Source organism: Tympanuchus pallidicinctus, unplaced genomic scaffold (assembly GCF_026119805.1).
Source record: "Tympanuchus pallidicinctus isolate F22 unplaced genomic scaffold, pur_lepc_1.0 scaffold11, whole genome shotgun sequence".
NCBI lineage: Eukaryota > Metazoa > Chordata > Aves > Galliformes > Phasianidae > Tympanuchus > Tympanuchus pallidicinctus.
Window position 1 is genome coordinate 21,444,174 of NW_026294627.1, and position 72,089 is coordinate 21,516,262.

At 40.8% G+C, this 72,089-nt stretch overlaps 1 protein-coding gene across 5 annotated transcripts; it reads left to right on the forward strand.

Moving 5' to 3' along the window:
• Nucleotides 1-22,140: 22,140 nt before the first annotated feature.
• On the forward strand, nucleotides 22,141-36,795 carry SERTM1 (serine rich and transmembrane domain containing 1). Of its 5 annotated transcripts, none has more exons than XM_052671042.1 (3): nucleotides 22,141-22,252; nucleotides 28,270-28,370; nucleotides 35,696-36,795. In XM_052671042.1, exon 3 carries the CDS (start codon nucleotides 35,876-35,878, stop codon nucleotides 36,197-36,199), a length of 324 nt encoding a protein of 107 aa, XP_052527002.1. In that variant the 5' UTR covers nucleotides 22,141-22,252; nucleotides 28,270-28,370; nucleotides 35,696-35,875; the 3' UTR covers nucleotides 36,200-36,795. The 5 variants fall into 5 exon arrangements, with proteins under 5 accessions (XP_052527002.1, XP_052527001.1, XP_052527005.1 ...); XM_052671041.1 differs by having other exon boundaries at nucleotides 22,179-22,322; XM_052671045.1 differs by having other exon boundaries at nucleotides 22,194-22,302.
• The last annotated feature ends 35,294 nt before the right edge of the window (nucleotides 36,796-72,089 follow it).

A 72,089-nucleotide genomic window follows, 5' to 3' on the forward strand; every position in this document is an offset into this window, starting at 1 on the left:
CATTAGTATCACTTCACTTCTCTAGGCTTTTAGGATAATTTTCGCAGTCCTTCTAAAATGTGTTGAAATTGCTGTCAATTTTGTTTATTTCACTGAGACCTTTCAATGTAAGAAAGAATGTAGATATTTGTATTTGTAAGATTTACAGTTGTTTTCTATTGTTTTGATTTGTTTGTTTGCTTGCTTTTAAATCCCAGTTACGGTCAGAACACTGAAATTCACCCATACTATGAAGGAGCTTTAAGGATTTTCAGTTAATTCAGGATTTTCAGCTAATACAGTTGTCCCAGGGCAGCTGCCAAAGGGCTTACTATTGACTCAGTACTGTTGAATGGCTCTTTGACAACCTATGCATAGGTGCATAGTTCTGGTTTTCAGCAAATTTTGGATGTAGGTTGTCAAGTTATGGATTGAAAAGGTAAGAAATAATTATACAGCCATGTACTGTAAACAAAAAAAGCTACAGACACTATTTCCTTCAGCAATCTTTACTTGTGGAAAAGATATGAGTGGGCCTTTTGCCTTTTAGCTGAGCTTTCTAAAAGATTGTTTCTGGTCAATAATAGTTGTTTGGGCTTCCTCAAGTCAGAAGAGAGACTCAAATATCACTTAAGGCTGGTTTATCTGATTTATCCAGTTGAGCTGCAGGTAGGAGAACCTGAAGTTTCAACAAGTATTGTCTCTCTCGACTCTCAAGTGGATAGAAGTAAAGGAAAGCCTCATTCATGTTAACACATCTGTTTCATGCTGCCCACCTTTACTTTGTACTTGCCTGAACAGAACCATTTTATCTGAAAGTACACAAGGACACCTATCATGCCAAGAAACATGTCCAACATGATTCCCATGTGAAATAAATACTCATAGGGATGTGCCAACTGTCCCATATGTAAATGCCAACTATACCTTGATTCTCCAAATTTCCATCCACAATTATGTTTTCTAATTAGATAATTGGCAACCGATTCAGTGCATTTGTTGTACTCTGCTCTCTGCACAATATCCTTTGTCTTGTACTAGAGTTTAAAAACCATGTGATAAAACTGTAATTCATACTCTGGGACATCTATAGGTAATTTATCAAAAATCTGTGGTTTTATAATTGTTTTTTTTTAAGTGCCAGATTGCCTTACTGTTCTCCCTTAGTCTAGGCTGAGACTATGGAAGCCCATTACCACTTTTCACATACTCACAGAAGTTTTATGTCCTTATTATATTGTATTACACAAGCTATGCTTGAGTTTGGGCCACATCAGCATCTCTGAGTATATAAACATAGCTGAGGTTACCCCTTCCCAGGTGCAGAATCCAGTACTTGCTCTTGTTAAATTCCATGTGGTTGGTGATTGCCCAGCATAATAACCTGTCAACATCTCTCTGAAAGGCCTCTCTACCCTTGAGGGAGTCAGCAGCTTCTTCTAATTTAGTATAGCCCACAAACTTACTATACCTTCAAGTTCCAGACCTAAGTAATTTGTGAAAACATTAAAGAGAACTGGACCCAAAACTGAGCTCTGTGGAACCCCACTAGTGACTAGCTGCCAGCCTGATGTAACCCCATTTACTATATAACTCTCTGAGCCCAGCTTATCAGCCAGTTGTTCACCCATCACATTCTGTTTTTGTTCAGCTGTATTCTGGCTATTTTGTTCAGAAGGATACTATGAGAAACAGTATTGAAATATGAAATCCAAAATGATTACGCCAGTTGGTTTCCCTTGGTCAACTAGGACTTTTCCCTCATGAAACTGTGTTGGCTATGACTGATGACTGCATTGTCTTTCAAGTGATTTTCAGACTTTTGTTTTGTGAGGCCTTAGGTTCTGGCCATTAGCTATGATATACCACAAAAAGTCAGGAGATAAAAGCAGTACTCTTGACTACTGACCTTTGAGACAGAGCTTTAATAGGTAACAGCTTGCCATCCCCTTCCAATTTGCCCCTTTCTTGACCTATCAGGACAATATATCTAACAGACCTTGGAGATATCTGGGAGAGTACCAAAGAATCAGTCCATTGATCTGTCATTTTACAGCACAGATTATATCATTTTAATATTTATTTCTCTGTGGTCATATGTTTCACAGGGCATTTGGAATACCTCACTCCACTGGTTAAGCATACATTTATTTATATTACAGCATTCTGCAGTAAAAAAAATCATCAGGGGCCCAGTGAACTCATGCGTACATAAAGCACCAGCCAAGACCCCAAGTGGCTCATCAGACCACATCACTCACGTTAAGTACATCCTAACCCAGCAGTTGTGATTTCATCAATTTCTCACCTGATTAGCAAAGACAAGCAAGAAACAGAGCTGAATTACTCTCTGTTAAAGGAAGGAATACACCCATAGTGTATTCCTCAGCCACCCAATATCAGGGATCCCGATGCTTTCCTCTCACGCTTCTACAGCTACCAACAAGTTCATAGGCCCAGGGTGGATGTCATGTCTACACAGTGCTAATTCCTTTTTTGCTCTTCACTGGCAATTGTTGGCTCCCAGGTCTCTGGAAATATCTGAGAATCAGAGTCCTATGACTTTCTTTGCTAAAGGACAGATTTAACACACAACCTATGGATATTTAAAGCTGAACAAACTTCAGATATAATTTTTGCCCAACAGACAAACTGATAACATGGTGAGATCCTCCAAGAAATTTCCCCAACTATCTTTTATATATATTCTATATAAAAGGCAGAGTTGAACTGAATCAGCCTACTTAAGTCTGCCTCTTAACCTCACATGCCAATGACAGACAAAGGTCTGGATGCATATGCACACTCTAGCAATGTAACACAGAAAGACAGTTGTCTTCACCATGGTCCGACCGGCTTTTCTCTCTGTCAAGATGCAAAAAGTGTTATCTGGCTAAACTCCAACATCTGAATCACAGTTCAGGATATGGCTCAAAATCCACTTAGGCTATTTTTTCTCATAACTCATCATAATTTGGCTACTACCTGCCAGTGAGCTGTGTCTGAATAAAGTATGACTTTCAGTGAATTTATGGTGAATATTCATTCACTAATTAATCACTCCAGACTCCAATAACTATTCTGTGAAGAAAATTAGCTCCTACCTTGCTTGTCAGCTGGAAAGGTATGGAACACTATTTTTCATTTCTTTAAATTCACTCACAAAAAAATGTTAAAGATAAATCAAGGACTGTGAATATTCTATGAGAATAACACCTGTTTTTGCCAGAGTAACTGGTCTCTCATCGTCTGCCTTTAAAACCATAAAAAAAAATAATAATAATAAAAAAAAAATCTAACTGCCTGCACAAAAGATTATACTGGATGGTATTTGATCATTTTATGTTACTCATAAAAGTGGAAAGTTGCTCGAGTATGCTCTCTTGGCTGGAAACCTTTCCTTGGGGAAAAAGTGAGAGTTTTTAATGATAATTAGATGGTAGGTGAAATAAATAAATGCTATCTGGAGAATAACTTTTAGTGGACAATTACTTTTTCCAGTACAATTAAAATAAAAAGGCTGTGACCCAGCAGATAAAAATTTACAGCATCTGCAAAGTAGCAGTGATTTTAAACTGTGAAACCTGGAGAAAGCAGTTACTTCTTGATTAGCACACTAATTTATTTATTTATTTATTTTATGTGAGGCTTGGAATATTTGGAAATGTAGGAAATATTTGTTAGGGTATGGTGGTGCTGTACTCACACGGTCAAATTGCTGAAGGGAATACTGCAGAGAATAAAATGAAGGCAGAGGACTACCAGTTCTGGGGCTTTGGGTACTTCTATCAATAAGCAGAGGATCTCTCTAAGGAGTGACCTTAACACAGCTTAGTTCCCTAAGATAGTCTGGATGCCCATTTTCTGATGAGACGGATCACCATCTACAAGTGCCTGCTCCTTGACTAAGAGTCTGATTGGCAGTTTGCACTGCAGATGCCTGCGTTTTGCTGTACCAACCCCACCCTTAATGTTCAGAAAAAGGGTTGGCAAAGTTTCAGCATCTGAATGTTCCTAATGATGCTCTGCCCACCTGCAGGAAATAGATTGGAGCTTTCAGGCTGAAGCAGAGGCTCATGCCTTGAAACCATTAGGTGTAAAAAGTTATTGCATTGGAGCTTGTACACAGGATAGTCATCAAACTGGAAATCCAACAGTGCCTCCCACAATCTTCTTAGCTATGTATCACATAGCAATCCCCAAGTTGTCTAATTCATGCATCAGTTAATGCTTCCTACAGCAAGAATTCTGTGCCGTGTGAAAAAGGAAGTTCCATGGGAGTTTAAATAAAGGGAATAATCAACAAATGAATAACAGCTGTGATCAGCAAGTGTAGCTTCAGTCAACATAAATTTTTGCATGCATTTTAGAAAATGAAAGAAGAAAAGAGACAGTACTTTTCTCAGGTTATATATGACCAAAAGTGAAAATTTAAACAGCAAAAATCAGAGAGATAACTTAAAAAGGCTTATTAGGCAAACAAGGAGTACCTGAGTTATGTCCAGACGTAGATAAAACTGAGCACAGAGACTTTATTCTCTCTCTGGCTAATCAAAGATGAAAATGGCAATAGACCTTGGAAATAGAGAGTTGTTCATCACATATGGATTAGAAAAAATATTGTGAAAATAATGTAATGTGATTATTAATCCTACAAGCAGGGAAGAGAATGTTCTGTTTTGCACTTTTTAGAAATAATAGAAGGCAGTTTGCTCTGCCAGTTGGTTTAATAGGCTCAAACTATTTGCAAGCACACTTAGTTCTGGTTAAAGAATTCTATGCAACAGAAAGGACACTAAGAACTATTACAATAAATTAAAAGTATTTTTAAATTATGTGATGATCCAGAAATTCAAAACATCTGTAATTCCACATACTAGTTTTTAGCATAATTTCCAGTAACTCTGTAGGAGTCACCTGAACTTCATGATTAACCACTGCAACTGACAGAAATAACCTTTAACTGATAAGCAAAAAATATGCCATAGATATCTCCCGTCCTGAATTGTGAGAAAAGTCTGGACACAAACAGCCTTGCCCATTGCAGGTAGACTGAATTTTCCCTGTGAGTTCATATTGAAAGTATTGATTGCAATGAACTCATTCAAAACAAATTGCAATGAACTTCCATCCAAAACGAAGCTGTCTCAGTATGAATTGGAATTACTACTTGTGATTGGTATATTTGTAAAACGGGTCCACAGAAGTCAATTTGTCAAAGTAAAATTGGACCAGGGAAAACATTTTACAGGGAAACTGCCAGTTGATACATGAAGTAGAATAAGCTCAGTATCCCTTTCTGTCCTCAGTTATCGCAGCAAGTTGAAAGCCTGATCTACACCTTCAGACTGTTGTTGGATTCTCAGTTCATTGCACAAACAGACCCAGCAGTCATAAGAGGAATTTTCCTCTGGTGCAGACATAAGAGTTTTCCTCTGCAGTAACACCATGGTAGGTACAATTAATGCAAGGGCCTTTGAAGGCTTGCCAAAATCTGAACCATTAGAAACAAATCTAGATGACAAAAAGGCAGGTGAGATCTGTGAGATGATGAAGAAATATCTTATTCAACTAAAACAAATAAAAATGATAGTTGGAGAACTGGATGAGTGCAAAACAACTCTAATTCACCCATCCTACTGGTAATGGGTATTGGACTATTTTGCTGCTGTTAAAAACTATTAGATGTCCTTGGCTTACAATGGTTATCTGATATATTACTTTTGTTACTTGATCCCTTTTTGTTGATGGAGCTGAAAGTTTTTGGCATCAGACAATTTTTACTCATTCAGGTAACTAAGAATCCTAAAAGAAGTCATCACAATATCCCCAGTCTAGACAAAAATGTTACTTAATCCCTATGACCTCTTAAAGTTGTTGTTTTCATCACAAAGATCCAGTTGCATACCAGTAATTGTGTTTTATACAATTAGAGGTTTAGGTGAATTCAGATATTTTCATGTGTATTTTCATGTGGTGTGATGCTTCTGTCACAACAGCCCATCCCATCATCTCTTCACATAACAAATTTGTGGTCAGAAGCAATTTTCTTCCTAACAGTGTTTGGGAAGAAATATGTGACTGGGCCAGAAATAGGTTTGATATTTTGAGGTATGGAATAGCTCTGCAAGGACATAAGAAAAAATAAAGCCCAGCTGTGACACAGTATTCACAAGAGCAGGGGACCCTCATTTTCACAGTGACTGCGGAGCAGAGCCCTGTGTTATTGCTATGATCAAGATACATCTCTTTCCTAAGAGAAGTGAAGAAATATACCCTATATTAATTTTAGTTTCAAAATCTCAATCCTGCAGAATCCTGCTTCTTCAGTCTCTATTAATCTATTAATAGATTCTATTAATTCCCTAATGAACAGAGGCAAGTAGGATGAAATGGGAATTGCTTTTTTCCTACAAGAATTGATAGCAACAAAGGCACAAGAAAGTGAGTTTTACAGATAAACGTTCCTGACTCACTATGGAAGTGGAGCTGATAGTGTCTTGCTAAAGTCTTGACTGTCTCACCCATGTACAACTTTCTGCCTCTTTATATCTTTTCAACATTAGCTATTTCCACTCAAATTTTACCAAGATGTGAAAAATCTCAAAGTTATTAAATCCCATTAATTTCATGCAAGCTGCCAAGGTGACAGAGGGAGTAAATTCCAATCAGTTAATGGAAAAGCTATAGGATGAGCTCAGTCACATTATCAGATATTGAAGAACACACAGGGAAAGAAGCCATATAAATGAAGGTGACTGGTTGGTTTTCTGCTATGGATGCAACTAGAGCTTGAAGAGACAGTCACTGCTTCAGCAAGCATCTATTTTCTTGTGACACAAAACTATGGACACATTAGACCCCAGAATTGCAAATAACTAATGTCACAAAGTTCTTATCTGCACCTTTGTAACACGAGGACAGGCTGATATTTTGCACTTCTCTACTTCACCTATCATTTTAATATCACTAATACTCTTCTGTGAAAGTAAAGAATGCAAGAAGTGCTAATGAAATCTGTTGATAAGAATTAGAAGAGAGAACAGAAACTGTCTGAAGAGAAAAATAACCTGAAAATAATCAAAAGAAGTGAACATTACAAAATTCTTCTTCTCAAAGGAGAACTTCAGCTGAGAAGAGCTGCAAGCTGAGCCTTGGTCAGGATCTCAGAGAACAAAAGTTACTGAAGGTCTGAAGAAGTTCTTACACCAGTTGAAGTTGTTGGCACGATTTTCTCTGTCACCAGTTAAGAAGATATACAGGATGCATTATAGAAATATTTTGCTTTTGAGCAAAGTTAATGTCTCTTTCCCACATTCAGTTGATTGAAAACACTAGAAGAGGCTTGATTTTTAGCAATTAAAAAAAGTAATTAAAAAACCTTCATAGTCAGCAGAAAATATGAACACAAATTATTACAAATGAATAAAATAAAACATGACTGTTTCAAATAATACAAAATTAAGTCTAATACTTCTGCCAAGAGAATGCGTGCTTATACAAACACAGCCATAGGAAAATGTCTCAGTATGGAACCTCTTTTTTCTGGTTAAAATTAAACGTTTTCTGGATTAAAAAAAATAAGAACCAAAATACCTTAATAAGAGCTGCAATGATATATTCATACATGTATATATGTTCATATTCATATATGCAGAGCTTTTCCAAGCACAACAAATGTGCAAAGTTGTGAGCGTATATATGATATATATACACGTGGACCCAGAAATATATATAAAAGTGCAAGTACTTACAGAGCAGACATTAACTAACACTAATTTATTTTTTTAAGGGGAACCATACCAATGGTCCAAATACAAGTCACACCATCAATCCACAGAAGACCAAAAAAGGCCCTTTAAGCTTGTCTGAAGCCCTGCTTAGTGTGTGTCAGGATTTACAACACCTCTGTTAGGCTGTGATTTCCCACTTCTTTTTGCACACAACCTGCTGTTCCCATGGCTGTATTTCTGCAGGCGCTGCTGAGGGCAAGCAGTGTTACCTGCAAGAGGTGGGGAGAATGTAGTGCCTGCAGAAAGGTAATAGGCCTTTAAACCTCTGGAAGCAGTACCAGTACCCAGTACCCAGTGCCCAGCAGTGGGTACCCATCTTTTGAGGCACCTCTTTTGGGATGGGGCACCTTGCCTTGCTAAGGTGCTGGTTGTTTTGCACTGACAAAAGTGGGAGACTTACCCAGGACCACAGTGGGGGGGGGGGGGGGGGAGGAGGGAGGGTTGAAACTTGATGATCTTTGAGGTCCTTTTCAACCCAGGCCATTCTATGATTCTATTAAGCAGTCCCTGTTGGATGAGATGGGCACAGACATGCCTCTTCCTCTTTGCTTACTTAGCTTACTATGTGAGAACAGCACAAACCAGCCTAAGGGGAAAAAATAAAGGAAAAAGGAAAACTCTTTGTACAGAAATACTGCTTTGGTTCCAGTTGTCTGAGTGGAGCTGAAAGCAGCAGGAAAACAGAGAGGTCACCACTCCAGCCAGCCCATGGGAGTCCCATATAAGAACCTCACCCTGACTTCCAGGGGCCAGCGGCTGAAAGGGAAAAGCTAATGCACCGTGTGCTCTGCAGCAGGAGGAACAGGAGCTAATGTATAATTCAAACACCGTGTAAATTAGTGGAACATAGATTACAAGCTCTGGGAAATGATGGGGCTAGTTTCTCTTTGAATTTAAAAGCATCGTAAACTTGCGCCTGAGGATTATTTAACAGATTTTCTCGTATCAGATAATTATTAATATATCAGTTTTAAGGATAGGAAGACCTGAGAAAAAAATGAGAATATCTGAATCAATCGAGTCACTCTAAAGGTCCCCACGTACCCTGAAATGAAAATTCTTTGAGTGTCACCACAGAATAAGAACATCATTGGGAAGAAAGGGAAAGGCCTACTTAGCTGGGGAGCACATCCTGGAGTTCATCCTCCAGAAGCCTTTAAAACTCAGTTTCACCATATTAGGTCCCAAACAGCTGACAGAAATGTTTTTTTGTGAATCTGAACTTGACTTTTCCTGCCTGCTATCTGAGCTGCCACTAATTCTGTTTGACTCTTAAATGTTAACCATAATGCTAAATCAGCGTTCTCAGGCACAAGTACCCATCAATAACTCCAGTTGACATTAAGCCCACACGATCTCCTAGACAATGTCACGTAGGGCCACTTTCCCTGCATGGCATGGATCAGGTGGGATGCTATTGCTGGGCACTGGATCCAACGTGGCACCGTGTGCTGTCAACATCACCCAATACCCTGTGGCAACTCAGTGCTCTATGGTGAGCAGTCCCACACTCCTAAAATTTAGTTATCTTTGCAGCCTTGTGCTGGGTCTTCACTAAAAAAGGAACTGAAAAGAAAGATGTGTTTAAAGAGTCTTGATGATCTAATGGGGGGAGAGTTTGATCCTTCGTAAAAGGACATAAAGAACTATGCAGAAAAAAAAGGGTGCTTTCCACTCTGGTTCCTTTTTATTTTATATAAGAATCTCAGACTCCTTAATCATGTTCCTCATGTCTACAGCCCACTTTCTGCCAAGGCATCCTTGAAGGATATATGGAAGTGGCCAGGGAATCAACATCATGGACTGAAATGTAGGGAATCAGATGAAAGAGAGAACAAAATATTCACAATTACAAGCCAGGCTGGCCATTACTCCTGGTCTCACTAGTGACAGAGGTCACTTCCCTTTTTCCAGGTGGCAAATGAAGTACATCCTGCATGCCCCATCGCCCCACCTATCGAGATGGGTGCCACAACCTATGGGGAAATTCTGTCCGTCCACCCTTTTCCAAGTGCTCAAAAAAACACCTCCCAGATGGGGAATTATCCACCATCAGGGCTGCTATGGTACTGTGCTTCCTTCCCAAGTGCAGGGACCCGACAGCACTGGGAAAATCCTGACAATGAACATGCTTTGCTTTTTCAAGTAGAGCTGTTGCATTTCAGCCTCCTCCTCCACTTCCTCTCCATCACCCTCTGCTGCTAACCACCCTACTCAGATCTGCAAAGAGACTCGTGTGTCTTGGGATAAAGAAGTAATAAATCAAGGAACAAGTAACACTTCTCAAAGAAAAAAAGCTTTGAAAGCTTCCAAAGTGGCCATTCATTATTTATTTGTTGCCATCAAATTAATAATTGCTGTTTGCTTTTCAGGATATTATTTTATAACTGTGTGCTATATGTCTTTTGTGAAAAAAATAAGACATTCATTACAGTAATAGTCCTTAGCTCTTGCACTTATGCCTTTTAAAAGTGTTATATAGCATTGTCTGGTTTATGTTAAATGCATTACAACAGACAAGATTATTTTTTCTGACATCTATAATGCATACAGAATAGATATAATATGAAGACTATCACAGTGCATCCTTTATTTCATACTCTGAGCAAACTGTTTCTGAACCTGAAGCAGTCTGTTTGGCTCACTTCTTTCAGTCAAAGGTAGAAATAATTCATGTGAGGCGGCTGCACTCAGATATCTCTGCTCTTTATGACACACAGATCCATAAAGGTATCCAGGGTTCACCTCTGCATCCTCAGCTCTTGGCTACCACCACCCATCTTTGCTGACCACATGCATTTGTTGCTGTGGTGTGGGACATCAGGACAGGAGCCCCAGAATGGCCGGATCTATCCTGAGGTGCTGCTCCTGTAATGTGGCCTGCTACTACACAGAGTTATCATCTATGGAAACCTTTAATGGGTAGATTGATATTTTCCCGTACTTCGGTATGCAAAATGCTTGGTGCAATTTATCTTCAAGAATATATTACTGCTAATTAGACTCCATATTTTAAAAGATTAAGTCTGTGTTTAACAACTGCCATCCTGTTGTCATTTCTGATGATTCTCCTTTTATTAAGAGTTTTGATCATTAAATGTGACAAACCAACCCAGAAGACCCAAAGGACAAAAATCCAACATATTTTTTTGTGAAATTTTTCACTGCAATACAGAAATCAGCCCACTGGAGAAGAATCAGACATGTTTCCTTTGATTCCCTTTGGACGGATGGGGACTTATCCTTTCAACTCCCTTTAAATTCATGGCTGAGTGCACGGTTCGTCACATGAATGGTAATTTTATAACTAGTTACCATCCTGCCTAGCATAAGATTACACTGAATGATCCCACAATTAGACCTCCTTATACTGCTTAAAATCTTGGAAATACTGGCAAAAGACTAAAAACAACATGATATCTACTATTTTTCTATATCTTACCTTCCTTTCTACCAGATTAGTTTACTCCCATCTCCTCCAGTAGCCACACAACACTTTCCATGTTATATCCTCTATTTATATGCAAATCTTATGTTACCCATCCAAGAATCTATTCCGCTTGTGTAAACACATTTTACTTGAGTAACTGATGAATGTCAGCAATTTGTGGGTGAAAATTAAGCAATAATGTTGAAAGCAGAGAAGCATCTGTGAGAAGATTTTATTATTTTTTCATGTAAGGTTTATTGAGTAAGGTTTTTAATTTTGTAACTGATGCAATGTCAGACTGTTTCATTTGTTTTCAGCTGAGGTGTTGTGGATGTCAACCACTACTGCTTTGTAGATTCAGAAAGAACTTATTTTCTTTGAATTACAAGAACTTGGGGATGAATTTCTACCAGCTAGTGCAAAGCAAAATGATGCATCATTTAAATATTTATAAAATTGAAATGCATGTAATTCATATAAAATTTCTTGAAACTTGCGTGTATATAGCTGACTGTTAATGTTATTCAGAGGACAAATAGCACCCAATTGTTTCAGTTATATCCAGAAGCAAATATTTCAACATCAGGATTGTCAGCATCTCGCAAAGAAAACGAACACATGCAAAGGCCACAGCTTTTGGAGCACCTTCTAGAACAAATGAGAATATATACTCCAGATAGGAAAAATGTTCAAATGTTCAATAAATTTGTTTATTGAGCAAAACTGCTCAATAAAACAGGGCCATATGAGTACGCTTTGATAGCCCTTCTCCTTTCAGTAATACCCAGTTCTCCTAACACACATAAACTACTACAGCAGTCAGTCACCACGTCAAGCTCCTTTATGTACAAAGTTTTGGTCCCTGACAGTGGGGCTACAGCTTCAGTTGCCAGAGTGATGAGTTTTAAGAGTTTGCAGCCTGTAGAGCGGGTATCAGGGCATTTCCATCCTGTGACTTACATCTGGTAATTTAATTTTTCTACTTAGGTGCTCAAGCTGTGCTTAGGTTTTCAGTAAAACTAATGAAATTAAGTGTCCTCTTGGAAATGATTTGCTGTCTCCCAGAATAAAATTAAATTCATGAAAGAAGATTTTGAACATATAAAATAGCACAGCTGGGAGGGATAAATGAGGAGAAAAAGCACATCCGTATATCACTGTAGACTCTGTACAGAATCAAACACATTTGGCCTCCAGGTTGGCGATGATCATAGCTACAGATAGCAGTTTTCAATTATTTCCAAAGCTAAGAGCAGAGATATGCAACAGAACCTCAAATATCCTGGCATGGTTCATGGTGAAAACACATTTGTCCTCTTTTTGCAGAATTAAGGTCCAGGAACTCTAATGGCTGTGGTTCAATACTTCCTTTCCTGGTGTAAAACATAGACTAGGGCATCTTTTGCAACATTAGAGTTTAGGAAAAATGATCTGTTTTTCATTCTTGATTCCCACAGCTGTCAGACTACATTCTGTTGAGTGAGAAAGGGAAGGATAGTCATGGTCAGCACCCCTCTGTGTTCCCATGTGAAAAAAACAAGCTCACAACAGCATGCAGTGAGGTTTAAAGCCTTGATCCCCTTCCCATGCCCTTGGAATCAACTCTGCTGATGTGTGACCAGGATTGCTATCTGAGCTGGCAAAGTTGCTTGTTCAGCTTTAAAAGCTGTGCTGTGGCTGGCAAGTACCTGAAAGGGGACAATTAAAGCAAGACAGGCTAGTTCAGAAGAAAGAACATCACTGTAAGAAGCAGGAGACTGCTACAGGAGCTGCCTTAGGGGTCTAGTGTCTATATCACTGTGGTGAGACACAGGGCCACCTGGAAGAGAAACAAAATAGCTGGGGATGGATGTCCTGGCCTCTTCCCCTTCCCCCCAGATATACACTTTCTACAGACAGTGCAGATAAGCAAGCCCTACTGAACAAGGTGCTCAAAATCCAAGATCTGGACTTGATGTGGTTCAGACAGAGAAGTGCAAAGCGAATTCTTGCTCTTCCAGCACAGCATTAACTTGAGCATTCACTTGAGATCACAATTAAGTGGCTCTACAGAGGAAAAAAATCCAGGTGATGAAGATGTTATGGTTTGTTGGGGGCAACGTAGACAGGGATCTGCCTTGCCTGGCTCAAGAATCCAAAGCTCACTCACCTCAGTCAATTCCAAGTGCTTGCTGAGCAGTAGTTCCATCCACCAGGGTAAGAGGAAATACATACACCTACAGCTCAGGGTTAGAAACAGAGGAAAATAAAGGTGTTGACATAGGACAATGTTAGAATTGGTTTGAAATGTCAATATAACTAGCATGGTTAAAGTTTTGTAAATACATCCCATATTTTTTATTATTTACTCTAGATTTAGACCTCTGTCCTCCCACTCACCACGGAATTACTATTTCCTATATATATCATCATACATTACTGAAGTAAACTGAGGAAAAACTAAAAAAATATTATTCTGGTATCAGCTAGTAACACTGTACACTTCAATGAATAGGAAGCCAGAAGCTATAATATCACAACTTTCATGAGAGAAAATAGCAACAAAAGTTTAATAGGGATTTATCTGTGAGGAAAAGTGTGATGTCTGTGCTTTAATTCAAGTGATAACTTTGATTTTGATACATGCTTTTGTGAAGCTGTGTCTGACATTCATACAAACATGTCAGAGCAGTCAATCAAGCACGTTGGTTAGAGGCATTCCAAAAGTACACTGGAAGAGTTTAGAGCTATCAAGTGCATTTAATACTGTTACCTTTGATTTCACATGAAAAGCACTGTGTTAATCCATCTCACAGCGTGGCTGATGAAGTGAGAAAATCAGTTTTCTTTCAGATGGACCAGCAAATAACCAGAAAGTGGTAAAACTGAATACTTTGGTCTTCATTGAGCTGAGCAAAGTGTGAATAAGTGGCCCTGGGGGGGAAGGCTCCAGTGAATGCCTCCTGTTGGCAGCTCCTAAATTTTGAGAACTACTTTCCCATGCTTTCCTATTCATTGAAAAATAAAAAAATAAGAAAAAAAAAATCATACTCATATATTCAACTCCTTTTGTGAGAATTCAGTAGCGATACATGATAATAACTCATTTGTTACCATTTTCCAATTTATACAGTTTAAAAGCAGTTACTTCAGTTTAAGGATAAAATAAAAATACTAAATCAGACTTTTCCTTCATCCGTGATATTATTTGCTGAGCATTTTGCATCCATAACACTCCAACATGTCTAAAACTTGAAAGGTTGGCTAAATAGCATTCGCTGATGTTCTCTTCCTTCCAAATGTCAAGACCTCCACAGCTCATGTGATTATAAGCAGGCAAACAAATTTAGTTTACACTGATAGTTAGAATTACGGACCAAGAAAACCAGAATCTTATAATGCATATATGCACATTTAAAGGCAGCAACCATGAATGGTGCATCATAAAAAAACAGTGGAATAATAAATCTGTGAAAAACCAGGTAGAGTCAAGGGATACCAAAAGAATCTCCTCCTGTTTTATGAAGTGCATTTTCAGTCTTTCTCAGAATTTATTTAAACATTGTCTCTAAACAAAAAAAAAAAAAAAAAAAAAAAAAAAAAAAAAAAAAACCACAAAACAAACAAACAAAAAAATTAAAGCTCTGAAAACTATGCTTGCCATTGGCAAGCCTTTGGGAAGAAAGGTCCAAGTTAACCTCAGGTTCTTTACCTTTGGTATTATCAGATTTTGAACTGATAGGAAATGCACTTTTTATTTACCTCAACATGTTGAATTTTGGACAACAAAAAGAGGAAGGAACAGCTGTTATTTCTTCACTCTTAGTTGGTGACAGAAACTGAATTTCATTACAGGGTTGAGATGAAAAGCTAATTTCCTCAGCATACAGGCTGCCTTGTTTGGGTGCATGCTCAAGGATCGGTTACATTATTAGAATTATTCTACTTCAGTGCCAATGCCACAGCATTTTATGTTACCACTCTCTGAATAATTAGCTACGGTCATCACACAGTTCACAGATCTCCTCTGATTTTGACAAAGCCAGGGCACCACTGGATACAGCAATGTTACCCTTTGGGGATAAAAAGAAACAGCAGCCACTGACCTTTAAGATATTAAAATTACCAAAAAATCTCTTACTTCTTTGAATGATATCGACCCTCTTTCCTCAGACTGCTTTACATTTTCCTCTGCTTCAAATCTATTACTGTTTTAAAAATTAAAAAAAATAAAATAAAAATAAGAGAGGGAATAAAGAAGCATCTTCTAAAGAGATCCAGACCCCTTTGGGAACACTTCATCTGACACGCATGAGGAGATGGGACACCATAGCTGTGCTTCATTCTCTGGGTAAAAGGCATTGCCACATGAGGCATGTCTTGTGCTTTGGTTTTATTTCCCTTCCACAGTCTGCTCCTCAGCCAGCTCTGTAGGTTTCAGACAGGAGGCCCCAATGAGATTTGTCTCCGCGATCACTGCTTTTACTATTTTGTGCACAAAAGATTCATCTTTTTACTGGATCATTTCTCTCTGTGATAGAGGTCCTGAATTTCATTTATGTTTTGGCCACTTTGGAATGCTTTGGTGGTGTAATGGGGCATTAAAATCAGCTCAGACCACATTTGTACTCACTCTAAAGTACTTCTGCTCTGGCAGAGTGATATAAATTGGTTGTAGAGCACATGCGGATCAGACTTACTGAGTCCTGATTAGCTAACAGCTACATTGCTATCTTTGAAAATGGCATCAACATGAAGACATCAGAGGTAAAGATTACAGAGTATCTCTGTCCAGGGTATATACAGCATTCATCAATGGATGTAGGTAACAGCCAAGTGAGTCTGTGGAAAGAGCTAATACAGAACTGTGTCTAGAAGGACATTGTAAGGAGAGAAGCTCTGAGCTGGAAATGTATCAGAAACTGTCATAGAGAATAGTGTTGGCTCATTATTTTTGTGAATACAGTCATGAAACTGAGGAAACGCACTGTGCAGCCGAAACTGTGCTGGAATGTTTGGAACCAACTTTCAGCTGTATATGGAAAAAGGTACATGCATATAATCAAACACAACAACCAATTGCCTGTATCAGTAAGGACCATAGGTACATATAAATGCATAACTTTATTTGAGTACAGCCATGGTTCAGCCCAGTTTGGCCTAACTCCCTGACAAGGGGCAAAGGGACCCCACAGACTCACGCCCCATTGAAAATAGGGGCTGTGCTGACCCATGCAATGGAGTACATCTGGAAGAAGCTGGGGTTTGCAGGGAGGCTAAAGGTACAGAATAAGGCTGGAATTTGGAAATCTTGGTTTGGCACTCATAGCTCTTTTGTTCCTATGCAGAGATCAATGTGGACCCAGAACTCCACCCATTTCAGTGCTCTATCATCAAAGAAAAAAAAGGTAGGATTTGGCTTGTCCTCAAAATACCTATTTGAGTGCACATATTTACAGGTATCTTGTGTGAGCTGACTGCCCAAGATCCCACTGCAGACAATGGAGCACATATGCTCAGCCCAATTGTATGCCAATGCCATTGGAGATATCCCTTTGCATCCCTCTTGTCTCCCAGCTGAGAAATGTGCAAATTGTCTTATCTACTATCACTCTAGAACGCCTCTGAAATCTAAAACATCATGGATGCCTCTCTGTGGGCAATTGAGTTAGACCCATGATGCCACAATTAATGGGTTAAATCTGATTTTGCCAATCCTTACATAAAACAGAAATCACACACACCACTTATCATACAGTTTGTACGGAGTTCATTGCTACTTCCCCATCTGGCTTTGTTGGTAGCTTCTGCACCCAGTTCCCAGAAGCTGGACACCAGAAGACAGCACTGGCTGACCTTGGACATTATCCATGTACTCAACACACCTCAATGCAGACTTGTCCTACACAAAGAGCTGACTGAGAAACATTGAAGAGATTCCATGATAAATGTTAACTATTAAAAAACCTGTTCTGTGCCAGAGCTTCATCCCACAGTATGTGAGGTTCTTGTCCTTTTATTAGCATTTCAATTGATTTATATTATACAAATGACATTTAGGGAAATGAGCTGCCCATTATTCTGCAGGACTCTCATTAAAGATAACCCTTCCTTTGACTGCCTGATGGCAAAGTTCCTAAGTGGATCAGTAGGAAGCACAGAGGGAATGGATGAGCTGTGTGGTGACTATTAGTGGTGACTGCAGGTAATTAAAAAGACTATAGGTGTTGGGAGTATTCTACATCTAATAGCGGCCTGAAAGTATTTTAAAAACATCTAATGATAGAGTCAATTGAGCTTTAAGAATCATTTAGGATACTAGCTTGCCCCTGCGTTAATCAGTAGCTTCTTTTTGATGGAGGAATTAGGAGTCAAATATGGGCTCAATAGGTCTTTAAAGACTTTTCCTACTTGCAGTGTTGGCCATTATTAAACTGCGATGTTTATGCAAATTGTTGCACAGAAGCCTGTTCAGTATCCAACAATGTTCCCCTGCAAACTCATTAGCTTTCAGCCTCTGTGTTCACAAAAAAAAACCTCGAGACAAAAATATATGCTGAACACAGTGCTACAAGTTGAGGGCAAATTCAGGTTCTGGAGAACACGGTCATGTTTGGGAAGGAGTAGCTACTTACCGGAGGTGACGGTGTTCATTAGGAAAGAACTATCTGTCCAAATTGCATAGAGTTTTATTTTTATCTTGGCTCTTAGCAGACCTGAGTTCTCTATATGTAAATGTTTACAGTGTATATCTCAGCTGGACAGCCAAGGATCTGATTTTTCACGGGAGGATTTAGTTCATTTAAACTGTTGTATGCCTGTGTCTTATGAGTGCAATGAGGTATCCCTTTCTGTGCTAGTCCCTAGATTTCCCAGACATTCAAACTGAGAAAAAAATGAATGGATTTAAGGCTATCAGAAAAGGTCACATGCACCTAACTCATGTTAACTACATAGACTAACTACATAGACTTTCATGTATAAGAACTCCCTCTGGAGGATTTCATTGTCATTTACCTCTTTCCATTGACAGCTGAGTTTAAACACTCCAGAAAGCCTAATCCTAATGTGCAGTTTGGTGAGCAGCATCCAACCAAGTGCTTCAGTGTATATATTACAGTGCCTTGGTGAAGACGAAAAGAACCAGGTATCATTCCTAACCGGGAAGATAAAAGGAGAAATTTGGATAAAACATTTCTGTGTTGATCAATTTCATGACAATAGGAAAAGTTCAGAGTCTTGCACTGTAGAAGCCCAAAGAAGGTCGGGATTGCATCAGCTTCTTCAGCCCAAGTTCCCCAGGCTGTGGTACAGCTGCAAACCATGTTAAGGAGGAAAAGACATGGTGAAACAAGCAGACAGCAACTCCTAAACATACTGATGAGCGATACAGCAACTCTGTTGGCAGTAATGCAGGGGAATAATGAAGCTGCTTGCTTACTGCACCATTTGCTGCCTTGGAGCAAGTACAGGGAAATATATCAAGAACTTTCAAAGCAGTAACAATAATAACAACAACAAAATTTTCCTATATTGTTCTTTACTCTATGGTAGAAAGTCCACTTCAGACATAATGTCTGACGGGAAGCCTGAGGGCAGTTAAGATGACACAGCCCAGCTGGACTAAGCATCGATCATTTCACATCTTATCACCATGACTTTTCCAGAACTTCAGAGTTCCCCACACCCACCTAAAGTGTCTTCCAATCCTCCAGCCTGTTGCTCTGGACTTCAAGGCAAAATCAGTGCCTTGCTAACCGTAGCATGAAAAAAATATATTTATAGTGGCTTTGAAAGGACGTTTTTGTGCTCTTGTCACTTGGAGGATACCCACACATTTTTTTTGCTTTGCTGCTCCTTCATCCATTTTTCAAAGCTCCTCTGAAAATATCTTTTGTGCCCTCCTGTTTCTTTTTCTGTGTTCAATGACCAAACATTTGGCTTTGAAGAACGTTTTGAGATCCATTATTCATAAAAGCCTGTCCTAAGGAAGGGCCAGCTCACTCTGTGCTGTTTGCTCAGAAGGCAAGAAGGAAGAAGAGTAATAGAAGCATGAGTTAATTACTGCTGAGCAGCAGTGCTTCCCACCACCAGCCTCCTGTGTGAGGGCCTGATGCACTGCCAAAGCTGTATCTTGCTGACAAGTCCCCTGGGACTGCTTTAAGAATGGCATTGAGCAGCTCACAGCACACAAACACAATGAGCAATAGGATATAAGTGATGTAACCCATGCTGAAAGACATCCAGAAATGTCAATAAGAAGCACCTTTCTGCCCTAGCACTTTGCGTGGCTTTATAAGCTAGAATGGTGTGTCCTAGCACACGTGAGATATCCTGAGTAGGTCTGAACCTAGCTTCTGAGCTTCCCCTGAAGTTCAAGATCACCAGTGACCATGCCTGATGCATTTACCAGCTTAGGATTCTCCTCACTCCTTTTGTGTGCAATGAGTGTATTGGAGTGTAATGAGAAAAAGCATTTCCAAAGCCAACCGCATCCTGGGCTGCATCCAGAGCAGCGTGGCCAGCAGAGTGAGGGAGATGATCCTGCCCTTCTGCTCTGCGCTGTGACACACTACCTGGAGTACTGCATCCAGATGTGGAGTCCTCAGTACAGGACAGACATGGAGCTGTTGGAGTGCATCCAGAGGAGGACCACAAAAATGATCCCAAGGATGGAACACCTCTCCTATGATGACAGGCTGAGAGCTGAGCTGTTCAGCCTGGAGAAGAGAAGGTGACCTGACAGTGGCCTTCAGTATCTGAAGAGAGGCTATAAGAAGGAAAGGCACAGCAGGGTTTGATGTGATAAGTCAAGGGAAAACGATTTCTAACTAAAAGACAGAAGATCTAGATTGGATATAAGGAAGAGGCTTTTTACAATAAATGTAGAGAGGCACTGGAACAGGCTGCCCAGAAATGTGGTGGACACCCCATCCCTGGGGACATTCAGAGTCAGTCTGGATGGGGCTCTGAGCACCTGATCGAGCTGTAGGTGTCCCTGTTCACTGCAGGGGAGTTAAACTAGATGACCTTTAAAGGTCCCTTTTAACTCAAAAATGTATAATTCTTGTCTTTTTCTCTTTTTGAGTAGCAAACATTTTCTTTACTGCTTTTGCTTCTCCCATGCCTCAGAGCATGGTGCCTGGGCCCCAGTCTATATGACAAATCAATATGAGAATTTCAATCATCATCTGTATCTGTTTACAGCTAGTGGCATCTAGAACAGAGGACTGCTTGAAGGAGTCAGAGTACGCAAACAAGAAAGGATATTGCAAGTTCTCAGTGTTTCTGTTAAAATGGTTATGGCAGGATTCTTCACCTCTATAATCCAATCATTGCTAGTAGTGCAGTTGGTGTCCTCAATGTTTCTTTCCTTACAGTTTCAACAGGTTTAGTGTGTTATTGCCTCAGTAGCTCATGCAGTCAATCAGCTCACTGTGAAATGTGCCCTTTTTGGCAGCTGCTGCACGCTGAGCTGAACCAGAGGTCTGCTTTCAGGCTGGTGATACCATAGCATAGAATCATAGAATCACTGAATTGAGCCCAACCCCTTGCAATCAACAGGGACACCTACAGCTTGATCAGGGTGTTCAGAGCCTATCCACACCAACATTAAATGTCTCTAGGAATGAGGCATCCAACACAATCTGATTCTCTGCTCTTTTTGTGTTCCTACGCCATAGACATGACTCTTCCCCTCCAGCAGACAACCCTAAACACAACCCAATCAACCAACCAAAACCTCTGACTTCCTTTCTCTTGGTGTAATATGGAAAGAGCATGTTTGCCACCTGAAAGTCAAACCCATCTTCTTTGTATGCCACTAACATCAAGGAGAAATTTGGTTCATTCTTTGTGAATGATTTTCCCTTTAAAATTTTTTCTTGTATTTACTTATTCAAGCACGTTATTCCATCCAAAACCAGCTCCATGTCACGGCATCCCAAGCTGCTTCTCTCTTGCAGCCTATATGAACGAAAGCCCATCACATGGCAGTACCTCTGCAGCACATCGTAAACTGTGCAGCTCACAAAAAGCAATTCAAAATGAAGAACAACCTTTCCCTACAACCTTTTCAGAACTCCGCATGGACATCAGCCAGACACAAGACTGAGCTGCAGAGGTTGCATTAAACTCCCCATCTGCTCTTCATGCCTCTCACCACTGATTTATAACCCACAGTAAAGTCATTTGGTCCAAAACAAATCGTCGTGGCTCAGATGAGTGCACAAGAAACCAGCTGAGCCTTTTCTCCCAGTGTCCCCAGGCAGAGAACGTGTCCTAGCCAGGAAAAATTGCCCAATATTTAGGATTCCAGAGTACATGATACCTGCAGCTATGCCACTCTCCAAATAAACCAGTAAAGCCAGATTTTGTTCTCATTTATGACACTTTTTAGGCATTGTCTCAGTTGCTCTGGGCACAACTATCCCTTTACTCTTGTGTCAACGATGGCAAAGCATCCCTGAGGGGCTCAGCAGCTGTTTCAAAAACTCGGAGCAGTGTTCAGAAGGACACTTACAAGTTTGTTTTCACCTTCCAGGAAAACTGCTTTCTGTGGGGGCCCAGCTCCTGGCTGCAGTGCTTTGCTCTGCCCCTGTGCTGAAAACTCCTCCACGGAGACCCTGCACTTCCCGTGGGCTGCCTGCCCGCTTGCTTTGGGCAAAGACCAGCTTCGGGTGCTGGAGAGCGGTGCGTGTCAGCTGCGTGTTAGAGGGCTGCCATGGGACGCTGCGCCAGCCGTTAGGACGGGCACGTACGATGGCATTAGTGATGACTTACATCCAAAAACCAGCGGAACAGAAAGATTTCGGGCAATCTGCGAGGGGAACCCGCAGCTCACCGCACCAGCCGTCCCATGGTGTCGGGCCAGAGGCGGCTGCTCCCCTCCTCCGGCCGCACCGCACCGCCCCGGGGCCGGGGGCCGCCCGCGAGCAAGGGACGGGCGAGGGGCGGGCCGGGGGCGGCGCTGCCTGCGGGGCCGTACGGGACGGCGGCGGCAGCGGAGCCGGAGCCGGAGCCGGAGCCGGGCTGGGGCGGCCGCGACGGAAGCGGAGCGGAGCCGGGCGCGGTGAGCGGAGCCGGAGGGAGGGGGTTCCTCGGAGCCCGGCGTTGCTGCGGGTCTGGTTCTCTCCCTGAGGGTTTGTGGTTCGTTTTTGTTTTTTTTTCTTTTAAGGGAGGTCAGCACTTGGCTTGGGTTTTGTTTTATTGGTTGTGGGTTTTTTTGGTGTTTTGTTTTTGGGTTTGTTTTTTTTTTTTCTGTTGTTCCGCTCGCTGGCGGGGCCGTGCCGCTGGTGTTGATACTCGGAGCTGCGGGGGCTGCCCCGCTTTTGCCGCTCCGGGTCACCTGGTGCCCTCCTGCCGGAACCCAGAGCGGTCGCCTTTCACGAGAGTTTGACCTCGGTGTGCACCGGGCCCGCGTTTGGTTGGTCCCAAGGGTGCTGTGGCAAGATCCCGGTTTTGTCCTTCCCGAGTCCGCGCGTTGTCAGAGTGCTTGGATGGAGCACTTTCTCTTTTCGGAGGAACGGCTTTGGCTGGAGGCAGGCAGGCAGGGATGCACAGGTTGCTTTCTCCTTCGCAGAGACGCTGCAGCTGGGGTTCGGATGGTGCAGAGCGTTTGGTGGGCATTGTGCATCCCCTCAGTGGCTCTTTGGGCACAAGGGGTGGTTGCCACACGTGTGCTCGTTTGCAGTTTGTGGGAAGACGACAGCAAAGGAACTGCTCCCTCTGCAAATGAATCCTAAAACGCCTATCCTGTGGGCTGGTAGATGAACAGAGCTTAGATTACACAGTCTGGAATAATAAACCTGGAGGGATGCACAGAAATGTGCCCTTTCCAAAGACTTTGTGCCCAGCTATGAGCTCTGGGCTGTTGCAGTATCGTCTCAGTGGGGTAACGAAGTTTGGGACAGAGGAAGCAAAGCAAACTCTTCCCATCCTTGCAGATGTTAAGTGGTAGTGATAGGGAGATGATGAAAATATTACTAAAAGCCTGGGCATGTGCCAGACTTCTTAGCATGTACGTAAGTAAAGAAAATTAGGAAGGCATAGTGAGTATTATTAAATGTAATTTGTAGATATTTATAGCAGAACGGGACAAAGATGAATAAAAGAAGTGTATGAAATCTGGAGTCCAGAGCAGGTACATGGTTCTGGCAGCTTTATTCCAATAAAGGATCCAACTAGAGGATGGATATCTGTTTCTGTACTATTTTGCTTTTCTGCAGTCACTTTGACCCTGTGCTGAGTTTTCTGAGCCTGAACAGTCTGAAATGATGAACAGCCTAAAATCAGTCTCCTGCTCTCTGCTGTGTTGTCTACAAGGGCCTGTCCCTACTAGGGATGGTGCTGCTGGCTATCGCTGTGTGTCTGCTCTGGCGTGCAGGCATGCCTGCCTGCAAGCTGCTGCCTGCCATGTCCAGGATGCTTGCACTGCTGTCAGCAGGAGAAATGCTGCTGCACCTGGAGCTGACGAGGAAGGGGTCCTGGGCTGCTTCAGCGTACAAGCATACTCTGATATCATCACCCATTTGGTGGGTGCACATGTATGGAAACATTTGGCATAAGAAGTTATTGCTATTTGCATTTCATTAACCTTTTCAGACGTAAAAGGCTGACCATGGTAGCTGGTGTCTGCCAAATGTCTTGGTTCATAATTGGGTCTTAGTGGTGCACTGCAAATTATAAATGGTGTTCTGTGAATTCCCCATCAGAGGCAGGAAGCAATGCAGTTCTCCTCCTGGCGCCCCATCGACGCAGGAGCATAAGAGGAATTAGCTCAGCTATAGAGCACGTCTAGAAGTTACTGATGTTCCACCAGGGTTTGAGGCTTGGAATTTAAATATTGAGAAGTTGTGACATTTGCGTCTCTCTCTGTAACATCCTCCTGCAAGCACTCCTGCCCCTGTGTCTTCATGACTGTAGTTGCCTCCTTTTCCTGGTTTGCACAGAGGAAATCCTGTTACGGCACAGCCTGTCTGCAGCGCTGTTGCAAAAAGCCACCTCTGAGCCTTGGCTGCATCTCCCCTCTCTGTCATCCTGGTGTCTGTTGCCCTTTCCCTGCTGCATCGGACACATCAGCTGCAGGCTTCGCATTCAGCGTCCTGGCGTGGGTCCCATATGTGACATCCCAGCTCTCCTGCTTTTCCAAGATGTACCCCCTGGGTTTTGATCACCCTGTGCTCCCAGCATCCGTCATCCTTCCTATCACCTTTGTATTTCCCTGAGCTTTGCCTTGTGCTTCCTTGTCATATAAGTGCCTTCTCTGTCACATCATTAATTTCTTTGATACATCCCAGCACGTCCACTTTTGATGCTTTCTTTGGCTGTCTGATATGGAAAGAAGCCCTCACTGCGCTGCAACACATTCCTGTCACTGGAATTAGTCTGGGGCTGGATTTGAGCACAATGGTGTCCTCTAGGACTGGGACACCTGAGAGGCAGTGTCGCACAGATAACTCTATCTGGCACCAGCAGCAGTGTCCTTCCATGCTCTGTGATTAGCATTAGCTCTCTGCACTTGCTCCTTTTGACATTTCAGGTGCAACCCTGCCCCCTTATGCTTACACATCACAGCTTGGTTCGCTGCAATGACTCTTGCAACAGAGTTTTATCACTGTGTCAGTTACTGCACACTGCTTTGCAAGCAATGAAAATATGTAAATGTTATGCACACACCCATACAGATGGTAATGTCACAGCCTCTCTGTCAGGGCAGGGCATGCCGCCTGTGTTGGTAGGATAAGGATGGAGATCTTTTTCATTATACAGCTGAGAGGACACAGAGAATCAAAGCAGGAATGTTGAGTCCAGAAACAGAGTTACAGAGAGCACAGTTACTGTGATTGTACATCTGTGCCCAAATTCATGAGCATTTGAGTTGTGAACTGCAGAACTCGGTACTGAATCTGCTTTTCTGGGGAGAAGAGATTTTGAATCAAGATGGTGCATTAATAAAGAGTTCTGTTTAATACATCATGCAGTTTTTGTCCTAGCTTTATGTTGTGCCAGGATTTCTAAGGTTTACGCGAAGTCTGATTGATATTCGAGGGCTTCGTGCAGGCTGTATACTCAGATTGTTCTTATAAAATATATTGCTAGTAGTGTGTTACCTATTACAGTAGGAAAGTGTTCTCTTTTTTCTCTGGACGCCACTTCCTGCATAACTGTGTCACTAATTAGGGGCTGATAACCCTCTTGACTTGGTTCAGGGCCACATACTGTTCAGCATGATATAGTGCTGCAGCACTGCTAGGGTTAACAGAGACCTGAAATCCATTCACTTTCAGATTATCCATATTTAGCTCTTAGGCTATCTTTCTGGTAGTGACAGGGATGGGGTCTGGTATTTCTAAAGGTTTTTTTCCCCTTTCCCAGGAGTGATGCAAACCAGAAACCCTGCAAGGTGTTAGCTTCACAGGTGAGTGCAATGGAGAATGAAAGCCAGCCTTGATAATCAGGACTGCTTGCCTGGGGCTGGGTGTTTTATCTGACAGGTTTTTCTCTGAGTAAATGGTGCTGAGGATTTGTCCCACTGGGAATCCATACAGCTTCAGGGGGAGCTGCTTGTCCTCCACTGCTCCGAGTCTTTGGCCACAAGCATGGAGCCCCACATCAGTCCCCTTGCTGCAAGTACAAAAGTTGGTGATTGGGAGCTGCTGCTAAGAACTAGGCACCAGCTAACAAAGTTTAATTAACTTCTGTTTGCTCTGAGATTAATTGTATCACTCCTCGCTCGCACTCATACTGGTGACTTCATGCCCTGGATGGGATCCTCTGCAGAGCTATTTGCAGCCTCTGCAGAGAGGGACAGCAGGAATGGGACGACAGCTGTTAGAGGAGAGCTGAGAAGAAACAGCTGAAATATTTTCAGATATTTTTCTATATTTCCACTGAGGGAAACAGTCTTTCTGGCCTTCCTTTATTTTTGCCTTGTGAAAATGTGCAGTCATTCCACCAGACACTAGATTTTCTATTCAGACAAAACTTTCAAATTTGAGGTTGCCAAAGATCAGACAAAAAGTTGTTCTGTAAGTGCAGAAATGAAAGAATCCCGGTCCCTTTGGGTTCCTCTCCCCTTGCACTGGATCTCCTTGCCAACCTGCAGCCTCCAGGAGCACCCACTGAGGGGTCTGTTGCTTTGGCTGTGGCATCTGGGTCTACATTTAACTGCAGAAGACAAGTAGTGAGATCTAAAACCATTAGGGGGAACCAAATGGCTTAACCTCGGTGTCTCCTCTTCTTGTGTTGTCACTAAGGTTTCAGAGCTCAAATGTCTTTAATATTTGGTTGAATTTGGCAGGTGACCAACGGGAGCAAAAGTAGTATAAGAAAGACATAAAATGGTTGGAGAACGCCTGAAGACAGGCTGTAAAGATGGTGGAGAATCTAGAGAGCAAGGCATACGAGGAGCAGCTGAGGCTCCTGGTTTGCCCAGCCTAGAGCAAAGGAGCTGATGGCAGCTGCAGCTCCACACAGGGAGCAGAGGGGCAGCGTTGAGCTCTGCTCTCTCTGATAGCGGCACGGCCCGATGGAGCGGTGTTAAGCTTCATACTGCATCTCTGGTGTGTTTTATCAGCTCAAGGTTTTGTAGGCTCTGTTCCTTTCGCTTCGTTGGAGACGGGTTTTGTATCACGTGAAGGGCTGGATGGGCAAGAGCAGAGCTCAGTGCATGTCAGGGGAGATGTCTCCTGCAGAGACAAAGGAGAGCTGGAAAAGAAACAAAACCATTTATATTTGTTGTGTTTAAAATCACTGCTGCAGAGATTTGTGCCAGTTTCCCCATGGCAGCCATTCTGAGAGAAACAAAGGGAAGAGAAAGATTCTCTACTGTGAGGAGATGAAATTACAAGGCATAGGATGGAACTCTGTTACAAGAGGCAGATTTGTGAGAGAGGAGCTTTGCAGGGATTGTTGCATTCCACTCTCCATCCTACCAGCAGCACCTGCCTCAGCCTGTGTGCTCCACCACTGAGGTGCACTCACTGCCCTCGCGCCCAAGCAGGAGCTGGGTCCAGCCCTGGGGATACCAACCTGAGGCTTTAACTGCAGCCTCACACCTCTCCTCCTTGATGTGTAGATGGTCAGTAAGCTGTCTGCCTCTCTCTAGGTGGAACGTCGTGATACAGTCACTGTTATCAAATACAGGGTTATCAAAACATTTGCATTTCAATGGTGCTGACTTTTAACAGCTGCACTAGATAATTTTCTTTATTGAACTTGGACAGGCTTAAACCATAAGTGATTCAGTGATGGAAGGGATGAAAGCAACATAACAATGCATTAACATTCATCCCCAGAGATCTGCTTCTCTAATGCAGTTCAAACCAAATGTGCTGAAAGGGTAGTGCTTTGAGATGTATAATGACTGTGACTGTCTCTTCTTTCCTGGAGAGGAATATCTTCTTGAAAGTGACCATGCTTTGTTTTAATCTGTGCTGTCTGAGATTGTTTTTCAAATATAAAATCAATTTAGTTTGCTTTATTAAAGGCAGTTCAGGGGCCAGGTTTTCATTTGAAGTATCAAATGAATTTAGAATGCAAAAATCTACTAGCTCTCCATGTGTACATACAATATTCAGTTTGGGGATTTCAGGTAAGTGAATTTAAACTGCAAATTGTCTGAAATAAAGAGAAAAAGAAATGATGGTGTGTAACATAGAAGGACCTGATTCCTGGCAGGAGTCTTCAGATGATGATGTGAAATGAACAGAGATACACAGCTCCTGTGCTTATAGCAGTGCCAAGGGACAGCAGGGTGTCTTGGTCCAGGAGCACCTTGCAGAAGAAGAGGGAAAGGGTATTACTGAGACATATCTGCAAAGCAGATCAGGAGATAAGTGTGATTTTTGTATTATATGTACAGTGCTGTAGGTGGATAGCTAGCAGAAATGTGGCTAGCAGAAATGAAAAACATGCCTAGACTCCATTCGCTTTGTTTTCCTCTGAAATTTCTGGCACTGGAAAGAATCAATATTCAGTACTTTTCCTCCATGTTTTTCTTTTTTTTTTTTTTTGTTTGTTTGTTTATTTCTTTAATTAATGTATTTATTACTAAACTCTTCATCTTTTATTTATTTGCTTTTTTAGGGAGGCTTTTCTCAGCATGCAGTCCCTTTAGATTTGGGTGTGATAACCAAGCACATCTGGCACGTTGGACTTCTGGCTTGCATTCTTCTGTCATCCTGCTTGTAAGTATTCCTTCTCTTTGCCTATATATTTTACGGAGTGTACTCAACTGACAGTGACTGAAAGGGTGGAAGCTTTAGGTCTGATTTCAGGTCACAATGGCTTTGCTTTGCATTGATATAAATAACTGTAGTGTGCAGATGCATGGGAAATGTAAATGATAAAGGCATTTTGAGCCCATCTGAATTAATTGAGTATCCTTATAGCTCTGAGGGGTTCCTTTTCCCAGTCCCCACACAAAACCCCAAACAAAATATAACTTGATTTTGACCTGCAACCAAGCCATCTGGACTGTTGTCCTCATAGATTTTTAAAATCATAAATTTAAATCACATTGTAATAAAAGATGCAATTAAATCATAAATTAAAAGGAAGACTTTGCTTGTGGCAGGAAATAGATTTTCCTTTTCCTTGTGTGCACTTTTATACCGAGTAAGTAGATGACTGATCCTGTTTCTCAGGCAGAGTGGTAAAGGGATTCTGTGCTCCTGGAGAGTCCAGAGACATGAAGAAACAAGATCCTGTGTACTTGTGGTTTTTCAGTTGCTAAAGGCATTTATTAAAGAAAAGGAAGAATTAAGGATTATGTTCTTGCTAAACTCCAAGCAATATGTCATACTTTGGCTTCCCTACCTACACTTTCTACATTTTCAACCAAGTAAATTATTGTTCACTTCTCTTCTGTCTAGCACTGTTGTCTGGTTTGGTTACAAAATGTTACAATTACACATTTTTCCAGCATAGAGCAATCTACTTTTCAAGGCCAGGGAGTTCCCTGTATGTAAAGTCCAATCAGTACTTTGGTATGAGCATGTAAAGGTATTGTAATGGCATTAAATGCTTTGTGTTGCAAGTTGTTCATTTGTGGTGAAATAATCCTATATGGCAAAGGAAATGAATGCATAAAACAAAGGTGATGGGACGGAAGATAGACAAATTAAACAAGAAGCTGCCTGGCCTTCATATCTATATCAAATTGACAAGGGTTGTGAGAAGTCTTAATCTCTCACAGATCTAGTGAAAACTTGCTGCCAGCTTTTGGCACCATAATAATAGGGCTGAGGATGGAGGCATCTTTAAGCATCAGGATATTTCATACTAGAACTGGCATCACCTGTGCTGTCCTCTGGGAGTCTGCACAATTACTCTCCTGTCAGGTCTGCTCTGATGCTGAACAAAGGAGAGGGAGTTTTTTTCCAGGTCATGAGGGGATGATATCATTATCCACTCAGTCTTGGTTCTGGCTTACCAGAAGGACAAAAGAAAGCAGAGAACACATCTGTGAGCAATGCAGGGAGCAGCCCCATCCCTGACTCCCTCTGTGCTTTCCTCTGTTTCACACACATGATCACTGCAAGCGTGCTTCTTCCATCTGCACCTCTGTGTCCTTCAGAACACGCATATCTGCCAGCAGGGGAGCTGGATCTCTGCAATGACAGTGTGCATGGAGGGAAGAAAGCCTGTGCACTGAGGCTCTGTGGACAGATGCCCATGGGTGAGCTTCACCAGTCCTTCCCTGGCTCATTGAAAGACTCCCTATCCTCCACAGAGCCATTTGTTTTGAAGAAGATTGCAGAAACCTAATTTTTTCATTGCAGCACTGCCCATCGCAGTAAGGTTGGAGCTGCCTGATCTTTAAGGTCCCTTGCAACCCAAGCCATTCCATGATTTATCCTCTGTCTCTGGGCTGAAATCACTCAAAATGGTTTGAAGTTTTTAGGGAAGGAAGGCAGATGAATCCCCTGTTGATGTCTGAAGGGAAAAGGCAGCTCACTGTTGGAACAATTGCAAAAGCAAATTAAGTTCTCCACTGCTAGGAGTTGTTTACAATGAGAAAATGACTTTTTAGGATACCTTCTTACCTGTAAAGAAGCTGATGGAAGATCATGACAAAAGTATTATTTACCCAAAATTAAAAACACTGATTTCCCTAGATGTTTGTTTGTCTGTCTGCATAAACACTTTGAAGCCTATGAAATAACCAATGTATTTGTCAGTCTGTAGTCACAAAAAGCCAGGAAGAACCAAGAAAACAAAGTGCTTATCTGTGGCTGATAAACTCTAAAGAAAATGAATCTACTGGACTTTCCTTCCTGTTCCTCACTGTTAGGCACTCAGTGTGAGAGTACATCCCATTAACTTATATTTCACTTTGTCTGGAGAAATAGATTTGTTGCATCAAGGTATTCAGAGACATATGGCACAGGCAACTGCATAGTAAAGGATTTATGACGCTGGGAAATGTAAAAGCTCTCTGTTTACTTCATGACTTCTTGGATAGCACTACAGCCTCATTTAAAATTCACCTTAGGTTGAACAGGGAGATGATTGATGTCTCAGCAGTGTTCAAGATTAAATTGCATGTGTTATGCATAGCGCCCTGGATATATGCTGACTGATGAGACCTCCACCCCTGACCACACTGCGGTTTTCAGAAGTAGCTTTTTTATGATAGGTGCCATCAGAGATGTAAGCAGTTGATAGCTTTGGCACACCTTCACAGACATGCTACTGCATGGCAACTGGGATTTAGCTCTAACACAGTAGCAGTTTCTTAATCTTCACTTCTCCACTTTATCTTGCTTGCTGAGGAGGTCAATTTGTCTGTCTCCCACTTACCATAGGATAAAATAAAAGATGACAAACCAACTGGGGCTGCTTGAAGTATCTGTCAGGTAGCCCTGCTCTCAGAATTAGAGTATCACCACCTTTGAAAAGTGATTTATACAGAAGACATGAATGGAGTAGCAGTGCACAAATGGAGGATAACATTTGCATGATGGTCTGTTTGAAAAGTGTGTATAAAGGACAACGTGTATCTGACAAAGCCTTGTGTGCTGGCCCTCATATTTGGGGACTGAAGTAGTAGAATAAGATTTTTCTGTCTTTTATATCTAAAGCCAGCAGAGAGCGGAGCTCAAGTCTGTGAGTCTGTGCCTTTTTTTTATTATTATTATTTTTTTCTTTTTCTGTAGTGCATCTGTGTCAGTAGTTTATCCATCAGAGCAGCAAAGTGGTGTAACAGTGGAGTAATAGCAGGGTGGAAACATAGCCAGTTTGGAAAGACGGAGTATGTATGGCCTGGGGCAGCAGTGGGATTGGATTCAGTGGTTCATGAAGGCTCCTCAAGTTGCACATCCGTGTTCGAGGATTACTGAGGTGCCTCTGAGAAGGTCGTCTGAATCCAGCTACACCACAAATACTGAGTCTTCCTGCAGATAGGTCCTAGTTCTCTTGTGGCCAGAGATCATTCAAGAAGCACCACGAAAAACAAGAGGAACACAGTCTTCTGCTTTTAGAGTAAGAGTTCATTTCCAGTCATTCAGCAGTAGAGCTTTAAATTTAGTTTTTAGCTTAAGGAAAACAGCTTTCTAGCTGTAGACAAGGGAAAAGTATGGACCGCTACAGAAGTTGAATCCCTTGATTGGTTTACGGGTCTCAGAAGACAATGGATTTACTGAAGTTAGCCACTTCCAATTTTCTCGTTATACTTTGAAGTCGGAGACAAACTTCATAATCATTTTGCTGGGACCAGGTTTGGCCTTGACATTGTTTTGTGTAGTTTTCAGAAATACACAAACCCATTTACAAAGTGAGAAGGTGAAGCCAACAACTGGCTTTACTGAGGGTTATTCCTATGGGAGGACTAGATCTCAGAAGAGAGCCAAGTGGCTGCGCTACTTACTTCCTCATTTCAGAAGGAGCAGGAAGCTGATCCAAGGTGGTGGCTGTAGTGCACAGGATAGAGCTGCTCTTCGAAACTAGAAGGCCTGGTTTGCTTCATGGCAGAGGTTTGTGTAGCTGCATTCAGTCCAGAACTGCACTTCCACCTGACAGACACCAGCTGAGCTGCTCTGTCTGATTTCTAGCTCTTTCTGCAGTGCGGGGATCACATCAGGGAACTTCATCAGGGATCAGTGTTGGATCTGTTTTATTTCTGTATATTCGTTGTGCCTTTCCCATGAATGCTGTTCAGATGTTAGGACACGATATGGTCATGCTCCCATGGGACATTGCTGGTAACTTACTTTAGTTGGGTACAGATGGTTTGTAAAGCTTTTAGGCTGAGCAAAACCCAATGTTTTAAGTGTATATTTTTAAACGTGATTAAAACAACACACTTTGCTTTTTTTCTCTTCCAAAAACATTACCTGAAGAGTCACTTTAGCTGAAGATGTATGATGAGATCCGGTCACATGTTACATCCCTTTGCACTGTGTGTGATGCAGCTGGAATGTGGGCCATCGTCATTTGGAATCACAGTTGATGGTGCCTCTGATCTCGCCACAAAATACTTAGTTCAAAATAGCCCAGCTGGTATTGCAAGACCTATAAGGGCTCAGATCTAGAAAGCATTCACATCTCTGCTTAACTGTAAGCTTCTGATTAGTCCTCTATAAGACTGTAAATTTTTACTTGCTTCAAAGGAAGTCTTAAGCCAAAGTTCTTCCTTGTATCAGGGCCAAAACCATTAATGGTAAAAGTAGAACACAGATTTCAAACTTGCGAAGAATTTAAAGGCTTTTAACTTCTGCCATATTAAAGAATTTATGTGAATTAATTCCTGAAGTTATTATAGGAAAATTCAATTATTAATGGATCTGCTTTTCATTATGACGAATAATCAAGGATAAACATCTTCTGTATCAAAGCTTATCTTTTAAAAAGGATAAATTAGCTGTAAGATGCTTAACTACTTCCAGAACACGAAATGAACATTGTTGTTCTGTTAGTTAATTTTGGATCACTAAATTAGAGCTAGTTCAAAAGGACTATAATCTCATAAGGATCTCTCTGTTCAGTCTGTTGTGATTCATTTCATAAGGTGCTTGTAATAAATAATGCATCTCATTGGGATAAATGCTATTAGTGATATAAAATTGTTTATTTAAAATATATTTTAGACGTCTGTGTGAGTTATATACCACAAGGGTAGGAATATTTTTATTTGGTATTTGCAGATGCAAGTTTTGTACGCCTGTGTATCTTGTAGGCTTTTGGGATACTTGGGAAGGTTACCAGAAGCTCTGCAATAAAACAACATCTGGAATGTAACCTTTTGTCCATCAAAACATTATGGATGTGAATATATTAGTAATTTAATCCAGGCCAGGCCATAGGCCTGTCAGTAGCTCTTGTGTTGAATTAGTAGCACACTTCCTGGCATGGTTTCAGCCAGCTAGCCCTCTGCAAGCCATGCCTGGACATATGTGAGGTTAGCAGTGACCATCATTCACTCCCAGAGGCAGCTGCAAGTTGGCCATCTTGTCCATGGACATGAGAGTTCAGCCATCTTTGTGCAATGTGCCATGCAAGTTGTTTTCAGCACCAAGGAACAGACCTGACTTGTTCTATTGAGCTGTATAGATGCAATTGTGAGGTATATAAAATAAATTAGGATTAAAATAAGTAGGATTAGAGTATACATTCTGCTTAATATTGTCTTTGTTCACCGAGGCATGGGGCATGACCTCCTAAATGTAATTTACAGGGGAAAAATACCGCGAGTAACCGCACAAATAACTTTGGTAGATGCAAAACATTTTTCAGTAGGTGTCTTCAAGGCTTCGTGAGAAGCAGCAGCACCAGCAGAAAAGTATCTTGTATTTCCTAAGGAGCTTTAGTTCAGATTGGGACTTTTGTGGTCAAAGCAAGTGTGGAAAAGTGTCACCCTCTTGAAGACAGAGGAACTTTTCTAAATTAGCAGAAGTAACAAGGTTAAAGGAAAAAAATGGAAGGCAGAACATTGCTTAGAATATTGCTGGGACACTTCAGTGGAAACACTGGGAGATACTTCATCTGTTATGTGACACACAGAAGGAGACCATAGACTACTGAATCATTACTTTAAGGTCCTCATTCTGTCTTTCTGACTGTTGATGACAGTTTGCTCTCTTCATTGATATGAAAACCAGTAGGATTTTCCTCAAAGCCTCTAACTGTGAGTAAGAGATCATTTTATTAAGCTGAGACCACAGAACAAGGCCTAAAGCAAAGTCAAGATGAGAGGGACCATACTAGGAACTTAGATGTGTAGGGATATTGCCTTCCTAGTGGGGAGGAAATAGTTCCTTTCCTTGCTGTGCTCAAGCATCTGCAATGAAAGGTTGACTACAGACAGTGGAAATGGTTTCAAACTACAAGAGGGGAGATATAGATCAGATATAAGGAAGAAGTTTTTCACAGTAAGGGTGATGAGGCACTTGCACATGTTGCCCAGAGAGATGGTGGATGCCCCATCCCTGGAGATACCCAAGGTAAGGCCAGACAGACTCTGAGCACTTGATGGAGCTTTAGGTGTCCCTGTTCATTGCAGGGGATTTGGACCAGGTGAACTTTAAGGGTTCTTTCCAATTCTATAATTCTGTGATTCTATGACAAATGGATAGAAAAATGGTATGTGGATAACTACATAGAGAAAATGAGCTTCATTTCCTCCACGCTTACACCTTACATGATTTATTCTGTATCAAAACAAAGGCAATAGCTTACTGTGTTTAAATCAGATAGGGCATGTCAGCTTTTTACAAGCAATTCTCTACCAGCAAGCCTTCTCATGCTTTTCCAGGCTGCATGTGGGAATTGACCACATTGGTTTTAAAATAAAAAGAAGCTCAGCATACTTCAGCCCACTCCTCTTGTTCTACTCTGAACTTGAGCACCAGAGTTTCCAGGTTTAAACACAAAGTGGCTGAAGGCAAAGCTCTGCTGCTCCTGGGTAATCCCTTCTTTTTATCCTTAGCTGCTGGGGCTGCTTGTTTCCTCAGGGTTTTGCTTGTAGATGTCAAAAGCTGCAACACTTCACTGAAATGTGTGTGCCATTGAGACGTGAGCTTCACACTATGAATGTGAGGTGCATTTTGATCTTTGAAACCATCGGATCCATTTCATAAATAAGAAGTCAGGTCTGGCAGATTTTCCCATTTCGGTTAGCTCAGGTAAGACAATGTGGAATAAGTGGCTGAAGGTGGTGAATTATCACCCACAGTGGTGTTGTAGAGCCGCCTTCTAGGCTGACAAACTGATGTCTTGAGAGGGGTTTTTCATTCCTTGATTAGCTTTTGTCCACAAGACAAATTTGGATTCTACTATGCCTGTCCCAGGTAAAGTGCAAAGCTACTCTTATTGGTCTGTTCTACAGTCAAAGAAATCCTGGGAAAGAATCAATTTTATAGGATTTATCTTTATTCCTGTATTTTGGTAAATAGAAACAGTAGTTAAGTAATGCCTCCAGAATTGCAACTCTTAAGAATTGGATTGTTTCAGGTACACATTAAATAATATTAGCTAGTAAATTAATCTTATCTTTTTTTTTTTTTCCTTGCAGTTCTGAAGAACACACTATTCCTTTGCCCTAGGCTTGAGCAGTAAAGATCTGACTGCTGGTTGAACTGTTACCTCTTTGCTGTGATGGAAAAGTGCTCATCTAAAACAAGCCCCTTGTTATGCTGCTAAAACTGCCTCTGAATACAAGATCTGTGGTGATTGTTAAAACACAAACCCCAAAATGTCGGAACCCGACCCCTCATCTGGTTTTGTAGGAAACATGGAAAATGGGACTTTTCTGGAGCTATATCCCACGTCGCTTTCAACATCTGTGGATTCATCAGCTGGCCGTTTATCCAACGTCTACGTCTATGTTTCTATATTCCTCAGTCTCTTAGCTTTCCTCCTTTTGCTATTGATCATTGCACTTCAGAGGCTGAAAAACATAATTTCTTCCAGTTCCTCATACCCAGAATATAACAGTGATGCTGGAAGTTCTTTCACTAATTTAGAAGTCTGTAGTATTTCTTCCCAGCGGTCTGCTCTTTCAAACCTTTCTTCATGAAACTAAATGAAAGGGAATATATAGGGCATGGAGAAGCTTTGTCTAGTTTCTAGGGGAGGTAGTGCATGCAACATTTGCCTTAGGAGACGATGATGAAAAGGTGGCATTTAAAGTTTAGTTTTTTCTTTCCTTTTCTAGTCTTCATTTTCCCTTTTACTAATGTTGATTTGCATTTTGGATAATGACTCTTGATCATTGTTTCATGCCTGTAATTGCGATGCTTTTTCTCACACATATGTGGTGTTCATTAGGAGTATTCCTGCCAAACTGTAATATGGTTCTAAGTAGATGTGTCATTTTTTTCTGCTCTAGTAGTGGCCCCTTTCCTGGTTTTGTATTAATAATACGTTGTTTTTCCTTTTTTAATTAGAAAAGGATAAAATCTCTATTGCAAAAGTAACAAAAATGAGCTTAAATTATCAATATAGTTTGTGGGACAACCTAAAGTTGTTGACATTGTTTCCTTTTTTGTTTTTCTTGTCTTTTTCAGTATTTATTGGTGTTTATTGAATGCAACTAAAATCCATCTCCTGAAGAATGTTACATTTATTTATTTGTACTTCCAAATCATTCTGGATAAAGTTGTCTGTATTTCAGTTTTTAAATCTCTGAAATCTTTGGTTAAATTAGTAAAGCAACTACAATAACTATGGTCATTGCTGAATGTGTAGAGGTATTTTTGGACTACACTGCAAATAATTTGCCTAACGATTTATTCCTCTGGGGGGCAGCTTTTGCTTCGGAATCACACATCTCACAAAACTGTGCTGATTGTGCATTCTATTGGTACTGGGTACCAGTACAAACCAATGGCTTCTTTTAGGAGATCCATATACTGTGACTGTAGCTAGTAGCTAAATAGCTCCTGGAACTATCCTTTCTTTAGGCATAAAATGTTTGCAAAGCCAGCAGGAATGGAAATTATTTGGTCTGGTGAGGGTTTACTGGAGTGGACTTTGCCTTATATTTCACACATGCACACTGGGGTGGAGGGAGGACACGAGATGTTCCATTCATAGGCAGATCTGAGCTTTGACAATAAAGAGGTGCATCATGTCCTTGCAGAGGGTTGGAAGAGTTAGGAAGGAGAAAGGCAGTGGCTCTGCTCCTTTTCTCCATGAGCTTAAGGAAAGGCCAGAGATGGATGACCTTTCCCAACCCTGCTCCTTTTTGCTATGCTGTAGTCTGGGTTATGATCCCCTCTGCCTGCAATATAAGTTAGCACTCAGTTTTTGCAGTCAGATAACGAGCATTATTGTGAACAAGAGCCTGGAACCAGCTGTGAATTAAATCAAATTATCAGAAAAATTACTAACATGCCAAATGTGATCTACCAGGATTGCAGCCCCATGCTGTGCTGTGTTATTCCTTGCTGGCTTGATTGCTGTGTGTGAGGATAGCCTAGTCCTGCCATTCAGATCCATGCAAATGCTCCTCTGATGGCACCATGACAGTCACTGGAGAGATCAGAGGAAGGCTGTGGAAATGCCACTGCTGTATCTGTTCCTGGAGTAAGAGTGTGTACAGCTCTGGGTCACCAACAAGACACATTAACAACGCAGTCTTTAAAAGAGAAATTTGGAAACTTCAGTGTAAATACAGTCATTAAAAACACAGCTGTTCAATGCCAAACAACGTGCAAATGATGTTAGAGTTGCTGCTTTCAGTTTTTCAAAGTGAACCTGCAGTATGTGGGTAATTGTTAATTGATCACGGCGTTGATTAGCTCCTTACAAAGGACAATGGACTTACTGACCAAGAGATAAATTAAGGCCACAGGAGCTCTGAGACAAACTGTTTTTATAAATTTTGGCTCTCAAATATTTTATTCATCTGGACAAAAATTCCTTGTAGGTTACTTTTCACTGTAATTGATGGTAGGCCTGAGAAAAAGACTGTAGTATTGAAAAGTGATCAGCAAAGATTATTGCCATTCTGAAAACTGTTCAAAATCCCAAATCTGTAACAGAATGCATTTGTGTGTTAACTTGGAGATAAAAATAAATGAACTTTAAACGCAGACAGGCAGTCATTCAGCTATCCTCTGTAAAACTGTTGCTTCCTTTACTGCAAATGCAGGAACTGAATCAAAACCAGAGATGAGAACGCCATCTGAGTTGGGTATTTATTCCCAGTGGTGATGTTCTTTTTATCAGCTTATGCTTACGGATGCACAGATACTTACTATTAAATACAGACTGTTGAACACCACTGGCTTTGTTGAGTGAGCTATAGTCAAACTGCATGAGAGCAAAAATTATTTTTCAGCCCTGCAGAGAGTTGCCCGTTGATCCTTGTGGACACCCAACTGGCACCTGGGCTAGCAATGCACAGTTGCTGCAGAGAAGGTCAAGAGCACCCTGGGCTGCATTAGTAGGAATGCTGTTAGCTGTTCAAGGAAGACAATGGCAAAAAATACCTGCAGTGCTGGCTCCAGTTCTGAGCTCCTCAGCACCAGAAAGATGTGGGTTTCCTGGAGCAAGCCCAGCAAAGAGCCATTAGGCTAATTAAAGGACTGAAGCACCTTCTATGAGGAGAGGCTGAGAGAGCTGGGACTGTTCACCTGGAGAACAGAAGGCTCAGGGAAGGAAGGATGGGAAGCCAGGCACATCTCAGTAGTGCTCTGAAAGATTTTCCTGATTTTCTTCTGTAAGCTTAAACTATTGCCTAGTTTTCCTACAAATATCTTTTACCATCTAAACGATTCTTGTCCTCCTTCCACACAATATGGTATTAGCCCTCTTCTTTTGCCTTCTGATCCTGTGGTACTCTGATAAGGATGATGCCCATGGACTATCATGGTGCTCTGCAATTGATTTTCATCCCTTCAGAGTCTTGTTTTCAGTGATACCACTGGGAAAGACATCTGTGTGGGAAGGATATTTACAGAGCCCACGCACCTCTCATTCTCTGTGGTGGGACTATTCTGGCTGCATCTGTCACAGCTGCCTAAGAAAACACAGAAGCACCAGAGCTGATTGCCCTTCTCATGCTTGCATGCTTGGACACTCTATGAAACATGGGCTTGACCTTGCCTATGTCCTTGGCATATGGTAGAGCAGGCTTTAAGCTCCTGTACCCTAAATGTATTATGGGATGCAGCCAGTCTGCACTCACAGAATCATCACAGAATCATAGAATTGTTTGAGTTGGAAGGGACCCTTAAAGATCATCTAGTCCAACCTGAAATCAACAGGGAAATCAAACAGGCCCAGGATGCTGCCCCAGGCTGGGACCAGGTCAGGGACACCTTGCAGATGCCACACGAAGATGCTTTCAGGGTGGGTGGCTCCCAGCACTATGTTTTGGAGCAAAAAAGCACATCAGCCTGCTGTGTTTTTGTTTTTGGGGCCAGGTAATCAATTTTTATCACTCTGGGAATTGCCAGGCAGGCAGGACTAGGTGTGATGAGCTATTTTTCACTTCTTTGAGTTACTTCTTTGTTTTAGATCAGAGGGAACTGAGCACTCAGCATAAGTCTGAAAGTCCCAGCAAGTGATCATCAGCACGTCTAGGGTCACAGAATCACAGAATCGTAGTGGTTAAAAGGAACCTCCAGGAGACCTCACCACCAACCCATCCGCTAGGCTCTGTCTTGAGCTTGGGCCCAGCAATTTCTTGTGAGAGAGAAATAAGCATTTATCATGTCTTGTAGAGCTTTAGTTGGTTCTTTCAGAAATGTCCTTTCTATGCCAATCTGATAAAATGGATTAAATCCTTGCTGGCCCCCTTCAACCTAACAGCTTCATCAGGATTCAGAAAGTGGAAGCAAACACTGAGACTTACAGATGATACTAAGCCAGGCTGAGCTGCAAACACCTAGCAGGGCAGAGGAATAATGCCAACAGAAGCGTGGCTGGAAGCAAAATGAGATGGAGCCTGAAAAACATGCAGAATAATGTCTGAGGCAGAAACAAAATAGAAAAGGAGCACTCCAGGTGTGGGAGAGATGGCAGCAGGGACAGAAAAGCATCTAAGCTGCATATAAACTGCTTCATATTCAATATATCCTACTCTTATACTGGGCATTTACTCATATTATGTGTAATTACTAATATGCTTTAAGAGATTTTGTTCGGAAAATAACCCCTAAGTAAACATCTATTGTAATTCTGCAGGGATTATTTTCCTTCCTTAACTTCTCTATAAGACTGCTTACATGAGTTGATAGTGATAGGACAAGGGGAAATGGTTTTAAACTGAGACAGGGGAGGTTTAGGTTAGATATTTGGAGGAAGTTTTTCACACAGAGGGTGGTGACGCACTGGAACAGCTTGCCCAAGGAGGCTGTGGATGCCCCATCCCTGCAGGCATTCAAGGCCAGGCTGGATGTGGCTCTGGGCAGCCTGGTCTGGTGATTGGCCACCCTGCACATAGCAGGGGATTTAAACTGGATGATCAGTGTGGTCCTTTTCAACCCAGGCCATTTGATGATTCTACGATGATTCTATATTTAAGGAATTTGCAAATTCCCAATTATACCCCTCAGTTGTATTCACAAAGAAATGGCCAGATGTGCAATTTCAGCCCTGTAGGAAAAAAGGGTAAGACCAAAGTGTGACCCCAGACAAAGGCGAAAAGTTGGGTTAGATGTGCTGCACACAGGCAGCCACAGTTTCTGGAGACACACAACGAGTGACAAGAGAAATGTCACATCCTCCTGTCATATCTACACCTGCAGTACACATCTGTCAGCCCAACCAATAGTGTTTTGCTGTGACTGCTGGTATGTAGGGTCAAGTGGTACAGACTAGAGGATGCTGCCATCTGTATCTTGTATCCTCTTGTATCTCTGTTGTTTTCTGTGTGGTTTTTTTTTTTTCATCTAAGAAGCAGAACTTTGTTTCCCATATCATAAAGTCTGTTAAAAGTAAATAAAAATGTTATTCACTGATGCACACTGCAGCTAGTCTCTGTATCTCAAGCCGCAAGTATGTGTTGACATGGGAGTGGCAGTTGTTTGTGACATAACCAGTCCCACTCCCCAGAAGACCCTTCAGAACAAAATAGCAGTAAACGTTCTATTGAATTAGAAAACACTGTATCTCACGCTGAAGCTAAAGAAGATTGGGCTGACAGATTTATAATTGCTCAGATCTACTGAGAATTCTGAACAAGACAAGCTCTTTGACCAAAGGCACTTTCTAGCATCTATCTCATCAGTATTCATTAAGTGGAAACGTAGGCTGCTGTGATGAAGGATACCAGATACAGCAACGTGAACTTCAGCAACATCAAAAGCAATTAGCCAGGTACTAGAATCAGAGTACTTCCTTCAAAGTGGAAGTGAGCTAGTAAGAATGCAAGATTTTGCATTACAAAAATTGATTGCAATTTCATGATACAAGCGTGGTTACAGAGAAAAACTGGAAAAACAGTAACTACAGCAGTCAGATGTACTTGCCAATAAATGTCTTTGCTGAGATTGGGTCTGTCTAGCTTTCAGCATTTGTTTTGTTCAAATTTTATATAAAGAAAGGCAGAGCTCTGGGGGAGTCTTTGAGTGATTGAGTCACCATCCCTGGAGATGTTCAAGAAACATTTAGATGTTGTACTAAGGGACATGGTTTAGAGGGGAAATATTGGTGGCACATGTATGGTTGGATTAGATGATCTTGGAGATCTTTTCCAACCTTGGTGATTCTATGGTTCTATGATTATGATATTTCTGAAACAATCACAGAATCACAGAATCACCCGGGTTGGAAGGGACCTCAAGCATCATGTAGTTCCAACCCCCCTGCCTAGCAGGGCCACCAAACATACACATTCAGATCAGGTTGCCCAGGACCCCGTCCAACCTGGCCTTGAACACGTCCAAGGACGGGGCATCCACAACCTCCCTGGGCAGCCCGTTCCAGGGCCTAACTACTCTCCTTGTGAAGAACTTCCCCCTAACATCCAACCTAAATCTGCCCTCCTTCAACTTGGATCCATTTCCCCTAGTCCTGCTGTTGTCAGCCCTTTTGAAGAGTTTACTCCCCTCCTGGGTGTAGGTTCCCTTCAGGTATTGATAGGCTGCAATGAGGTCACCCCGCAGCCTTCTCTTCTCCAGGCTGAACAAGCCCAACTCCCTCAGCCTGTCCTCATAGGGGAGGTGCTCCAGCCCCCTGATCATCTTAGTCGCCCTCCTCTGGACCCTTTCCAAAATCTCAATGTCTTTCTTGTACTGAGGGCTCCACACCTGGACACAGTACTCCAGATGGGGCCTCACAAGAGCTGAGTAGAGAGGGACAATCACCTCCCTGTCCCTGCTGACCACCCCTCTCCTGATGGAGCCCAGGATCCCATTTGCCTTTCGAGCTGCCAGAGCGCACTGCTGGCTCATGTTCAGTCTCTCGTCCATCAGGACCCCCAGGTCCTTCTCTGCCGAGCTGCTCTCAAGGACCACTCCTCCCAGCCTGTACGGGTGCCTGGGGTTCTTCCAGCCCAAATGCAAAACCTTGCACTTTGCCGTGTTGAACCTCATTAAGTTCACCCTAGCCCAGCCCAAACAAGCACTATTCTGATTATATTTAAATACTTCTGAATTAAAAGGAGTTATGTCTATGCATATGAAATGAAATAACTTTTTAAATCTAAATCATGGAATCACAGAATAATCTTGGTTGAAAAGGATCATAGCAATTATCTTGTTTCGACCCCCCTGTAGTAGATTTTTTTTTTTCAAAAGCACACTTGTGGTCACAGATTGACCTGCGATGAATTTTTTTTCAATCATTTCATTCATCCGGAAAAAACAAGAAGTCAGTTTTTCATAAAACCTTAATTTAATTTTTGTTCATGTCTTAGACCTAATGCATGTTTGAACACAGACCTCCTGTTGACCTCCATGGAAGTTATGCGTCTAAAGGCAAAGCAGAACCAGACTCAGCAGACAGAATTAGCGTTTTTCTAATTGCTTTAATTGGTGTTCAATTTTTCCGCTGTTTAGAGCCCAAGTTACTGACTTTTAATGGGAAAAAGAAACGTATGCTGGAATAAAAATATAATCAGATAGGAAAAATAGATAACAATATTAGAGTTCCAGAAACAGAGCAATTGGTAAATGTGAATGTTTTCATCTGAGTTACAAATACCACTAATTTTCATTTCCGTTGTCACTTCAACTAACTTGTATTCAGGAAACCACATCCCTGAAAGCGTGTAAAACATCTACTTTGAGAACCTGGGTGTCAATGCAGATACGTGCAGTCGTCATACAGAGACCTCTGGGGCTGTGAAGAAGAAAATGACACTACCTCGACTGAGGACAGTGATTGTGAGTTGACCACAGGGCGGATCTAATTACATTATTCATTAGTTCAGCCTGGGGGTGGGGAGGAAATGACTCAATAGTCAGCCATGACATACTGGAATTATACTGTTTGTTTTTTTCCAGATGAAACCACGCAAACAGTGACTTTAAAAGCATATCCTTACCACTACCAACTCTACTTAGTATCCAACATAGGCCTTCTGCTGATAACAAGTAACATCTGCACGAGAGCAAAAGGGCAGAGAAGTACTTGTGCAGACTCCGCTCATCCTGGGCGCTTGTAGACAATTTCAAGTGGAATGGGCACATAAAAATCAGAGCTGACAAGATGTATTTTTAGCCACACGCTTCTCACCTTGACATCAACACGCAGCATTTGTTTGGGTTTTGGATTTGTAACAGTAATGAAATCCTTGCATCTCCAAGTATCTTCTGAGTCCTAGTAAATTCACTATGCCTACCTGATGAGTATGCTGAGTGAAAAGTCCCTTCTGTAGGATGAGCCACAAATACAACCTGGGACAATATATGCTTCTTACGCAAGACAAGAAATAAAATAGTTTTGGTGCTCAAAAGTAGTGTTGCAGCAATTCTTCACAATTTTCTTTATGAAAATGCTCTCAACACTGCATGGCCTATTGGCCTTCACTGAAACCTCTTAATTTTGTCAGTTCCGCATTAACCATCAGAAAAGACAACTTTCTTATCATGGCTTTCTTATGATGGCTCCTATGCAGAAAAAAACTTCAGCTTTGAATTAGGTGTCTCTTCTATATGCAGGTACAAGGAATGACATATGATTACACAGAGGGGGGCAGATGACTGCTCGGACTGGGAGATGTGGGGATGGAGAGTGTGGCATAATCCCTTTTTCTCCTTTCCTAAATGTTGGGCAACCTGTGCTAGCATGCAGAGAAGACACTACGTTCTCCTACGTTTAATTGTTCAGAACTTATAACTGGAGGTGGTTTTCCTGTTCCCATCTCTAGAAATGATTTTATTTTTTTTTTCTTCAAAACACTACAAATAATGTTTCCTTAGTCAGACAACTGGTAAAAGTGTTCCATTAGAAAAATATTCAATAAATGCTTCCAGCACAGGTTTTGGATGTTTCAAGGCTGTGATTTCACAAGGCTGTGCGCCAAAAGAAGCCTTCCAACAATGTTTTCAGAACATCAGTGAGAACTTTCCTTGCCTTCCCTTCAAATAGCACAGGCTACACAACCCCTACAAACATCAGAGAGTATGGGAGAACCTAAGAGATGGCAGCACTCGGATCTCTCTTGAGTAAGGGAAAGAAACACAAGAAAATGGCAGACAGCAGAATCAGAGAAAGGAGCTAGATTTCCATAAGTCAGCACAGAATTGTAGAAGTGTGGGTTGGGAGAGATCTTAAAGACAAGATAATTCCAGCCCTAGAGCCATGGGCAGGGATGCCTCCCACCAAACCTGGTTGCTCAAAGCCCCAGCCAGCCTGGCCTTGAACACCCCCAGGGGTGGAATACCACAGCTTATCTGGGCAGCCTGTGCCAGTGCCTCACTGCCTTCATTGTAAAGGATTTCCTCCTTTTGTCTAATCTAAACCTAATCTCTTCTAGTTTAAAACCATTACTGCTTTTCCTATCGCTACACTCCTTGATAAAGAGTCCCTCTCCAGCTTTCCTCTAGGCCTCATTTAGGTACTGGAAGGCCACTACATGGCCTCCTCACAGCCTACTCTTCTTCAGACTGAATAACCCCAAATCTCTCTGTCTTCATAAGAGAGATGCTTCAACTTCCTGATCATCTTTGTAACTCTCCTCTGGAGCTGTCTATGTCAGTGGGTTCATGTGTGTCTTGTGTTGGAGGCTCTAGATCTGGATGCAATTCTCTGGGTAGAGTCTCACAAGTGCAGAGCAGAGGGGGAAAATCATTTCCCTTGTTCTATACTTCTTTCGGAGCAGCCCAGGATAAAGATGGCTTTCAGAGCTGCAAGTTCACATTGCTAGCTTATGTTGCTATTGTCATCCAGTAATACTTCAGGTTCTTTTCAGCACTGACACACTCAAAAGAGTCTTTACCTATCCAGTAACTGTGCTTAGGATTTCCCCCACCCAGATGCAGGACCTTGCATTTGGCCTTTTTGAGCTTCAAAAGATTTGTATTGGCCCACCTCTCAAGCCTGTCAAGGTCTCACTGGATGGCATCCCTTCCCTCCAGTACCACTCAGCTTACTATTGTCCATAAGTTTGTTGTGGGTGCACTCAATCCCACTATCTGTGTCAGCAGTAAAGACAGTAAGATATACTTAAAGACATTAAATAATACTTATCCTGATACAGACACCTGAGGGACACCATTTGTCACTGTTCTCTACTCGGACATTTAAGATTTTGACTGGAACTCTGAAGACAAGTGTATAATCAATAAATGTACAGATGCCATATTTATGAAATATACCAGAGTTTGGCTATGCAGTTATTACATCAAAACAGAATAGACAGAATGCTTACCCATATCCTGAGCTCACTGTGAAACTCCACAGAAGGGGATCTCCAGAAGAGATTCTTCTCCACTGGCAGTCAGCTCTTAAATGGGTCTAGGAGAGGTGGAGCCAGGCTGTGCTCCTGTGGCTGACTCATTGCTAGCCTCAGGTGATCAATCAGAGGTTCAGGCTGTGATTCAGCAGTTCCCATACAACAAGCATCCAGACAATTCTTTATTCATTGAGTGATCCATCTATTGAATCCATGTCTACATCCATGTCATCTATATTTCACAGACAAGAATGTCATGAAGGACAATATCAAACATTTTTGCACAAGTCCGGGTAGATGACATCAGTTTCTCTTCTTTTAAGCCTTCCTCTTTTGGTGGTGTAAAGCTGTTGAGTCCAGGGTCCACAATTTCTGTAGGATCCCCAGAGCTGTATACTTGTAGCAAGTGTAGTCCAGTGCTAGAAAGATTGCTTTCAGTAAAGATTCCTCATCCACAAAAGAGCCACAAGATAAAACTTCAGAAGTAAAAGTGTGCACTTGTGAAAACTGAGTCACATCAGACACTTCACCAGGCCACTTTGTAGTGTTCCTCACTTACTTTGTGTATGGTCAAAGTGGAAAAAAAGAGAAAGTGACCTTGTTCTGCCTTGAGACAGCTTTGTCTTTCACATCGTGCAAAGGAAACATGGCCCTGGGAGGAGTGTGGGGGTAGACACACCTGTTTGTTTACAGACACATCAAGGTAAGACATGTAACACGAGAGACGGGAAGTTCATATCATTCCCTAATCTCCCATGTAGGGATATATTCAAATTTACCACCAACCTCCTGAATCACCATCAACACAAATGCGAGGAAAATACAGACTATCTGAAGAATACATGTGTGAAATACAGATTTACCTGACATCCTGGCAACGTTTGTTAATAATGCCAAAGGAGTTGGTTTTAAATTTCATTTTCATGCACAAATTTACACATTTGCATACTTGTGTAAATGTCACAAGATTCCATCATTCTCCAAATTACCTTAGTTGTAATTCATTGAATTTGTCGATAGATTCTGGGAAGATGCTCAGCAACCCAGAAAAGGCTGCAGCTCTGTTCATCCCATGGGCATGAAGAACCTATGCTGGATTCCAGCTTTGCAAAGGCAAAGATGCCTTTGAATAAACAACCCCAAATTGGCCATTGGACCTGAAGCAACCTTACATTTAATCATTTTTTGTTCCTCAACTTACTAAACCTTGTTATGCGGTTGTCCTGGTTTTGTGCCACTACTGGGAATTTCTACCTCAGCTGAGCTTACCCACAAACAGCGACTCATCTTTTTCCAGTTTGAAATTATTTTTTTTTCTTCTTAAGTCTTTCATAAATCATTGTTGTCTACATACCAGTGGTGTTGTTTGAACACAAAATAGATTGCTGGGGGACTTCTCTGTGTTAGATTCAATATTTAAGTCAAATCTAAGTAGCACTGGAGGAAGTAAGCACACTTACCAGTGGTTTAACCTGCAGATATGCAAGATATATAAACAATTACCCATATCCTCCAAAGTATATGAGAGAGTCTGAATCCAATTAGAACCTATGAAAACCTAGGCAGAGGAAAGATGTGCATAGCCTAATCAGAAAACTCCAGTCCATTCCATTAATCCCAAAGCCATCCTTTACCTTAGCAACGCTTCCGTTCCTTGCCCCTCCTGTGCTCAACCTGTCCCAGACTGACTAGCTGAGATTTCTTTTAATACTCTGTTTACTCTTTCCTCCACATCAGTAACTAAGATATTAAATATGTCTGAATGTAATACTAGTCTGAGCAGTAAGCAATCAAGCACCAAGTTGGTACATTAATATTTAATATTACCTTTTTTTTTTACAATTCAGGGAGTTTTCATCTGAACCAAAGTAGCCATCAAGACAATTATGAGAGTAATATTTCTTAAATAACTCTACCAAGTACATGCTAAAACATAATTGTATTGGTGCAAATTATCAGAACTATCAACAGATCTAGGTATATTATACTTGCAGAAGACCTCTGCTTAACTTCCTAATTTGCCTATGTGAGGCAGCACCAAGGCATAAAAACAATAGAAGAGCCTGGGAGTGCACTGAACCATGCAATACTGTGGAGAAAACACTGGTGGGAGAGGTACAAACTTCTGTTCTGTATGGGCATACTCTGCAGTACTGTCCTCTGTCGTTTCTTCATTTACAACTTCCTGAAAGGAGGTTGTGATGAAAAAGGGTCCAGCCTCTTCTCCCAGGCAAATAGTAGGACCCGAGGAAATGGCCAGAAGTTGTACCAGAGGAGGTTTAGGTTGAACATTAGGAGAAACTTTTTCTCTCAGAGGGTGGTCAGGCACTGGAATGGCTGCCCAGGGAGGTGGTGGAGTCGCCGTCCCTGGCAGTGTTCAAGAGGCGCCTGGATGAGGAGCTACAAGATATGGTTTAGTGCTTGTGGTACTGGGAATGGGAGGGTGGTTGGACTAGATGATCTTGCAGGTCGTTTCCAACCTTGTGATTCTATGATTCTATGATTCTGCTTACCTTTCAGAGACCTGTGGGTCCATTATATGATGAAGGACAGCTCATTCTCATCCAAATGCAACTGCAGGAGTCATTTCCCTTCCAGTGAAACCAAACTACATTTGATTTTCTCTTCTTATTCCTGTATGTCTTAGAGTATGAACTGCCTTGCTATCCAACTCCACCAATTAACTGACAGTCTGCTAAGAGACCTTCCTCTTCACACACAATGCATGGATTTACAGGGTTTCCTTCATCACTCTACATCCATCTACTTCTTTCTGGTTCAAACCATAGTCACCTGTTGAAGTCTCTAGCAAACTGCCTTTTCTGCACATCTGTCTCATGATCTGGGAAACTCAGTTAGGTCTTCCTCTAGCTCTAGGAGCATCACTGAAGCTACCATGTATTGATAGCTTCGCCCAGACATCATCTTACCTCTCTTGGGTTCTGAATGTGTTCACTCCCTATTGAACCCTGTTTGCTGTGTAAATATCACAGTTGATACCAGTTCATATGACCTGAAATCACTGATTATTTTATGTTTATATTTTCCAGGAGTCCATGTCTGGTTTGCATTTAACAGGTCTCTTATTAGATCTCTTTTATTTTCTTAGTGGAGTTCTTTTTCTCATTATAGACATGACCTTTTAAGAATCAAAGATCAAACTCTTCTGGTGTGGATTCAGTCTCCTGACCAGCTTCCTTTAAGGCAGACTTTTTCAGACAGGAAGCGTCCTTTTCTCTATTTTTCATTTGTTCTTTGATCATTTCCAACTGCATTTTTATCAGCTTTTCTACTTATGCCTTTTAGTTAAGAGTCTTAGCCAATTCTATTTGTTTTTCTTTTGTTATTGCAAATGTTTTTAATCTCAGTTTTTCTGTGCAGCTCATTAGTCTAAATTTGAAGACGAGGATGGTGAGTTGGATGACAAATAAAAAGCATTCCTGAGATCTCACTCTTGAGCAAGAAATTAAAAACAACTTTCTTCTGTGAATTCTTAATAGTCCTATAGGTATGATCATCCCTGGCCTCTGAAAACACTCAGAATCCCAGTCAGCAGCATTCAGCCTCCAACCATGGCATTACTGGAGCACAGCGCACACCTCAGCCTTTATTCAAAGGGAATATTTGCTGAAACTGCTATTAAGTGATTGAAAACTTGAAAAGTCAAACAAAATCAACTTTTCATCCTATTACTTCATCTGGTGCTAGATTAATTTGCCACAGTAAATTCTAGTCCTACCTATATTGAAGTGAAGGTTTGAATGGAGAAATTTCTGCTCAGCCAAAAACATGTTGAAGCATTTTGTCAACTCAGAGAGATTTATCTTACAACAAGATACTATGCTCGGTAAGATAGGTGAACACAGTATTAATGTCTTTTGCTCTTAGTTATAAGGACAAAGGTTTTAACAGAATTCTATGTAGTACATGGAATGTTTCAGTATTTCTAAAGAAGCTTGTAGGGCATGAAATACTAAGAAAAGTAAAATCTTCTTGAAAGTATTTTTGGAATATTTTACAACATAGCTTGGGTCTCTGGGCACCTGATCTAGCTGTGGATGTCCCTGTTCATTTCAGGGGAACTAGATGGACTAGATGACCGTTAAAGGTTCCTTTCAACTCTAAGGATGCTGTGATTCATTGATTCTATGACGTTTACATAGAATTCAAGATCCTTTTACTGCAATCAGGCCATGCAATCATCACACACTTTCCTGAGCCACCACATTCAGCAATGGAAGTCATCGGTTTTCAGGAGAAATGCTCAGACTTTAAGATGTGCCAGATCAGGATATCTTTGCAATGCATTTCAACAGAGACCTCCTTGCCTGTTTCTTGTTTACCAGTCCTATCCCTGAAACATTCTTTTTGTTTTGCTGTTTATTTGTTTTATTGTACTTGCAGCCTGATACGAAATTGAAATTCAGGTGTACTGGGCAATCTCTGCCCCAAAGAATGCCCTGACCAAACACAGAAAGAAAGAAGAAAACCAGAGTTACTTTTCTCTTTTACAGATGGACTGAATAGGTCTTTAACTCAGGAAGTTAACCGCTTTTGACAAAGGCAAAAAACAAATAATGTGAATTGGAACTCAACACCTCAAATACTGGGCCAGGGTCCCATGTGGAAGGATCTTTGAGTATTGAATTAGAGGGTAGATATGCTTTGTGTCTCTCAAACTTCTCTCTAGCACAGCAAACAAAAACTGCGTTAGGCATACATATGTTAGGCACATACTAAGTGCTCATCTCTTTTACTTATCAGCTGGGAAAATGTGACAAAAAATTACAATACAAAAAGCGGCTCACACTAGGGACTTCCACTGTCATAATGACATTGAAATGTTTTCCTTTTCGTTATCTTTTCATTATGTTGTTTTTTGTTACTAACTGCTAGTTGATCCAGACAGAATAAGCATCACGTACCGAAAGAAAGACATACATGCAAATACTGACAGCAGATCTATCCATCTAAAGACAAATAGTTCTGCATAAGGCTGAGTAACTTTCCAGGCTTCATCAACAGCACTGAACAGATTTTGGCTTGCTTGAATGGGCGTCAAAACTCTGAAGTTGTCTGTAAATGCCTATTTGTAGATGATCCCTTTCTTGAAAGCAGAATCCCACCTTAGTTATCTACAATGCAGACATCCACTCCTGAAGTACCTACTCCAGATTCCCACAGCAATGAATGGAGAAAAACAGTCAACAAGAACAAAGCCTTCCAAGATCCAAAGCATTGGACCTGTTTCATAATCTGATGATGCATCGTTGACAGTCTGCAGTTTAGATTGAGCAGTCCAGGTGTTGCTACTGTAGAGGTTTAACTGGGAGAGATGATTTGCACACACACTTGCTTTCTGAATGCCCTGCTTGCTGAACTATCATTGACTACCCTTAAATCACTGCTTTTTCATCTCCTTTTCCTGGAGACCCTCCCAACAAGGACCAATGACTTACTTGCACAATAGTTAAAAAAAAACAGTGCAGACAAAGCTATAGGTTTTATTTAAAACAAAAACAAAAACAAAAACAAACAAACAAACAAAAAAAACACTCGTTCTATAGCTTCTTTATCAATGGCTGTTTGCTGGAGCAAGTTTCTTTATTTTCATATAAACTGGAAATATGTTGAAAATAACACGCCTCATCAGCAAAGCAGCAATTTCCAATGGAAAGATTCCTCCTTGTTACTTTCCAAGGTACACAGCAGTGGAAAAGTGATTAGTTCTCATAATAATCTCATAATCAGGCCTAGCCAGCATGGGTTCACAAAGGGCAGGACCTGCTTGACCAACCTGAACTCCTTCTATGATCTGGTGAACTTTCTGGTAGACGAGGGAAATGCTGTTGATATAGTTAGTCTACCTAGACTTCAGCAAAGCCTTTGACACTGTCTCCCAAGTACTCTCCTGCAGAAGCTGGCAGTCTGTGGCTTGGACAGGTACACTCTGGTTGGATAAGGAACTGGCTGGAAGGCTGGGCTCAGAGAGCAGGGTTTAAACCACCGATGGTCTTTCTTCTCCTTTAACACCACTACTTGGGGAGCTGATGGTTTTCTTCCTCTTTGATATGATCAATTTTGGGAAAATATCTTTCAGGCAGTTTTGTGCATTCAATACACACACGCACCATTTACACTCACAATCTTTATCTTACCACACATTTTTATGCAGGCCACTTGCCAAGGGTGGCTGTGTGAGTACCCTCACATAGTTATTTTAAAAGTGTTGTGAATATTCATCCCTTTCTGGTTATTTTTGATTGTTTCATGTAGTTTGTGGTTTAGTTTGATATTTTTGCAGATGTCTGAAAATGTGTATTCATCTGTAAACCCATCACTCATTAAAATGCAATCAGCAGCACTGCCAGTTAATTAAAGGTTGCACATTATAGCTTCTGATAATTATGCAGGGAAAAACAACTGTTATCATGCCCAGTCACTAAACTATTAGTAATATAGAAGATATAACACAAAACATACAACATATGACATATAACATATGGTTTGGGATCTGGAAAGAGTGTAAGCAAGTACAGGCTGGTGAGTGCCAGTTGTGGAGTCCTCAGGACAGGAGAGACATGGGCCTGTTGGAGTGTGTCCAGAGAAGGGCCACAAAAATGATCCATGGAATGGAACACCTCTCCGATGAGAACAGGCTGAGAGGGATTGGGCTGCTCAGCCTGCAGAAGAGAAGGCTCTGAGAGTGGCCTTTCAGTATCTAAAGGTGGCTACAAGAAAGAATAAGACAGACTCTCTAGAATGATTTGTTGTAACAAGTCAAGGAGAAGTGGTTTCAAAGTAAAAGAGGAGAGATTTAGGTTGGGTATAAGGAAGAAGTTTTTTACAGTAAGGCTGATGATGCACTGGAACAGATTGCCCAGAGCTGTGGTGAATGCCTGTCCCTGGAGATGAGACAGCCTGTCCTCATAGGAGAGGTTTCCATTTCTTGGATCATTTTTGTGGCCCTCCTCTGGATGTGTTCCAACAGGTCTATGTCTCTCCTGTCCTGAGGACTCCACATCTGGACACAGTACTCCAGGTGAGACCTCACCAGTGCAGACAAGATTTGCAGGATAACCTCCCTCACTCTTTTGGCCATGCATCTTTTAATGCACTCCAGGATAGTTGGCTTTCTGGCTGTCAGGACATATTGCTGGTTTATGTCCAGCTTCCCATCCACCAGTTCCCCAAGGTCCTTTTTGGCAATGCTCTACCTTCATAGTCCTCAGCTTGTACTGATAGTGGGGGTTGCCAACACTCAGGTGCAAGACCTTGATTTGTTGAACCTCATGAGGTTTTCTTGGGCCCACTGCTCAAGCAGTCTAGGTCCCTATGGATATTTTCCCTTCCCTCTAGTGTGTTGACCACACCCCACAGCTTGATGTCATCTACAAACTTGTTGAGGGTGCACTCGACCTTACTGTCAAGATAAAGATATTAAAGAGTATCAGACCCATCACTGACCTCCATCCAGACAATGAGCCATTGACCACCAAACAAGCTCTTTGAGGGGGCAAACAAGAATGTGGGCAGAGATGATCAAGACCATCCTATTCACTCAGATTTCCATATAGCTTTTGACTAAGCCTGCTGCCAAAGGTCATTTAGGAAACTAAGCAGCCATGGAGTAAGTTATGCAGTGCTTTTGTAGCTAGGTAAATGGTAAAAAGATTGGAAGCAAAACTGAGAAACAAATGTTCATATTCAGGTAGGATCTTTTAGCTATTCAACATGATTTCTGAAAGATGTAAGAAGGGTTTGGTAGCAGGCTATTGGTACATTTACTGTTGAAGCTAAGGTACTCAGGTGTTACAGAGATGAAGTCAATAATGAAGATGGACTTCCCACAAGATGGGCAATAAAACAGCAGATGAAATTCACTGCAGGAAAACATAAGGGGATGCAGATCAAACAAACAATCAAAGAGACAAACAAATTCTAACTTGACATTTGAATTAATGAGTTCTGAGACGATCATCCTTACTCAAAGTGTGACCTTGTGGGATTATAATAGAAAATGGTGGCTTAGTTCTCATTTGTAGTCAAGTAAGCAAGGAAATCAGGAAGAAACTGTGGACATCCTCAAGTAATGAAATCCACAGTTTACACATATAATGAAAACTCTGTGCAGTTCTATTCCCTATTCTCCAAAAGATTGTAGTAGACAGGAAGAAGACAGTATGATATTCAAAGGTACGGAATGGCATTTATACAAAGTAGCTAAGATTCCCCAAGCTGAAAAAAAGAGAGCTGGGAGGTAATATGATAGAGGTATATAAAATTATTTTTGTACGGAAAGAATGGAAAGGCATCAACTTCTATTTTGCAATGCAAACCATTTGAGAGGGAAGGGACCATTTAAAACTACCAACTGCAATGGCCTTAAAGTTGATCATTCCAACTCTTCTGCAGTGAACAGGGACACCTATAACTAGATCAGGTGTTCAGAGCCCTGTCCAGCCTGACCCGGAATGTCCTGGGATGGGGCATCCACCAGTTCTCTGGGCAACCTGTTCCAGTGCCTCACCACGCTCAGTGTAAAAATCCTTTTCTTCACATCCCATCTAAATCTCCCCTCTTTTAGTTTGAAACCATTACTTTCCTTTCTATCACAACATACCCTGCTAAAGAGTCTGTCCCATTCTTTCTTGCAGCCTTCTTTTAGATGCTGAAAGGCCACTCTCAGGTCACCTTGGAGCCTTCCCTTCTGCAAGATGAACAGCCCCAGCTCACTCATGCTGTCCTTGTAGGAGAGGTGTTCCATTCCTTGGATCTTTTTTTGTGGCACTCTTCTGAATCAAGTGAGGCTCACCTGGACCCACTGCTCAAACATTTTTAGGTCCATCTGGATGGCATCCCATCTCTCCGGCATGTTGACTTCAGCACACAGCTTGGCGTTATCTGCAAACTTACCAAGGGTGCACTTGATCCTACTGTTGTTGATATTTAAGAGTATCAGTCCCACCACCGATCCCTGAGGGACACCACTTGTCACCAATCTCCATTTGGACATTGACCCATTGACCACCACTCTCTGAGTAAAGTATTGCAACCAGTTCCTTGTCCATTGAACAGTCCACTCATCAAATCCATTCTTTACAATTTTGAGAGAAGGATGTCGTGGGGGACCGTGCCAAAGGCCTTACTGAAGTCCAAGGAGATGACATCACTGGCTCTTCCTTTGTCCACTGATGTAGCTACACCATCATAAAATCAACAGGTTCTGTCAGGCAGAACCTGCCCTTGATGAAGCCATGCTGGTTACCCCATACCATCTCCCTCTCTTACATATGCCTTAGCATAGCTTCCAGAAAGATCTGCTCCATGATCTTCTGTGATGCTGGGGTAATACTGAAAGATTGGTAATTCCCCAGGTTGTCCTTTCTGTCCTTCTTTAAGACAGATGCTATATTGCCTTTTCTCCAGTCATAGGGACTTCACCTTACTGCCATGACTTTTCAAATATCATCAAGAGTAGCTTGGTGGCTATGTCAGCCAGTTCCCTCAGGACTCTGGGATGCATCTCATAGAGATCCATAGACTTACAGATACTCAGGTTCCTCAGGTGGTTGTGAACCTTATCTTTGCTTACAGCAGTTCCTAGTTGAGTTTAGCAGTCAGTTAGGCATCTAGTAAATAAGCACCTCAAAACTAAAGTGGTTTTGGGGTTGCAAAGAAACATTACTTTAAGTATATTGAGACTGGTATATGGAAAACCAAGCACACTACAAAGCAGAGATGCTCAAGTCGATACTGAGTAAGAACCGAATTCAAACTGGACCTTAGCAACAGCTATAGGTAAGCTTAAGACCAGGACAAGCAAAAATCACATGGCACAGATCTTCACATAGTGAACAGGTCTTCATCTGTCTCAGTTCTTGGTAGTACATTGGACACAATAGTGTCACCCTGCCACTGCAAAATATCCATCTTGAAAGGTACAAGTGCAAACAGATTTTGCTTTCTCTCCTGTATAAGATTTCTACAGTTAACAGATATATGGAGACTGTGATTTCTTTCTGTCATATCTCTGTGTCTGAAGTATGCTAAGTATATGCTATATGCTAAGTAGAAATGTCACCTGAGCTGATGATGTTTATCCGCTTCTTAGAAATTGTCCAGCATGTGATTTTTTAGAAGGGGGAAACTGATTATTAAATTATTGCATAATAATTTTTCATGATAAAACTGAACTTTCATATCTTTTCACATTTGTTGAAGTTGCAGTTGGCCTGTAAACCTAATAAGGATAACTGAAGTATATCAATAGTTAACCAGACTACATATTGAAAATTATAAGGTTGTACGAATTAATAAAGAAACGAAGTAATATAATTAAGAAAGTAGCATTGCCAAAAACAAGGCTCTTGCTCAATAAAACGAACATCTATGACTTAATTTCACAGTGCATTTTCAAGACGAAAAGCAATACAAACCAGCATTCTGGGGTTCCATGTTTTTTGCATTTTGATTGCTTACAGATTGAACACATTTCCTTTATCAATAACAGATGTGCTTTGCCAGCCTTGGAAAGCCTGACCGCTGCTTTCTAAAACCCAGAGTAGCTTCCCTTCTCTTTTCAATGCCTATAAAATCAAGCTCTGAGTTCATTTCAGATTCATCAACCCTAAGATCTTTCAACTGTGCTTTTTTTAAAAAAAGAAAACATACACAGCTCCATGACCCCAGATTTGATGATTACCATGTTGAGTATGCCCCTTGAGGGATCCTATACATTCAATTTTAATGATATTATGCATACAGGATACTTGCTGAACTGCAATACAAAAACTATTTCTTCCATAAAACAGGCAGGTCTGAATACAAAGATCTAGGAATTGGTTTGCTGAGGAAGAAGATGGTATTTTCACATATCTGTTTTCAGAGTATGACTACAATATAATTATTTTTGACAATACATTAGAATAATGCACTGTAATGTATTCCGTAGAATTAATGAAGACACAGTAATGGTAGGTAGAGCAGCAGCACTTGGCTGTTCAGTCCTCAATGAATGATTAATTATAGAATCCACTCTTCAAAGCACGAGTTTGTCCATTCTCCTGGTAGCAGAAGTAGAGTTTCAAGGCCTTTGGAGAAAAGTGATCTATAAGTTCATGAAATTAATGAAATTAATAAAAATAATGCAATAAACTTGTAAGGTAAGTAATAAAAGATGGCAAATCGTTTATAGAAAGAGACCAAATTATTCTGTTCAAGGAATCACCGTATACACCTGCAAAACCGAAATTGTTTGCTGTGACCTGCCAGCTACCTTGGCATTCACAAAGGATGAAGTCACTTTACCTCTTGCATGGAGACTTAAGTGCATATACACTGCACCTGTTTTTTGAACTCAATAATTGTCTGCTGAGAAGAATGTCTTGCTCACATTGTGAATAAACTGAAGTACATATTCAGTTTTTGTTGGATGCCTTAAATCCAAGAAACAATGTTGATTTTACCTTCCTGAATCAATAAATTCCTTTCTAAATGGGGAATCGTCACATTTTGCCTTCAAAGTCCCCAGAGGGCTGATTATGGGTTAATTATTTCTGAAACTACATGAGCAGAGAAGGTAAATCCTATATAGGCTCACTGAGAACCAGAACTGAGATCTCTCTGGAGCATGGGGTAGTTGAAACTCTAAGCTTGTTCATGCTGTCAGTTTACCTTCAGAAGTTTTTAAATCTTGTGTCAATTCCTACCAAAAGACACCAAATAGAAAGAAAATGTTGACATGTCATCAATACATTCTATTAGGAGGAATTACAGTCACATTGGGTTTAATATTTGAACCTCAGAGAAGATAAATCACTCCAATATCTTCAGAAAAGGCACAGAAGCCAGACTATTTTTCTTATAGAGTGCTCTTAAACATAACCCTGCATAATTCTGCACCTTTTTGCAGTAATTTTGAGTCAGTCCTACATAGATACTCAGCTTCAGATGTGCCTATTGACTTTGCCAAGACTGAATATGCTTCCAGGTATTCTCTAACACCATTATCATACTGACTGAAGCAGGAATGCTAACAACTTATACTAGTAGCCTTGTGTAGAGCTCTCTACAAGAGAATGAAGGAGAGGGATGGCCGTACAGATCACTGCTAAGTAAGAAAAATCCTTGCATTTAAGTTGATAAGCCATGGTAGGGAAATCAGAGTAAGTGGAGACAAAAATCCAATACTTTTAAAGATGTTTACTCAAACTACTTTCAAACACTTTGGCACTCTAAGCTGTAGTTTTATAAGGGCTTTTCAGGGGTAAGAGAAACAGCTGGTGAGTTGGAAAAAACAGTTAGTCATGTTCACACAATGTAAGAATATATTAATAAGTTCCCTTTAGTTTTATCATTTAACAATTCTTCCATCTGAGAAGATGAGAAAACTTTGGCAAGATGACAATACCAATATCTTGTTATTTTTTCTCTACCTTGCAGAACTGTAGAACATTTTAGAATTCAGTATAACCACTCTTATCATACTAATAGAGATGAGAAACCTGTCACTAAAGAGGAGTGGAGTTAGTAATGGGCTAGCGAGGAAGCAATGGATCATCAACTGATGAAGGTTGTCAACGCTTCCCCTTGAGTGGAGAGTTGCCAGCTTCTGTTAAGGAAGTTACAGTACCACAACTACTGAAAGTGTGATCCCAGGCACATTCTCAATAACTCTTTGCTACCCAGTTCTTAGCTTCCTGCTAAAACTGCATGAGAGGCGGTTCAGTGTGAGCCAAACTTCAAATTCACAGCCTGCCTCTGAAATCTTGTGATGTTGTCAGTGTTAGGATGATATAATATCCAGACACACAGCTAATGGAAATCAGGACAGATCTTTGAAGCTGAGGTCTCAGATATTCGTGATGGTTTTTGAAAAGAATTTTCTATCTCCAGGGCATGAAACACAGCCTTTTTTTGCTCAGATATGTAAGGAGAAGGGAGTATGTAAAAGACTGGCATGGTATATTTTTAATAGGATAACATAGAGGGGTCCTAAACAGATTTGTATCAAGGAGAGTTTTCTGAATCTGTGCCAGTATCTGAGGGGGATATAGTCATGCTGAATTTAACAAAATGCCAATTTGGTACATTATAAGTACAATTTGGTACAATATACCAAGTTTGAAGCTACTCTGGGATTGTCATTTGTCAGGCAGGCACTTAAAACCCTTCTCCTTTCAATTTTCACTGCCTTGTAATTTATCTTTGGGCAACAAAATGAGAAACGTCAAAAATGTGAATATATGTATGTATGAATTATTTGGTCTAAATTATCTGCCCATCACAGATTTCGTGTTGACTTGCCACAAAAAAAAAAAACAAACCCTGACAAAGAATACCATGTCCTTAAGTAATGCAACCTATAGTAGAAGGGCTGATAAGTCCTATTTTGTTAAAATGATTTCAGGGGGAAAAAACAGGAAAAAAAAAGCTGAGTAAAAAAAATTAGCACATAATTTTCACAAATATTTGTGACAGCCTCTTATTTTCATTTAAAAAGACCATTCAAAACAGGTAGCTTATTATTTACTCATCCCTCAAGTTACAGAGTAGGGTACTGAAATTCTTTGTTTGTCATTCAAATATTCTTAGGATATCGTCAACAAAAATGAAGTCCAAAATCAGTCAATCTTCTTAGATCAGAATGATTTGGCATTGAAAATTGTTAGAAAGGAGGCTGTCCAGGCCAAGTAATCAAAGTAATACAAGCCCATCATGGAAATCCATTTCCTGAAAGCATCTCTGCTTCTATGTTTTACAGTGGTATGAATCTTTTGCCAGGTGATATAAGACTAAGCTGGTTGAAGACTAAAAGCTGGTTATAAACTACCATACGTATTCTTCAGTCTGCCAGCTTCACTTGACAGCAGAAAATGAGCTTTTATTCAGTGCACCTCTGAAAAAGACAGGCTTCTCGGTCCAAGGAATATTTTGGTATTGAATAAACCATCTTTAAATTTGCATATTGAAGAGAATCAAGACTTAATAATTCCTTTTAATTTTGGTAGGTAGGATTACCTGCAATACTTCGAGAATAGAATCAGAATCACACTGATGTCAGCATCAAAATTTGGAAGTGAAATCAAATACCAAACACCCAACCTTTTGCTGCTGAAAGGGAGAGTTCTGGTTTCTCCCTCTTACATATGCAGCACCCACCCATATGCCTCATCATCTTCACCCCACTTCCATGGCTATGGAAGTTCTTTACTATGAGAGTGGTGAGGTGCTGGAATGGGCTGCCTGGAGAAGTTGTGGATGCCCCGTCCCTGGAGGTATTCAAGACCAGGTTGGATGGAGCCCTGGGCAGCCTGGTCTAGTAGTAAATGGGGAGGTTGGTGGCCCTGCACGTGGCAGGGGGGTTGAAGATTCATGATCCTTGAGGTCCCTTCCAACTCTGGCCATTCTGTGACTCTGTGATTCTATGGCTGCCTGTGTTTGTGGCCAGCTGCCTGGCCTTCAAGAGCTATGTGAGAAAGAGTTGCAAGATGACTCTTTGGGATTACTCACTCATCACTCAGGAGAGGCTTTTAAGTCAGGCTGCTGGCCTTGGTCCTTGCTAGCGCTGTATTGCAGCCAAGCCTAAGTCTGGCAAGGCTTCTCACCCACAAGACCATGGTCCATGGACTTGAACTGCTGTGGCTCAGCATTATTCACTTGGATGATGTTCTGGGCTTCTGGGTGCAACCAATTACCACCACAAGGCCTGTTCTGCTCACTTTCCCTCTGGGGCTGTGGGGTCTTTGCCCTACCTGCTCTGTCATCACCCCTGGTTCCTGGCAGACTGCCCTGCTCTATGGCTGTCTCATTGTGCACACTACTCTAGCAGAAAGCAAATCACTTTTTTGTCCAGTCAATTCTCTGCTGAGAACTGTTGTTACAAGTTATTACTGCTACAACATATTGTGCAACAACGACACACACCTTAACCTGAGCCCATGATGAGGCTTTCCTCCAACAGTGCAAGACATAGAATGATATCTGTGATGGCATTTAGATGGGTAGTGAGTGTTCCTTCTCAGAAGGATGGCCTTTCTAGGAAGGTTGCAGCCAAGCAAACAGCCCAGCAACACCAGCAGGCTGTCTGAAAAGAAGATCAATTAGAGTATGTCAGGTCTGCTAATATCCAGAAGCACTTGAAAGATAGCACAGGTATGCCACAGTGGGTCATAACATACATCTTTGTTCTACACTCTTGTAAGTGCTTGAGATTAGTTATATTATTTGTCACCTTGATAACATCTTAAGCTCTTCTTTTGGTAACTGGGATATAAAAAAGCTAGGAGGCCTTTATTATATACTTTTACATGCAAAATACATTCATCTTTACACCAATTAAACTGTTTATTCCTTCTGCTTAATGAGGAAGCAACATGCCCCTAAAAATTAACCTTTTCCAAAATATCCCATGCCAGGAAATTAGCACAGTGAAGTGAATACACCTGCAGCAAGAACTTTCATAAGAGATTTGCTGTTTTCTGTGGTTAGTCATATTGCTTTCTTAGCTTTGAAATGAAAGAGATGGGAAGCAGAGAAGCAAACCTATCTTCCCAACAAATAGGCTAAAACAAAGCAGCAACTCCTCATAACACAGTCTTCCCTTCATCAGCCTGTGTGATGACTGAAACACCTCCAGGAAGGGGTGATGTTGAGAACAGCATGAACGTTATCAGGAGAGGCAAATAGTTGTGTTGTTACTAAAGCTGCAATGCCTGAGACTGCAAGAGGGCTTAGAAATACCAAAACTAGTTCTGGATTATTAGAAAATACTCATCCCTGTCACCCAAACTCGTGAAGTCGGTCATTTCTCATTTACCTTGGACACTAAGTACTTACTTCAGAGCATCTCAGGCTGCCTTTCCAACCAGTGATGAAACACAGGCACACCTACAGCAGGCACAATGGTCAGAAGCTTTTAGCTGCCTACTTCACACTGAATTCACTTATTTGCTTTGTTGACTGAAAGCCTAATGTGACAGATATAAATATCCTCAGCACTACCTATTGCATCTTCACGGGTACTCTTCAAACACCTCCAGTCTCAATGCAGGATACTTCTCACTGCAAAAAGTGCTGAAATTTATAAAAAAGAAGAAAAAAGAGAGAATGAGGTTCACTGAGAGTACAGAAGTGTTGAAAGGAAACATAAAGAAAGCAGCTAGCTCCCTCTTTGTGAAGATTTTTACATAACATTCAGAACTTTCATTTTAAAAAAGGTTAGTGCCTTTTTCAGAGAGAACCAAAAACAAAAACAAAAACCCAGAAGCTGTTTCAGCCCTATATAGATAATTGTCTCAAATGAAACCAATCTGTCATGCTGAAATGCAATTTGGTGTCTCATTACAGAAATTACAGGCAGAAAAACTGCATCCAGTTCAGGCTTTAAATGAATCTTCGCACTGATTTACAAATGTTAAATGGTTTGAGGTATTGATACTGTGCCCAGAATGAAAATAAGGTTGGATTCCTTCAGAGTAGCCACACATTCCATTCAGCAGATGTAGGTTCATTATTTTATTCATGGTCATCCAAAATCAGCATGACAGAGAGCTTCTTTACTGAAAGCTGACCAAAAGTGGTAGACAAGCTGTCTGGATTGAACAGCTGAATATATACGTGAATGTGATAATCAATAGCTGGCATTTTTTACCAATTCAAAATGAGTTGGTTACATTTCAAATTGACAGCCAACAGAGAGGAAAAACACTCTGCATCTCTACCAAACCTGGTGGCATGCTCTCTCAATATGGAGATATCACTTAAGGAAGAAAAAACCAGTCTTTTGAAGCAATGTAATGTAGCTATACTGCATTGTAGTCACAGTAATAATTACAGGTTATACTCAAAAAAATCTCCAAACTATACATGCAAAAAGGGTAAAGTGGACTATTAATGCCTCCTGCTTTTGTCCTTCGTTTGAGGAAATGAAGGACTAATCCTAGATCCTCAAGATTGATTAATCACAAATGCAGTGCAAGTGTGAGATTATCTATGAGGATTAGAGCCAGTGATTTGCTAAAGGTCACCAGGAAGCCTGCGACCATTTCAGATCAGGAACTTGATTCAGGTGAATATGAATCCAAATCAAGAACCAAACACTGTTTCTGACTTCCACATGGAGTTACTTAAGAACCCTGAGGAGACTGCTTTGAAGGGAACCTTGCTGCTTCTTTGCAGCTATGCAAGCATCTTACTAATGGGCAAAAGAAGTTGTGGTTTTGCAAAGTATTTTGCAAAATACACTCTGCACCGACTATTCTGTATGTAGTGGTTAAGTGTCAGCTGGCTTGACTTTGACAAAAACAAGCTACGCTAACTAAGCGACAGGATGAGGGCAAATAGTTTTGAACTGGGAGAGGATAGATTTAGATTAGATATTAGGAAGAAATTCTTTACTTTGAGGTGGTGAGACACTGCAACAGCTTGCCTAGAGAGGCTGTAGATACCCCTCCTTGGAAGCATTCAAGGCCAGACTGGATGGGGCACTAAGCAACCTGGCCTAGAGGGAGGTGTCACTGACTATAGTGCAGGGTGGTAACTAGATCATCTTAAGGATCCCTTCCAACCCAAACCACTCCATGATTCTAACTCATGCTTGCTGTAAGAATGAAAATGTTCCCATAGGCTCTCCCATCAGAATAGCTGCTGCAGTGTAAATGTTCTTTTTGGTAACTTGTTCATGCAGTCACTTCTGCTGACTTCAAGAATTACCAGATGTCCCCCAAAGGTGAATATGGCCAGCTCTTTTTCTTTTAACACACTTATTGTGATAAGCTATGTCAGTGTATTTTGTGGAGTGCTTTTTTGCTTGTCTGGTACTAAATATCAGATAGGCTCAGTGCAATTCTCTGACAGAAGTTCTATCATTGCTAAGCTGATTAGAAATCCAGGAACAACACAGCTGAGCTTCATTATAAGCTATCAGTAACAATCACCACTGGGAATTACTGTGTACTCCCAAAGAACAAAATCCATTTTAAATCAGGATGAGAGATGTGGGACAGTCAAGGAAGCTTGGAAGGTGACTGAGCAGCATCATCAGTTAAACAGACTTTTAAAAATACCAGTTTTTCAAAGCTTTATCTTCTAACATGGTATAAGACTAGGTCCTCAGGGATTCCGGACCTCATCAGAGGCAAAACTTGGCAGCAAAGAGAGAGAGTTGGCTTGGTTCTGATGGCTTGGTTCCTTGAAAGCCTGCGGTGGTATTACCACTGAACTTCTCTGAGCACTAAACTGCCATACTCTAAGAGGGCTCCAACAAAATGCCTCTGATATGCACTATTAAGCAGCACAAAAAACTACCGCATGTACAGAACCTCTGGCATGGATTGAAGCTTTGAAGGCTGCATTCAGCTGAGAAAGAACTTTCTGAAGTTGAAGGACATTTTGCTCTCTCCCCACTGCTGTCTGACACCACTATCACAATCCACACCATCTATGAGCTGCTGTATGAACACGTGACGTGACAAGGAACATGCCATCAGCTCTGTTACAGACCCCGTTCTGATGGCCCCATTCTCAGAACAGCACAGGGTGATGTATGGTAGAACACAGCGGGGTGGCACTGGCAAATTAGCCCAGTTCAGTGCCAACCTTCAGCATCCTTACATTTATGGAAGAACAGTGAGTTCAAAAACTATTGGTTCTTCCTCCTCCTCAACTTCATTAGCTCTAGCTGCCTTGCTGTTATTCACTCCCCAAGTGATCATTGCTGCCTCTTAATAAGGAAATGTGGTCTTACGTAAGCAGCTACATTAACAGGCATTAATAGTACAGTAAAATTATTGAAATTTCCTCAGACTTCTTTTTTTTTTCTTTAGCTACTTCCTTCTTAATTTGGAATAATTATCTATATTTGCAAGAGGAACTACCCCTTCCCTATAAATCCACATTTGTTCTGTGTTGAACTAGCTAGCACACAGCAAGACGAGAGGTCGAAGAGTGTAACAACTCTCTCTCCCCAAAGACCACAAAAGAACCTCAAATTGTCCACTGACAGTGTCCTCAGATGACTGAGAATGCTCATTTTTAAGAATGTCTTGGAACATACACTTTTTTACATTTGAATCTAAAGCTGAATTGGATTGAACAGTACATCAAAGGGTCATCCCCAAACCCCTGCTCCAATGACAACATTATCCAGCATCCCATACTAAGGAACTTTTTTCTTCTCTGAGCCCTCCTCCCTAGATGCTTTTATATACATCTCCATAAAGTGAAAGCTACCACACTAGGATTTAGCAGTGATTGACGAGGAACACTTCCAGACAATACATGGTACAGGCAGAGAATGATGCTGGACTGTGGTCCCACCTCACTCTAAAGATGGTGCTAGTTTACACCCCTGCACTGCTTCATGACAGGCACTGTGCTTTTACTTCTCTACTGTCCCTTGGCTACTAACTCACTTTAGTGATGAGATTAATCAACTTCAGCCCAGATTCCCAGCCAAAAATTGTTCTAATTTCTGTAAATGTCAATACAAGACAGATATTTAACTGCTGCTTGGACCTAAACCATAGGTCCATCAAAAATTCTGTTGCCTAGATTTTAAATTTATTACTAACCCTATTACATGATGCCAGAATTCTTAATTTCTAATCCCCATCACCTCTTCTGGGGCTGAGGCTATCTGCATCTACAAGAGAATTATAAGTCAATCTTGAGTCATAACAAGCCAAATGCTGCACACAATTTGCTGCCTATTTACAGTTTTAAAGACACATTAATCCTGCTAAGAGTTACAGTGACTTATAAGCAATTAGGTTTCCTGGGATGGGTTTCATTCTTCCTGATTGAGCAATAGATTGATACAGTCAGTTGGCACTTTTTCTCAGTGCAGGCTCAGTGTAGGCCATACACAAGTGTGTGCACTCTTGTGCAGGAAGATCTGGTGCTAGGAGCCAAATGGAAATCTGCAGCTTATAGTAAACACTTGTAGACCTAATTCCAGTATTTGAAAGTGGAAGTTTTCATACGTTCTGTTCTTTCTCATTAATGGCTCTTAAACTCAGGGCTCAACTATGCTTCAGACACTGCTAATATTTGCTGTAACTGATAATACTTGTTCAGTGATGCAGAACAGCCTTTTTTAGAAAAGCTCTCCTGGATGAGATGCAAATGGATGTGAGCCGGATCTCATGGCCAAGGAACTGCCTCAGTTTGAGCAGTTTTGCCCACATGTGTTCTTCAAGCCTCATCACACACAGGAGGCTTCACGTGGTCCCTCTGCTACACCACAGGCATCAGTATCTTTCACTGTATCATCTACGTGTACTAAGGCTGCCTCTTGTTCTTTTCCAACTGGTGTAGATGCAGAAACCCTATAAAATCAAAGCACATTTCACTTTTTAATTCCTTTTCTCCCACTCACTGAAAAAATAAAAAGCACCATTCAGTGGAGTAGTGCAAGACTTTTGTCGATGGCACCAGCCATCCAGCCACCCATGGCACCAGCAGAACTTCAAAGGCAGTAGGAGAGGATGATGAGGCCCCTCTAGTCAAGGGATATTTGGTAAAACACTTCAGAGAGCAGTTTCCAACACCCAGTGCAGTTAGAACTACTTTTATTGAGGGGGGGAGAAAAAAAAGAAAGGAAAACAGGAAAACAAAAATCTCAAGAAAAGCAGATGTCAGTATGTTTGATACAGGTAATAAGATTATGCTTACAGTAGTACTTCAGCCAGTAATGATGAGAGAACTTTCTCAATCAGAGATATTATTATGTTTATTAAACTTACATTTTATTATTTTGTGGTACAGCATAAACAGTTCCATGCAGCACCACTGCATATAACACAATGCATTCATGTCTTACTTTGGATGTAGTTTTCTTCCGTTAATTTTTCCAATTCACCTTTTGAACTACATAAACATTGAATTCATACATTTCTGCAGTGAAAACTTTCATGGCTTAGCTGAAATACTGTATGAAAATTCACATCCTTTGCTTGCTTTCATCTAGTCACTTGCTAGTTTTGTTCAATTTCTCTTGCTCTTGTGTTGGGAGAGGAGCTAATAACTATTTCAATTGTTTTTTCTCACCACTCATTTTCACAGACTTTTCTACCTTCTCAGGTATCTCTGTCAATCTATTCACTTTTCTATTTATTATTTAGCAGTTCCACAGTTTTGATCATCCTTATCACTTGTCTCTATCATTTCCAGTTTTGCTGTCTGGCCTGAGATAGAATAACCAGAACTGTACTGAACACTACCTAGAAGCACACTGTGCTTATTATTTTCTGTTTAGTTTGGTCTTGCTTTCTTACAATTTTTAACATACTAGTTGCCTTTTGCGCTGTGAATTCTGAGCTGGCATTCCCCAAGATCATTCTTTGGGACTTTGTTCCTGCAGTTGAGCTTAATTTTTAATGTTTGGATTGTTTTTTTCAGCTGCACTCCTTTTCTTTTATCTTCACTGAATTTTAACTGATCCCTCATGAGAAAAGGTAAGGGATGACATTTCCAGCAAAGAAAATTCAGGTTAAAGCACTGACTCAGTTTCCAGTGGTAAGTAAATCATGGATGCAGACTGTTCAGATAAGGTTCAGATCTGCCTCTTAAGAGTTATTTTAGAACAAGTTAGGCTATCCATATTCATGTCTACTATATAGCAAATTACAATTTGGATCAGAGGATGAACTAGGTGACTATTAAGGGTTTTAAAAGTATTTCCATTAGCAACAAAAACAACAGTTTCAAAAGACTTCAGTAAGCCTTTCAAGGTTCATAAACTATCATTGGTTTTCTTCCTTCTGATCATGCTGGACATTTGCAAGCTTAATGCATCTGGAAAGCAAATTACTCCAATGATGTAATGTTAAAAACAGAACAATTTAAAAATATAAAAAATAACAATGAAATATCCTAGGTCATCAGTTAACCACCAATCAATTATGAACTGACCTTGACATACCAAGTGCAGAAGTAGTAAAGCTGCTAAAGAAGTGACAGATATCCTAGTAATTCAGAGGTCATGAAATGTAGAAAGACTTTCAACTGTTAGGCCTCATCTACAGAGCAGAGCTGTTGAAGAGAAAATTGTAAAAATGAAAAGATTTGACAGTACATTCACGCATTCACATGCAGTTCTACATTTAAACTCACTAAACTTCTAATTTATCCCATCCCCACTGGGATCCTACAATACTCACTATTTTAAGCCGTCTTCAGAACGGAAACATTTCTGCGTTAAGTACTGGAGAATCACAAGGAATTGTGTGAGGACAAATCTAACTTGCATAGCAAGACAAGAACTTCTTATTTCATTGACAGCACTCCAAATTTCACAAGAGTTAAGTTTGTCTTTCATCACTTACTGTGTTTTGAGAAGAATGAGAGAAGCTGGTTAACTTTTTTTTTTTTCGTCTCTGGGTATTTAATAAAAACTTCTTCAACTGTATATCTTTGGCTTAAAAAAGCTTCTTTAGCCTGTTAAACAGCTTTTAGCTTATTTATTTAATTTTATCAGATCTCTTCTTACGTTGATTCTTGGCAACGCCACTTGATTCTGGGACACTCGGTAGTGCAGTATGACAAATGATGGAGACAGTACATGTGCCACAAAAACATTCTGGGTAAGTAAGTAGCAGATAGAACACAGGATGGCTAGTAGAACAAAATAAATAAATAAATACATCTGAAAACCCTGTGGAGAGGCCCATTAGTTGCAAAGAAGTGCATTACAGCTACAGTGATATTCAGCTCGTATTCACAAAGGAGGAGATGCATATTTGATCATATCCCACCTCTGCCTCTCTGAATGCTTTAGAGAGAAAGATACCACAGGTAGGAGATTTTATCAGCCTAAGGAAACTCACTTGAATGACTACAGAGAACAATTCTGAGGTATAAAGGAAGAGGTAGAGAAGAAGAGAACTTGTCTTGCCACAACCAGGAACTCATAACCCCATGTAATGAAGAAATGAGCCTTCCCCAGAACACAGTGGAGGGGGGGCAGAAATGTCTGTGGAACATTTCCACTAAATTTGGCTCACTTGTTATATTTAAACATTAAAAAGATTTGCAAACTATTCTAGCTAGTATGAATGTTCTGTATGATTCTTCATATTAATAACCTGTGTACCATCAAAAGTAATATTAATGGTACCTGCAGTTGAGATGAAGTTGCTTTACAGAGTTTAAAATGAGAAGGGGTATTAGATTCTCTGACTGGATCTCTAGTGTTCCACAGACTATTTCACAGATGCATCACCTAGTTCCCTTGTGTCTGGCTAAACACATTTTCCAGCATTTTAGTGAGGCCTGAATCCAAGAAATAGAAAGCTTGAGAATCCACCACTACTTTATTAGATTAATCCAGTGATTAATCATCTTCACTTAAAAAATTGTGCCAAATGTTCCATCTGAATCTGTATGAGTAAAGTATCCAAAGTATCCTTTTTTTTGCTTACATTTTCTTTCTTCAATTCAAGTTCCTTACTATTATTCTCTCTTCACAAAGGTACTTCTAATGACACCATGACACCACTCAAGTCTTACTTTTCAGAGAACACATTTTGTGGCTCATTCTACAGCTATCCCTGCGTGTTCCTCTAGGTCTCAAGCCCTTTGGTCTAGGTTTTTCATATACACCTATCTATTTTAATAGAGAAGCTAGAATTGTTACTTGCATTTGAGTTTCACTGGTGTTCTACAGGAAAGTAACCTTGTCTCCCTAACTACAAGTATTAAAAGTGACATTTTTTTACCCAAGCACTGCTGTGAGTTTTTGGTGAGATAATTGCACACTGTACCTTTAAATAATTTTCAGAACCACATTGTTCTAGTAAAGGCTCAGCACTTCGTAAGCTTGGCTTGAATTTCATGTTTTCAGATTTGCATTTGGCTGTGATAATGACTATCTTGTTTGAGGGTGCTAGGGACACAGCCAAAGCCTCGCTACGATTTACCATACCATGCATCTGGAAAAGGTCTGCAAATTTCATCAGCTGTGAGTTTGTATTTACTTCCAGATCATTAATTCAAATGTTGAAAAACATAAGGATTAGTACAACCCCACCACAGACGGTCATGTTCAGCTATGGATTCCATGAGAACAATTCATCACTCACATCTGATTAAAGAATCAGTTTCCAGACTATTTTCTTTTCTATTCCTTTCTAATTCATATGCAATGCAGATCTCTATCAGAATGTTCTAGTATACTGCCAAATTTTTACCAAAACCAAGGTAAGTTTTGCATTTTTAATCAAATAAACATATACTATCTTAAAAATAAAATTTGAAATTCAGACTCACTTAAAAAGCCTACTTCCTATTGAGGACCTCCTCCTTATTCTGTTTGATATCCGATTCCTTAACAGCTATAACTCACATCCAGTATTCACTATTAAGATTTATCTATCTGTGACTTTTACCAGTCTATCCTGTAAATACTGCTTTGAGCCATCCTCCCTATCTTTGGAATATCACCACAGCACTAACAGCCTTCCTGTCTCATGGAATAGTTGGTGATGTTCCAAGATTTATTAAAACTAAATTTCAGCAGGCAAGAGGTCTATCTGGTCAACTCCTTAGGTCTCTGGGTACAAATTACATAGGTCTGTAAACCTGAGAAAATTTTTCTTCAGCAGATGTTTAATATCATCCTTAGTTGCTATTAAACTATAAAATACTTTTCATTTCCTCTTCTGTTAGAAGAAAAGCATCATACATTTTACAATCAATTCACATAAATATTTATTGAATTGTTGTTTTCTTCCTTATTAACTATCATCTCCATTTAGTAGTGAGCCTAAGCAGGATTTATTTTCTAGTATTCTTTATCTTCTCGTTTCATTCTATGTGATGGTAGCATTCTTTAGCAATTTTTCTACATTTCATGACTATACATTAATTGCTAGAGATAGCTCCTGCCATATTTTTCATTACATGATTTTAATTATAAATCCTATTCTGTCTTCATTATTGTGACAAGACTGGCTCTAAGCCAAAGTTGTCCCTTTCGATAGATTGGAACTACTGGAACTTGGCAATCCATTCTGCTCTTAAAACAACCGTTTTCATTCTTTCTTTTTTTTTAATTTACAATTTTATTTTATTTATCTGTTTTTTAAATCCTAAATCTAATACACATTCTGTGCATGTTTATGAGCAGTACATTTTTTAAATTACTTTTTAGTGGAAAATATTTTTCCACAGTGACTGCAGTTAGTCTCGGATACCGGTCTACATGTAACCACAAATTTTCCAGTCAGTAATTATTTGTTCTTTAACACAATCTAGCATGAAACAGTCACCCTTTGTTTACTGTAGCATCTCTCATGTAAGAAAATTATTGTCTTATGTTTTCAGAAAGTTTAACAATATTGGTGGCCTGAAACATTCATAGGTGTTCTATACTTTCAATCTAAAAGGATGATGCATTTGTTATAGCGTTGACTGCTGATCTGCCTGACGAGGACATGCTTGAAAGACTATTACTCTAAGTTATATGGGAATAAAGAAGCAGATAAGACTAATAATGCTAGTGATAGGTTAAAGAGCAGCTCTCATGGATTACATTAATGCACTTAGTAGTGCTGGCTGTCTTGCCTGTCAGCAAGCTACTGAGAAACTAAGGATATTATCTCTAAGTTCACATTTAATGCCAGTGGAAATAGGTCAAATACATCTGCAACTCATCATGTTACTGCTAGCATGTGATATACTAGCCTTTGAAACAACAGATCCAGGTCACGGGCTAACTAGAAAGACTAGACTCAATGAAAGAAATCACTAGCTTTCGTAAATATCTGTGCAGTCAGTACCAGTGAATGATTTTCATGCTAATGCTCTTCTTCATTATTTTCTGCAAGTAAATGTCTTACAATCTCATCCAAAGAAAAAGGAAAGCATTGCAACTTTCTTTGGAACGAAGGCTGGAGATGCAGAAGGCACTGTCAACAAATAAATAGCTTGTAGGTCCAAATTCTGTTTGAAGTGCTATTTGCATAGATATGTGGAAATTGGCAGGGTTGACTTAATTCTTACCAATTCCGTTATGGTTGCTCACACTTTAAATCACAGCTGAATTTGGCAGTTGGCAATCGCTCATAATAGATAATAAACAAATATATGTAAACATAGGCTCACATTGTTAATT

Excerpts from the sequence above, each read along its gene's own strand:
- SERTM1 (XM_052671042.1), top strand. The coding sequence starts at position 35,876 with ATGTCGGAACCCGACCCCTCATCTGGTTTTGTAGGAAACATGGAAAAT.